The following is a 60,103-nucleotide window of genomic DNA, read 5'->3' as shown; positions in this document are numbered from 1 at the left end:
TTGACGTGGACCACACAGTCACAGAATTAAAATATTTTTAAAAATATTTTAACCTCACTTCACATTGTAACTAAGTTGACTCTAATTACTGATTGAGATAGAAAGATGTGCAAAATTAAAGGGATTTAGAGTTAAACGCCCCTTAATTTTGATAAGCAGGGCACTTTCAACCCCGAAAGATACATAATTACCCAAATATAGTGGTACTTTCAGTAAATTTTTTAAAATCAGGGGCCTTTTTTGTCATTCAATTTTTCTAAGCCTGTCTGCCTAGTCAAACCATTTTAGAGCTAAACAAAAATATTCAACAGTAAACCCAAACAGCCTTGCACTGTTAAGCCCCCCTCCCTGGCCACTATATACCCCAGATCTCACTCTCTCTCTCTCTAATCTTTGAGTTCTTTGTCATCTGCTTAGTGGGTATTGTTTGACAGGGTTTTGTGTAAAAATGGCGGCAGGAGTGAACAGGAAGATATCAGCGGCATCAGCTAGGGCTCATACCAGAAAGTCAAAGCAGAACAATTCTTTACAACTTCCTTCAGGTGGATTTTCTACATCTTTTTATAGTAATATGATCTATGTTTATATACACACACACACACACAGACACACACGCACAAGCACAAGCACAAGCACAAGCACAAGCACGTCTTTTTGTCTAGTCTCTGAATTGATGTTCATATCAGTGTACCTTTTAGATTCTCCAATTTTCTGAAACAATTGTGCATAAAAGCTCATGGATTAGAATTTCGGATATCATTCTGATGTGAAACGGATAAGTTGCCTGTTTGGGGAAGTCAATTTGATGCATAATTTGGCACTTTCAAGAAATGGGTTGATGGGTTTATGATATATGCCAGCTTTTATTAGCAAAGTGATGATTCTGTTTGCTTTATGGTTTCTGGATGGTATTGTATTCATATAACCTTTCTCATTTTAGTGAATTTGATATGAGATTGTGCTGCTCTATGTATGTCCTTCACATAGATATCATTTTTGAAAGTTGTATAATGCATCTATTTCACATAAATATTTTCTGTTATATTTTCTGATCTCATAGTTTATAATATCTTAATTGAATCTGATGTTGATGCAAGATGTAATGAGTTGTGAACAATTTATGTCCAAGTGATTATTTATTTAGATTTATAGTATTCTAAACAATTGTGTATTTAAGGCTTTGTATGTATCTATGTTACATGGACTCTTAAAAGTAGTGAAGTACCCGTGTCAGATACACACTGCTCGGACATGAGTATGGGATATGGGTCTGACACTTTTGGTTGACATGTACTTAAAAAAGCATATCCAATTATTCAATTTTATTATACTATTACTTTAAAATAAGTTAAATGCATATATTGAACACTATGTTACATAAAAGCATTACTTCACTTATCAAAAAAAATGTTACATAAAAACATTACTTCACTCTAGAAAATAAAATAAAATAATTAAATGAAATAAAAATTTAGCCGTGTCCATGTGTCCTGTTTGGGGATTTGACACGTTTGACGCATGGATACATACTCATACACGACACACGTACCTGAGTCCATGTAACATAGGTATATATATTAGAGTTAATAGCAAAATAAAAACTTTTGTTTGCTTTGTGATATTTGAGTATGGCTAACCTCTCATATTGCAACTTGTCATGTTGTTGTAAATTTGAAATAAAATCCGTACTAGCTTGAGTGATATCTCCTCAATCCAAGTCCCAAATGGGCAAAAGTGGGTGGTTGGCTGTGTATTACCTATAATTTTTTTTTTTTGTTATATATTTCATATGTATTTGAATTTTTTTTATGATTGACTAATGGAATTTCCCTTTGATCATAATTATTGTTCTTCAAAATTAGTATAAAATTGCCCCCAATCCCCACCTCCATCACTTTATGGACTGTATATTAATTAGAACTTCAAACTTTCAGGGATCTTTAAGAAAATATTATTGGTCTTCCTTATGGGGTTTCTGGCATGGGCTTATAAGGCAATACAACCATCTCCATCCAAGATATGTGGATCTACAGATGGCCCCCCTGTTACAGCTCCAAGAATAAAACTTAGGGATGGAAGGCATCTGGCCTACAAAGAGCTTGGTGTTCCAAAAGACGTAGCCAAATATAAAATTTTATTTGTCCATGGTTTTGACTCTTGTAGACATGCTGCTGTTGTAGCCCTATCACCGGTATTGATTCTTTATTTTGTTTCTCATTTTTGCTTTTGTCTTGTCCTTCAGTTTAACTTTTTGATTTTTTTGTCAAGAGTCTGTTCGGTTTTTTTATAGCTTGAGTTAGTGGTTGGTTTCTACAGGATGTTGTTGAAGGTTTAGGGGTCTATATTGTGTCATTTGACAGACCTGGTTATGGAGAGAGTGATCCTAATCCAAAACGAACTGTGAAGAGTTTGGCTTTGGATATAGAGGATCTTGCTGATCAGTTGGGACTAGGATCCAAATTCTATGTGATAGGCTTTTCAATGGGCGGACAGGTGATTTGGACCTGTCTCCAGTACATACCTCACAGGTACAGTTTTCAAGTTATATGTATAAGAGATGGAAGGAGAGAGAGTGCTCAAAACAGTATAAATGTTGTGAACTTCTTTCTTATAAAATGTTACTGCTGTCTTTGATTTTTTATAAATTTTATCCTTTATCGCTTTTATCCATCTCAAGCGGGATATTATAATGGAAACAGGCTCGCAGGAGCAGCGCTTATAGCTCCAGTTGTTAACTACTGGTGGCCTGGTTTTCCTATGAACATATCTAAAGAAGCCTATTACCAGCAGTTTCCACAGGACCAATGGGCACTTCGTATTGCTCACTACACACCATGGCTTACCTATTGGTGGAACACTCAGAAGTGGTTTCCTGCTTCTAGTGTTATAGCTCACAACCCTGCACTGCTTTCACGCCAAGATTTAGAACTCTTCCCCAAACTTTCTCCAAGAAAGGAGTATGCGGTATATATTCAGAAAACCTTACCTCTCGTATGATTTTTCATGCTGAATGGAATGGTATTTTGCAGAAGATAGCAACATTTAGAGTTTGTGCATCATAAAATTTTGTTTGGACTTGGAGAGTGTTTCTTTAAAATATTGGTAACCATTTATATTTGAAAATATGAACTTGAAGTATTTGTTTCTAAATTGTAATGGATTTGAAGTTCCGAATTTCAGCAAGGAGATAATTGAACATGGTAAACTCCATTCAATGGCTAGATTTTAAACCAAGTGCATCTTTGTTTGGATTGTTACAAGTGTTTGCTGATCCCATTACTAAGAAAATCTTAAAAGTTGATACTAATTGCATTGCTTAAATTTTTAACTTTTGTTTTTTTTTTATCTCAACATGTGTCGTCAAATTGGCTATCATAGGAGCTATTGTTCAATGTTATACATATTTAAGTTGTACTACAATGTTCTGGCCTACTTCCGGTGCAAATAGTTGTGGATGGAAACCTTAAACATGGAATTGCTTTAGCTGGAAGAGTTCATAATTTTTTTATTGTGGTAGCAAATTGATAGAATGCATGCATTTATAGAAAGATTACTTAGCTGTATTTATCTTTCATGTTATTATTTTTGCTTGCTTCCATTTAGTTTATGTTTCATATGAGTTCAGAGTAAAGGATTTTATTATAGGAGCATTCAGCACCGATTATGGGATTCCTCACGATTGGAAGCCTTCCCTATGAATGAAACTATTTTTCACTAGAGATTGCAATCTAGAATATCGTATATGAAATTGATATAACGTTTTCCAAAACTAAAACGGCGACTTGGAGGTGGATTACGGTTTTATTAGCTGTATAAAATGTTGGTTTTGGCTTTGTTAAGGCTAATTGCTTGGTGCAGTAATAAAGGTTAGGTTGCCAAGCCTGAGAATACGGATTCAAGTTGAGGGCATCTACTTTGTGCAAATAATGCCAAGTCTTAGCCTGTAGCAAGTTTTTCCCGCCCAAATCCTCAAATAATGGGGAACGCACTTAGTGGTGATCTTTTTTCTTCAATGACTCTATCAAAATGCTTTAAAACCTTCTCGATTATTTGTTAGGTCAATAGACAATCTGCTTATTTGGCACTGCAGTTCTGTGTAAGGGTGGCGATGGGGTTAATCAAAAGAAGATGACTTAGGTGAGTGACTCATGGAAATTGCTTTATCAAGCAACTGCATCGTCAATTGGTGTTGCTGTGACTGGGATGAGAAGGAAAGGAGAGAGAGGTGGCTATGGAGAGAAAAGTGCAGGTGTGCTCCACCGTGCCACTACACAAGTAAAATTGATTTAAACTCCATGAAGAGCAATACTTAGATGTTTCCACCAGTGTGACAGTACTGTCTTGAACTGGAACCTATAGATGACGTGCACTGCAAAACAGAAGGGCCACAGGCATAGGTACAAGCTCTGGTGGACATTGCTGATGGTATCTGAACCTGCATCGCTATGTGCCTTCTAGATAGAAAATACATTGCACTTCCCATCCGTCGATGCAGCACAACTCAACAATCCACATGTCGCTCCCGAACTCGTGTATCTGTTCTCTAGTTGAAATGTGGATGTATTGCCATAAAGCATTTGGTTTCCTGAGTACATGGCATGTTGTATCTCCATGATGTTTTGCATTCATGTCACTTTCTCGGTCAAATGCACATGGTGTTTAGACATTGGACACATACAAATAGGCCAGGGTGAGTTTCTACATGTGAGGCTTGATACCAGAACTATTCCACCGCTGTGCACTCTTTGGCCACAGGAATGGCTATGTAGGATTGGTTCACATTGTACATTCTCTTGCAGTGTGGTGTCATAGACATTCAACTGTGCACTCTCAGGTCAAGGAGTTGGTTTCCTCTAAAAAAAAAATAGGATCTTTGACTTTCTGCTCAGTCCCATGAAAAAGGTGCTTTGTCATGCATGCACCTGGTGCATCTTATGCTTGTTTGGAACTTTGGATTGGTAGTAGGGTTCAAGGAGCTCATCTATCTAGGTCATGGAGTGGAGGGCAGTGAGGTTCTCAGAGTTCTCTTGATACTCTCTGTTTTTCCTCTAAGACTGCCTCAGTTTCCACCTTACCTAATCTACTGGGATTGCCATCATTTTATGTGAAATATCTTTTAGTGTAATAGGACCCAAACACCTACATATCTCGCTGTAGTGGTGTCATGTCTGCTCTTAGTCGTGTGAAGTCACTATAGTTTTTAACAGGTACTATTGGTACAATGAAGCTCTTTGATCTAGAACACGGGAAAGGAGTCTTTAGAGCATTAGTATCAGTAGAAATATATGGGGAGATGTTATGAATATTTTGTTATAGGGTAATACTTGTCTGAGGTGTGACAGGCTTAACTTTTCCACCATGTAATTCAATTGTTATGTGTGTATATTTCATTCCAAGACATTAAGGTAAGTTTTTGTCCTATTCATCATTGGCAATTTCTCAAGGAAAGGTGTTCTGCTTAAATATCTTTTTAATATACCTTGATATTTTTAATTCTAACTTATTTTGAGTCCTCCTATTGTTATGTTATTGTCTTGTTTAAATATTTAGTAGCTTGATGCAATTTTCAATTTTTTTGTTTTATTTTTATTTTTTAGTAATTTCCTTTAGCAAGTTGCTATTTTGGTTAAATCTAAACTCTTTCTCATAATTGTAGCAATTTAGTGCTCATGTTAATATCAAAATTTTGCAATAACATGCTCTTGTGCTGAACTAGTAAGTGAATTAATCTTTGAGAGACTAGGATTAATTGTTGTAATGGTATCTTAGTTCGCCTACGAAGCAACTCAAGAGTCAATATAGGCAACTTGCCATAAATTCCCAGGAGTAAAGGTAAAAGCCAAAAGGTCAGAAGCCACCATACAGGTCGAAATCTAATAAGTCACACTTTAATGTGCCAATGATTGCCATCATTAATCACTAAACATCGGATCATCACTGCTGGTGTCTCTGTTCTGCGGTGGAAGCAGTTTGTGAGTTCCATTCTGGTGGCTATGTGGTTGTGTTCTTTCTACTGCTGTGTTGTTTGATGGGAAAAAGGATGAGATTCTTGTAGTTCCAAGTTTGCAATGTGTTTTTTCTTCAGGAAGTTTGTCTGAATGTGTTGTTTGATGGAAAAAGGGGTGAGATTCTCGTAGTTCCAAGTTTGCAATGTGTTCATTCTTTAGGAAGTTTGTCTGAGCTATGTATGAGTGTGCTGATGATGTTTGATTTGATTTACAGAATAGGAGAACATTGTAGTACAAAAGGAAGTCCGGCTTGTGAATGTTCACCCCCTTCCCCACCCCTTTCATAATCATGTTCTCTATCATCTCTTCTTGTGAAACAATTTTCTTCTTCTTCTTTTCCTTTAAATAGCGTCTTACAATAGTTGTATAGGTCCGTAAAAACATTAAGTGAATCCCGAGATTGTTCACCGTTTTGGTGGTGATGTGCTGAATTAGTTATGGCTACACTACGCAATGAAACTCATCTGTGACCTGCAAACATGTTCTTAGCCACTTTAAGTAGTCAGATTTTGATAATTGATTGAGCTTTTGAATCTGACTGAATTGGGAAGAGTTTGGAATGTTTAAATAATAGAATCATAGTTCTAGCTTACCCAAAAAAACTCTATTTGTATTAGCAAGAATTTCTTTCCCCCCCTGAATAATTAGCAAGAAACATTCTGTACACACTAAATTGTTAATTTCTTTTGTTGTGCTTAAATTAGTTTCGAAAAGTTAGTTTGGGTACTATAATTGTGATTTTATGGTTTAATATTTAATTACTTTTTCCGTGGGCTTCAGGCACAAGTAAGACAGCAAGGAGAATTTGAGTCCCTTCACCGTGACTTGATGATTGGCTTTGGAACTTGGGAATTTGATCCTATGGATCTGAAGAACCCATTTCCAAATAACGAAGGTTCAGTTCACCTCTGGCATGGTGATGAAGATCTCTTTGTGCCTGTTACACTGCAACGTTACATTGCTCAGCGTCTCCCTTGGATTAAGTATCATGAGCTACCAGGTGCCGGGCATATGTTCCCATATGCTGATGGAATGGCAGATGCTATTATAAAAGCACTATTAATCAGGGAGAATAGCGTTCCATAGATATGACATGCCACACAAGGTCGGCATTTCTGTTCCTCTCACATTTCTCTCTTTAGCTATTTTTATCTGTATCATAATTTTTGAACCAGGTGTTTATTTTTATTTTAATCTAGTCCTTTAAAAATTACACTCCCATTTTTTATTTTTATTGGCATTTCTTATTTTGATCTGGTTTTGGAATGATTTTTTCAGGCCGATCAGCTTAATCTGACTAGAGAGAGAGCACGAGGTGTCCCACGGCATGGTTGTAAAGCAAGCTTGCCAGATTAATTGCATTACAATCACTCCCTGTATGCTTGTACCAGTTTACATTTATTTACACATAAAAGACTCAAATCTAGTCATTTAAACATTTACTCCTAATGTTGGCTTGTGCGCTGTGTGTGTGTGAGTATAGAATCTATAGAAATATTATGATTGGTAAACGTTGCTCTATCTATATGCTGATCATGAATAAATAGATTCAGCCAACTTCGGTGGCAACCAGCCAAGTAATTACAAATAGTGGTCACATCCCAACAATTTGAAGAAGGAATTCAATTTTATTATTTTTCTATATATACAAGAAAGTTAATTGGTAGCAATTAGCAATAACATGTAGTTGGTGAAAACGATAATAATAATAATAATAATAATAATAATAATAATAATAATAATAATAATAATAGTGTGTATAAGTTGATTTGTGTGTTGAAAGAGCAAGGCAAGTTTCTCAGTTCTTGAAGCTGTGAGAAGATTGAAAAGTAGGCAAGGAATTATATAGAGAGAGTATATACCAGAGCCTTTCAGTCTTTACAATTTTTTGGTTACAAGTTTTATGTGGCATTAGAATAAAGCATTCATCAACTCAATAAGAGGAATGCTCCTTATAAATTTTTTTGTGGGAAAATCATTCCAGAAAAATAGATACTCCAATTTTAATTAAGCTTCTCAAACATTAGAAAGGAAATGAGAATATAGAATGAGCACCCCACTCTACTTCATTTCCAGAGTGTTATGATAATTAAGTGAACACATTGACTACTTGAAACAAAAAATGATATGAAATGATTTTAATTTCATTTCTAAAAATTCTTAGTTTTATAAAATATTACTAGTAAATGAGTAATTGAAAATATGAGAAGGGCAAAAGTTTCATGTTATCTCAATAATAAAATGAAAATTTAAAAAAAGAAAAGAAAATTATACAAGCCAAATAAATTTTAAAAGACTATAGTGACACTTTGAGTAAAAGACTCGAAATCGGAAGCCTTTCTGTCCTGCAATTTTTGTGAAACTCTCTCTCTACTCTCTCCTAGTTAAGAAGACGGTAGAGCTAAAAACAAAAACACAAACAGCCAAGTCCAGCTGAGCTCTCTCTCCCGGGAGATAGTGAACAGTGGCTACTGTTTGAGGGAGGAAAGTAATATTTTTGGGGATAAAAATTGAAAAAAATTGATTCGGAATACCTTAAATTCAAGAAAATAAAAATAGTAATCCCGGGCCGAGAAGCTCCACAGCTCTCCTCCCTCGCCACCCTCCAATTCGCCCTATCCTCCGTCGGCCGCGTCCTCTCCGAGATCGCCGACCCCCACCGCCAGATCTCCAACCTCCACCGCACCACCGAGCTCCTCCAGTTGCGATAGTTATAAGGTTAAAGGTATGTTACTAGTATTATATAAGGTTAAACTTTAGTGTAATGCTGATATACAACAAGAGAAATATGTCTATTCTCTTGTTCTATCCTTCAAATGAAAATAGCAAAGATTGAAAAAGTTTAGATGAACAAATGATGATATTAGATGGAATCAATAGACAATGTCTTCTTCATTTTATAAGATTAGACTGATTTAGACGAATTGCACAACCCAATTGTACAATCTATTGCTCTCCAACCTCCACCGCATTATACCAATTGCACATTTCATCGCGTCCTCCACCTCTCCAAGAACATGACGGACTCTTAAGGATATCAAGTTTTAAATGGTCAGACAATTATTTTTTAAGTTTGTGGTCAAAGCAAATTTTTTTCCCCCCAATTTTGGTCACCTTTCTAATTTTCCCTTGTTTGACAAAAGGTGGGTGTTGAAGAAAAATGGCAGCAGCAGCGAGCAGGAAGATATCAGTAGCATCAGCTAGGGCTCACACAAGAAAGTCAAAGCAGAACACTGCTTTACAACTTCCTTCGGGTGGCTTTTTCTACATCTTTTTATTGCAAACACGGTCTGTATGTCTAGTTTGATTTTCCAGTTTGGGGAAGTGATTTTGATCTATAATTTGGCACTCTCAACAAATGAGTTGATGGGTTTATGATATATGCCAGTGTTTATAAGCAAAGTGATGACTTTGTCTGCTTTATGGTTTTTGGGTGGTGGTGTAATTTGATATGAGTTTCATGCTGCTGTACTATTTATCCCTTCAAATAGATATCATTTTTGAAAGTTCTTGTTATATTTTTTGAAGCATAGTATGTTCTGATTTCAAAATAATTTATTAATTGAATCTGATGTTGATGCAACAGAGGATGAGTTGCGGAAATTTTCTGTCAGGGAGTTTATTCAGATTTTAGTACTTTAAACAATTGAGTATATAAGACTTTGTGTATATATATATATATATATATATATATATATATATTAGCTTTAGTAGTGTCGTAAAAACTTTTGTTTGCTTCGTGATATTTAAGTATGGCTGATCTCTCATATTGCAACTTGCCATGTTGTCGTAATGAATTTAAATATAACCCATATTAGCTTGACTGGTATCACCCCAATTCCAGTCCCAAATGGGAAAAAAATGGGTGTGTGGGTGTGTATTACCTATAAAAAAAATTCATACGTATTTGGAATGACTTTTTAGGATTGTGTGTAAAAAAGCACAAAGTGTGTGAGCACAAAGTGTGTGTAAAAAGAAAAAAATAAAATAAAATCCTATGTTTGATCGTATCTATTGTTCTCGAAATTTAAAAATAAAATTGCCCTTATCGGACTTTATGGACTGTATATTAATTAGAACTTCAAACTTTCAGGTATGTTTAAGAAAATATCAATGCTCTTTTTTATGGGGTTTCTGGCATGGGCTTATAAGGCAACCAACCACCTCCACCCAAGATATGTGGATCTACAGATGGCCCCGTTACAGCAACAAGAATGAAACTTAGGGATGGAAGGCATCTGGCGTACAAAGAGCACGGTGTTCCAAAAGACGTAGCCAAGTATAAAATTGTATATGTCCATGGTTTTGACTCTTGTAGACATGATCCTGTAATAGCCAGGGTCCTATCACCGGTATTGATTCTATTTTTCTTTCTTTCTTTCTTTCTTTTTTTCCCTTTTTTTCTTGTCCTTCAGTTTAACATTTTGATTTTTTCGTCAAGAGTCTGTTCGGAGTTTCTGTAGCTTGAGTTAGTGTTTGGTGTCTACAGGATGTTTTTGAAGGTTTAGGGTGTCATTTGACAGACCAGGTTATGGAGAGAGTGAGACTAATCCAAAACGAACAGTGAAAAGTATGGCTTTGGATATATAGGAGCTTGCTGATCAGTTGGGACTAGGATCCAAATTCCATGTGACAGGCTTTTCAATGGGTGGATATGTGATTTGGACCTGTCTCAAGTACATACCTCACAGGTACAGTTTGCAAGTTATATGTATGAGAGCTGGAAGGAGAGAGTGTGCTCAAAACAGTGTAAACATTGTGAACTGCTTTGTTATTGGATAAGATTGCTGTCTTTGCTTTTTCATAAATTTTATCCTTTATCGCTTTTACCATCTCAAGTGGGATATTTTAATGGAAACAGGCTCGCAGGAGCAGTGCTTCTAGCTCCAGTTGCCAACTACTGGTGGCCTGGTTTTCGTATGAACATATCTAAAGAAGCCTACTACCAGCAGTTTTTGCATTGCTCACTACACACCATGGCTTACCTACTGGTGGAACACTCAGAAGTGGTTTCCTTCTTCTAGTTTTATAGCTCAGAGCCCTGCACTTCTTTCACGCCAAGATTTAGAACTGTTCCCCAATATTTTGCCAAGAAGGGTGCATGAGGTATGTATTCAGAAAATCTTACATTTCTTATAATTTTTCATGCTGAATGGATTGGTATTTTGCGAAAGATAGCAACATTTAGAGCTTGTGCATCATAAAATTTTGTTTGGACCTAGAGATTGTTACTTTAAATTATTGGTAGCTATTAATATTTGAAAATATTTATGAACTTGAAATATTTGTGCATAAATTTATATTGATTTCAAGTTTCCAAATTTCAGCTAGGAGATTTATGACCATGGTAAACTTCAACAGCTAAAATTTTAAACCAAGTGCATCTTTTTTTGTATTGTTACAACTGTTTGCTGATCCCATTACTAAGAAAATCTTAAAAGTTGATAATTCCATTGCTTAAAGTTTTTAATATTGTCTTTTGTCTCAACTCTCAACATATGTCTTCAAATTGGCTATCATAAGAACTATTGTTTGATGTTATGCATATTTAAGTTGTTGTACAATGTTTCTGGCCTACTTGTGGTGCAAATAGCTGTGGATGGAAACCTTAAACATGGAATTGCTTTAGCTGGAAGAGTTTATCATTTCCTATTATGGTAGAAAATTGATAGAATGCATGCACTTATGAGTGTGCTGATGTAGTTTGATTTGATAGACAACATAGGTGAACATTATAGTACAAAAAGAAGTCTGGCTTGTGAACGTTCACCCTCCCTCTTGTAATATCATGTTCTCTATCATATCTCTTGTGAAATTTCTTGATGTTGTGAAACTGATGGAATGATCCTTTGCACCAAATTTATTTTATTTTTTATTTTTTTGAAATTGCGTCTTACAGTAGTTACATGGGACCTTTATAACATCAAGTGGCTCTCGAATCCCGAATCCTGAGATCGTTCACTGTTTTCGTGATGATCTGCTGAATTAATTATGGCTTCACTATGTCATGGAACTCGTTCTGTGACTTGTAATCGTGTTCTTACCCACTTTAAGTCGCCAATTTTTGATAATTGATTGATCTTTTGAATCTTATTAAAGTTGGGATGAGTTTGGAACGTTTAAATTATAGAAGATGTGCTTATGTCTTACCTAACTCTATTTGTATTAGCTTACCCAAAATATATATGTATAAAATAGCAAGTATATTTTTCCCCTGAATAATTAGCAAGAAAATTTAGCTAACATTCACACACGGTAAATTGTTAATTTCTTTTGTTGTGCTTGAATTAGTTTTTTAAAAAAATTAGTTTGCTCGACTATAATCGGTCATTTTATGGTTAAGTTTATTACTTTTTCCTTGGGCTTTAGGAACAAGTAAGACAGCAAGGAGAATTTGAGTCCCTTCATTGTGAATTGATGATTGGCTATGGAACTTGGGAATTTGATCCTATGGAACTGAAGAACCCATTTCCAAATAATGAAGGTTCGGTCCACATTTGGCATGGTGATGAAGATCTGCTTGTGCCTGTTACGCAGCAACGTTACATTGCTCAGCGCCATATGGTGATGGAATGGCTGATGCTATCATAAAAACACTATTAATCGGGGAGAATAGCGTTCCATAAATATGACAGGTGACACTAGGTCAGCATTTCTGTTCCTCCCATATTTCTCACTTTCGCTTTTGGATCTTAAAATTTATAAATTTTGAACTAGGTGTTGATATTTATTGCAATCTGGTATACGAGACTGCATTACTACTTTAGAAATATATATATCATCAAGTGAGTTTGAACATAAACTGTATAGATTGTTTATATTAGAAACTGTATAGATTACAAGGGGATTACATCGTCTATGAATCCCCAATATCACAAAGTGAAAACTGTACAGATCAAAGATACATTGATTGATTACATACCCATTAACAAATTACAGCTAAAAAAGCGTAACAAAGAGCAGGAATACATTAAATCCATACCAAAATAAAAATCATATATATATTTTTTTATTTATAAAAAGGTATGCATGGCGAACTAGGATGGAGAAAAAATGAGTTTAAGAAATAATTTTTTATCATGCGAGTAGGTTTTGATTAAGGTTTGAAAAGACTGGATTCAAACCTTTTTTTTTTTTTTTGATAAGTAAGATTTTATTGAAAACGCTCAAGAGGGGAGCGGAACCCAAAGGAACAAAAGGGCCAAAGGCGCCTCAAACCTTCAAAGAGGCAAACCAAATTTTATTTTAGGCGATAAGAAATTAATGTAAATCTGAATTTGAAAACAAGTCAGATTTGGTTCTTCATTGAAAACTCCCATCATAAATTCAGGTTGAGATATATCCAAGTAATTCTTTGATAGATCAAATTTTATCTATATTAACTCTATTTTATGTTTAGATTATGTGGATTGAATACTGATAATACGTTTGATTCAGCTTTCAGTATAAAATGAATCTAAATTTACATTGATAGGTTGACTCACAGCTCAAATTCATTCTTTTCCATGCATTTCTTCCTCTCTGACGTGGGTGTCTTATTCAAAAAAATTGTTCTCCACAAATTTTTTTTTTTCGATCTGAAGACGTCAAGTTGTTCGGTTCAACATAACAACCTTACATTGGGTCAGAAGATTTAATCCTATTCTTTAAGTTAACGATTTGCGAAGCAAATAATTTATAGATAGAATAACAGAAAATAGATGGAGGTGGGAGAAGATAGGCCCACAAGAACCCAAAACAACAAGACGAGCTACATAACCATCCAAGCAAAAGTCCAAACAAAAACAAAACAAATTGTAAAAATTACTATCAACAAATATTAGGATCAATTTGTATTTTTGCAATTTATTTGATATATATATATATATATATATATATATTTTATATAGCAAAGAGTGTTTTTTTTGGGGTCAAAATTTTCAAGCAACACTACTCAATATATATAATTAAATTTTTTCGTATTTCGTGTGCTGTGCGATCGAAGAGGTGCTAAAAACCATTTAGTAGATTGTTATCATTTGAAGCAGTAAGATTACAATCATCTTGTTCAAAGAGGTGCGGATAACTTTTAGGAGATTGTTGGATGTGACCGATCTTACCTGTGACCATCTTAACATTAATTCTATACTTTCAATTATAAGTGATATTGTAGATCACAATGGCAAATATTCAAACTCCACTTGTATTTGTAGACACAAAATTTTAACATGAACCATATAGATTTTGACAAGTATCTGATTGGTGAATGGTGAGAACTCTAAAAATTGGGTTGGGAGAACTCTAGAAATTGGTTTTGAAAGGCAAAGCAAATAATTTATAGACAGAACGGTAAATTACACGACACTCCTTGAGGTTATGTCATATTTCAGCTAGATAAAAATTTTAGTTTTAACTTTCACTCACACTCTAATTTACTTTTTGGCCTCTAACACATGCGAATTGACCTTTTTACCCTCAAATTTTTAATACTAATCTTAAATGATAAAAATGCCCTTTTCTCTCTATATATATAGAATTTGGAAGGCACTGTGACACCTCGAACCCTTGTAAAAAAAAATTTAGTTGAATGAGTTTGCCGGGCATCTTAGAGGCATTCATTCAGCATCGCAAAATGGAAGTGATCTGAGAAATCGGAAAGCTTGCCTCCAAAGTTTCCCGAACATATTATTATCAAAGAAAGGGGTTAGCAGAGGAGTTTCAGATAAATGGGTCACCGACATTAGCCAACAGAGTGAGTGGTGAGGGAAGCAGAATAGTTTATTGAGGTGAGGGAGTGAGTGGTGAGGGAAGCAGAGGCTGATATATATTATATATATGTATTGCTAAAGCGGAGGATGTCCATTGTAGACCCAGAAGTTCAGAAGACCAACCACTCATAACTCTCTTTCTCTTCCTCCGTTTACCAAATCAGTGCTCCATTGAAGACCGACCAACGGCTCTGATGGCGGTGGTAGATCGCCGAAAGGGATGGATTCGCCGGTGTGTGGCGGTGAAGACAAATTCTGAGTTGTCGAGATGGTCTCTACAATTCTGATCCGGCGAAGATGAGGCGATTCTGCAATTCTGATCTGAAATTGCTTTGCCGTGGCGGCGATGAATTCTCTGGCAAAGACAAGGAGGCGATGGTAGAGAATCCTGCTGCAACGTCATAGGAAGGTTGCCTCGAGACCAGAGAAGTTGACGGCGATGACCACAAGGGAGTCAATAATGGTGATGACAACTTTTATGGCGAAAAGCACCATGTATGCTGGTGTCGTGTTCTCCAATCCGTTTTTTTGATGTGTGGAGAGTCCATCAATTTTTATAGTAATTTTGGAATATTTAAATGCATGGCGGGATGTGTTGTTTGTAGGAATGCGGATGATTAAGTCTATTTTTCTATAAATAATCGAAGAGGTGCAGACAAATTAGGGGTGGCAAAACTCGACACGACTTGCCGACACGACATGAGATAAACGGGGTTGGATTGACCATAATCGGGTTCGAATCGTAAACGGGTTGACACGATTAACCCATTTAATTAATCGTGACGTGTTCGGATTGTGGGGCTCAACCCATGTAGCCCGTTTATACTCATTTAACTAAACGTGTCGTAATTGTATCAATATCCCGTGTAACCCGTTTCCTATTTAGACCCAATTAATAGGGATATTTAGGTCATTTTATCTTAACCCTATTAATTATAAGTCAGCTCTCAATTTCTTTGCACTTTCCAATTTTTTATTTATTTTTAGATGTTGCAGATTTCAATTTCCCATTCACACAGTTCGCCTCTTCAATTGCTCTCAGACACTCTTACCCATACCTTAACCTTACATCTCCCTCTTCAGTCTCCATTTCAAAGCCACATATATTATAAATGGTGGAAGAAAGATCTATCTCCATATGTATCCCACAGCCTAGGCCTGAAAGAAGAAGACAACCTTCAAACAACCTCCTGATCACCGAAAATATAGAAGACACGCCGGAGTAATTAATTTCTCACCCTCTCTTCTTCATATCTCTTCCCTCCTCATCATATGTTCATACCTCTTGAGTTTTTTCAGATTCATGTGATAGAAACCCTAATTTAGTTATTTTTATTTTTTTTGGTTTTCTTGTTGCGTAAAATCAGATTTGTGAAACTTGGAGAAAAAAGTAATTCCCTGTATGTTTTTCTGGATTTAGGGATGGGTTGCTCTTCAAAACCTAGGTCTGGTTCAAAGCACGAAATAGATCCCACCCCTGCCATATCAGCATTTTCTCTTTATTTATCTTATAAATCCATTTATTCAGTTGGAGAGGTCTAGCTCAGACTTTTTTTTGTTTATTCTATTACATTTTCTTTGTTGTGATTCCCTTTTTTTTTTTTTTTTTTTTTTTTTTCATGTTTCACTGAATATATATTTTAATTAGATATGGTTCTAAAGTTATGTATATATTATTTTAATATTTTTTCAGGTACATATTAGAACATTAGATAGGGTTCTAAAGTCGGTAATAATGAGATTCCAAAATTTTCATTCTATTTTCTCACAATTTTTCAGTAGCTGAACAAAGCTTTTATAATGTGTATTTAGTGTACTTTCCATTACAGACATGTTGCATACTATCATATTTTTATTTGCTATTTATTATCTATATTTGATTAGGTGTTATTGTGTCTGATTTTATTTATTTATTTTTATTATTATTATTTTTTTTGTAATAAGTAGATGGATTCTCGAAATGCTGACATCAAGCAAGTTGGGAAGCGCAAACGAAGACTCACATCATCAGTTTGGGTGTACTTTGATATACTTTTGATGGATGAAGACAACAAGAAAAAATGCAAATGTATGGTATTGGTAACTCGAGGCGACATATGGTCTCTTGTGTTAAGAGGGATACGCTGACATAGGTCAGTTACTTATATCTTAGTCAATGGAGCCATGTCGCATTTCTTCAGTTACTCTTTTTTTTATTCAGCTGAAAATAATGAAGTACTATAATTTTTTGTTGGACGTTTTAATATAGATATAATGAAGCTTCAAGTTGATGACTTGACTCAAAATGTTGTGCAACCAAATATCAACAATGATGACCCTCCTTCAGTCCAATCTTTCAACACTGTTTGTATGACCAAGAATTAAAAATCAGTAGGTAATCATACTCTTCTTTTGGTGGTGCTAGAAATTGAAAATTTAAAGGTTTTAAAGAAAATCTTTTGGCTTCTACTTTACAATTCAAGTTGTTGTTTTGCCATTGTTGTGAATGGTAGACAGAAAGCAAGGCTAATGCTTAGATATAAATTTGAAATGGGGTTTTAGAGTCGAGTACAATAAGATATTTGTTAAATCCCTAGTTACTCCATCCAAGTATGTAAAAATGAATTAATTATAGCAAGTGTGACATTTTGATTTTGTGCTGACGTTTTATTATATTCATATTTTTTCTTTCGTGTGTTTTTAGTAAGTCATGTTCTTTGGTATTCAAACTTTGAATAAGTTTTCATGTCGTTGTTGTTGTTTGGTGGAAAAATCATATTTTAATTATTTTCCTTATTCATGCTGCCTTGCAGGTATTTTCATCAAAAAGTTGGTCTTCCTATCTCAAGTTGCTGCTGCTTTAGTTTCTTTTGGCTTCTTTTTGCATGCAACAGAATGATGCCATCCAAGAGACTTTTAAGATAAGTGATGAGCTGACACATCAAGAAGACGAAGATGATGATTTTTTTTTTTTTTTTTTTTTTCTAGTTCCTTTGCATTGTACTTGGCTATTGGGGAGGATGATGTTATTCTTTTTCTTTTGAATATTTGAGCTTTGTAATAACTCTCTAAATTTTTGTCTTTTAATTTATTATCGTATGGACGGGACTAGTTAGTAATTTGGCTGGATTCTAAGGCTTTTATTTATTTTTAGTAATTATTGTTTGATTGAATAAATAGATCATTAAACGGGTTAAAAGACCATTTAAGTTAACAGGTCTTTAAATTAATCGGGTTGTGTTGTGTGTTACACGAACCATTTCTTAAGCAGGTTACATGTGTTGTGTCATCCGTTTAATAAGCAGGTCGTGTTTGTGTTGAGAGTTCTTGACACGATTATTAAACGGATCGTGTTCGGCTTGACCTATTTAGTAGAAAACCTTTAGATTAACACGACACGAGTACGATCCGTGAATACGAATTGCCACCCCTAACAAATACGGAAATTATTCCATCACTACTTTTATACTTGGAACTATTGTAGAATTAATTTTATACTTTTTAGTGATTTTATTAACACAATTCAATGATAAATAGTTGTAGAATAATGTAAACAGTTGTAGTACTGATACTGAATATAAAATGTATGTTTTAATGTTTTTCTTGATACTTTAAAATTTTGCTTACAAAATTAGGAAAATTCATTATTAAATATTTATTTATAATTAGATTTTCTAAGTGTTTATTTATTTCAAAATTCTATATATTTAAAAAAAGAAAAAGAAAAAAAGAATGCAGAGCTAACTACTTAACCCTGTCAAAATGAGGAAAATGGGTTTTAAGAAATAAATTTTTATAACGTGAGCAAATTTTGATTAGTGTTTGAAGGACTTGACGGAAAACAAATTTTATTTTAGCTTATAATCAAAATCCTGCTGAATGTATAATTTGGGTTTTGCAACTTTAAGTTAGCATCCTTGAAAAAAAAAACGAGGGCGTTTTATAGTGCTCTCAGACTGTCAAAGTGGTATCTTCACTGTGAGAATACCTGTCCGTTTATTTGGGTTCTTTTTTATTTTTTAAATCACTTGTCATTGAATGTAAGTTTGATTTTTATTTTTATTTTTTATTTGTACAAGAACTCTTAATATAATTTGTAAACTTTGAATATATGTAATTACTCGCAAAATACAGATAGCATTTAAACCTTGACATCTTATTACTTATAAAATTGTAAATAAGAGAATTACTGAGGTTAAAAAAAGAGACATTTTATTACTTTAATATAAAATTGTAAATAAGAGAATAAATGAGATTAAAAAAGAATGATCATGTTACTGGAATTACGAACCATTTTATAGCAATGCAATGTTAGAATTGCTCCATGCATATGTGACGTGTTGTGTTATTTGACTGTCGAGTTTTTTGAGGTTTCGACGTGTGAAGAATATCGATAAACGATATTGGAAATACTGTAATACGACCTTAGACGTGTGAAAAGAATTGACAAGCGAAAGGGACTATAGTATGATTATTACTATTATTTATTTATTGAGATATTTGAATAGATATAGACAATATTGCAGGGATTGTCCTGAACTATCTTACTTGGGACAATGGTAAAATTAATTTTATACTTTGAATAATTATAAGTGATGCAAGGCAATGACAAACATTCAAACTCCACTTCTATTTATGCACGCCAAGCCTTAACATTAACTATATGAATTTTTTGGGAAAACTCTAGACTTTGGTTTTAGAATAATTTATTTTTTTAGGGATATTCGAAGAGATGCCAACAATATTTTAGGGAGATTGTTAGTCTGTTAGGTGTGACCAATCTTAACTGATATTGTTATAAGATATCCTATACTAATTTTATAGACACTTTAAAGACACAAAGCAAAACCTTATGAATTTTCACAAAAGTTTGATTAGTAGAACTCTAATAATTTGTTTTATAATATTTTAAATTAAAAAAAAAAAATCTAGATAACATATTTACAAGACTACTTACACAATTGTAGAGTAATGTAATACAAAATTACAATATAAATGTATGTTCTATTATTAAATAATATTTTAATATTTTTCATTATACTTTAGAATTCTGACTACAAAATTATGAAAATTCTTATTAAGTATTTATTTATAATTAGATTTTCTAAAATTTATTTATATCAAAATTCTTTTCTTGTCTTTTTACTTAACCCAAGCAAAACGAATTTAAGAAATAATTTTTTGAAACGTGAACAAATTTTGATTAGCCTTTGAAGGACTAATTCGAAAGCAACTGATAGATAAACGAAATCCTGCTGAATGCATAGTTTGGGTTTTGCAACTTTGAGTTGGCATCCTTGAAAATAAAAAGAGTTGGTGATGCTCTCAGTCTCTCTTAGTCGATTCTTTCACTGTGAGAATACTGGGTATGCTTATTTGGAAATTTTAAAATTTTATTTAGTGAAATTTTAATTTTAAATTTAAATTTTTTTTTTTTCCTTACCGAAAAAAAGAGAGGAGATTCTAAGATTGATTTGAATACTACATTTCAATATGCTTTGTAAAAACGAAGTTAATGCAAAATCAAATATTGACTATTAACTTAATTTAAAAACATAATTTTCATCTCATTAACTTCTAAATAAGAAAATAATTGATATTAAAAAAAAATTATGATCAGTAGAGATCTTGATAATTTTTATTGTGTTATCTATTATTTTGACGCATGGAGAGTTGAGTAAACTTTTATAATAATATCGGAATACTTCGTGGGACGTGTCAAGAAAAATTATTGTGAATCTCTTGGTTTAAAAATAAAATAAAATAAAATAAAACCATTCAAATAATCAGTTTGACAATTTCACATCCAGAAAATGCAAACAATGTTAAGGGTCATTCTCCTTCAAATGAAAAATTAAAGCATGTTCAAGGACTGCATAAGTCAAGAAACTGAATTCAGCTGATATAGCCTAAATTGAACATTCCAAAGAGTAAGGCTAATGCAAAATGAATGATTAACAACCTAAAATGAAAGTTTCCCTGCAGAGCGCTCGATGTAGCGAACAGCTCTGTGGTTCATGTGGTTGGTATTTTGATAGTCGTTGCTCTAAACATATGACATGTGGTGACAGGATTACGTAAATATGTTGAAAAGATGTGAATTAGGAAGAATATTCTATCAATACTCTCATAATTTTATTTATTTATTTATTTATTTATTTTTAACTTAAATGGGAAGGCTTTATAAAAGAAAAATATGTACAAGTCAATCACAAATTTTCAAATCCCACCTCTATTTATAGACCCAAAGCCTTAATATGAACCATATGGATTTTCACAAGAGTCTGGTTGAGAGAACTCTAGAATTTGGGTTTAGAATATTTCAAAAAAAAATAAAAAATCAAACATGTTTACCACACTACTTGCACAGTTGTAGAATAATGTAAACAGTACTGAATATAAATATAAATGTATGTTCTATGAAACAATTTTGTAATGTTTTTCATGATACTTCAAAATTTTGCTTACAAATTTAAGAAAATTTATTATTAAATATTTATTTATAATTAGATTTTCTAAAAATCTATTTATATCGATATTCTATTTTTTTTGTCAAGATGAGCAAAATGAGTTGAAGAAATAATTTTTTGTAACGTGAGCAAATTTTGATTAGCTTTTGAAAGACTTGATGGAAAGCAAATTTTATTTTAGTTTATAGCCCAAAATCCTGCTGAATAATTTGGGTTTTGCAACTTTAAGTTGGCATCCTTGAAAAAGGAGGAGGATGGTGCTTTCAGAGTCAGATCTTCACAGTAAGAATACCGGATCCGCTTATTTGGGTCCTTGTTTAGGAGTATATTTTATGTCACATTTCGACGATTTCGTTGAATAAAACTTGATTTGTTTATTTATTTATTTTTTCAAATGTTGAAAGTAAATCGAACCTAACCTAAATAATTTGTCACAAATATGTTCACATACTATTAAAACTCTTAAACATTATTTAATTTAATTTTTTTAATAAATTCTTTTTTTTTTAATTGTACGAGATCACTTAATATAATTTGTAAACTCCGAATATGTGTAATTACTAACAAAATATAGATAGCATTTAAACTTACATACTTTGCTGCTTTGTGAAAATCCAACTTAAAACAAAATCAAATATTCACTATTAACTTAATTTTAAAATATAATTAACATATTAATACTTCCATATAAAATTGTAAATAAGAGAATAGATGAGGTTAAAAAAGAGACATTTTTTCACTTTCATGTAAAATTTTAAATAAGAGTATAAATAAGGTTAAAAAAGAATAATAGAACTCCCGACTATAGCAATGCCAGAAAAGCTACATGTATGTGTGATGTGATGTGTTATTTAACGTTTCGAGTATCGCATGTGTGACATGATGTGTTATTTAACGTTTTGAGTGTCGTGTTTTATGAGGTGTTAATGTGTGGAATGTATCAACAAACTACGGTGAAACCGTGGAAGTACTGTATTATGAGACGTTTGAAGAGTATACAAGCGATGTTGGAAGTGTTGTTGATAATATTTTAGGGAGATTATCCTATCTGAATTATTTTACTTGGTACCGTGATAAAATTAATTTTATACTTTTAATAATTATAAGTGGTTTTATTGAAGGGGAAAACAAATATTCAAACTAAGCCTTAACATGAACTCTATGAATTTTCACAAGAGTTTGGAAAAACTCTAGAATTTGATTTTAGAATTTTTTATTATTATTTTAAAAGAAAATCTAACATATATTTACAAGCCTACCTACACAATTGGAGTAATGTAAACAGTAATAGTACAGAATATAAATTTATGTTCAATTATTTAATAATTTTTAATGTTTTTCTTGATACTTTAAAATTTTGATAACAATTGAAGAAAATTCATTATTAAGTATTTATTTATATCAAAATTCTATATATATATATATATATTTTCTAACAAAAAAAAGTATGCATAGCTAACTATTTAACCCGGTCAAGATATGCAAAACGAGTTTAAGAAATAATTTTTTTTTATAACGTGAGCAAATTTTGATTAGCATTTGAAGGGCTCGATCCAAAGCAAAATATTTTATTTTAACTGATGAAAAATTACTTTTAAATTTGAATTTAAAACAGGTCACATTTGGTTCTTCATTGAAAGCTCCCATCCTATTGAAAAAAAAAAAAAAATGCTCCCATCCTAGAGTCAAACGGATATAAATCTAAGTAATTCATAAATATATCAAAATTTATCCATATTAACCGTATATATATCATTAAGATTTAGACTTAAATCTTTCATAATAAAATGAATATGATTTACACTGACCTACAGAGAATTTATTTTATTTTATTTTATTTTTTATGATTTTATACTATGATTTTTCTAATGTGAACTCTTTTTATCTTTTGTAGCAAGAATGTTAGAAGTACAGAGTTAGTGATTAGAAGAGAGAAGGATGTCTAATACGGTCCTTTGTCTACAAGTGGTATTTATAGACACAAGTTTATGATAATATGGTATATGTTTGTACGAGTTACAAATAGATGATTTTTTTTGTTTTTTTTTGGGTAATTGTTGAAAGTCAATCAAATGGAACCAAACCTAAATAATTTGTCACAAATATTTTCACATACAATTCTATTAAAACTCTTAAACATTATTTAATTTAAAATTTATTTAGCTATTTTTTCTAAATTGTAGGAATTTTTTAATATAATTTGTAAACTCCAAATATATACAATTACTCACAAAATACAAATGGCATTTAAACCTATATACTCTGCTATCATTATCTTAATTTAAAAATATAATGGACATCTCATTACTTCCATGTAAAAGTATAAGAGAATAAATGAGATTAAAAATTTGACATTTTATTATTTTTATGTAAAATTGTAAATAAGAGAATAAATGAGGTTAAAAAAGAATGATAATGTTATTGAAAATCTGACCATTTTATGGCTTTGGAAGAGCTCCATGCATGTGAGATTGTGTTATTTAATATTTGTGAGTGTCGTGTCTTTTGAGATCACGACGTGTGTAGCATAACGACAAAGATGGAACACTTCAGACTGTGTTATTTAATATCTTTGAGTGTCGTGCTTTTTTGAGATCTCGACTTGTGTAGCGTAACAACAAAGAAGTATTGTAGTACAAAAAAATACTAGAGTACAAACTCAGACATGTAAAGTATACGTTAAAAATGTTGTAATACAATTATTGTTGTTTGTTTGAGTTATTCAAAGAAATGTGGATAATATTTTAGGGAGATGGTGCAATTTGAAGTGTCTTGATTAATTTTATAATTTCAATAATTATAAGTAAAACGATTTTATAAACATAAAGCAATGACAAATATTCAAACTCCACCTCTATTTATAAACACAAAGCCTTAACATCACCTATATGAATTTTCACAAGCGTTTAGGAAAACTCTAGAATTTGGTTTTAGAATATTTTTTTTTTGAAAAAAAAATAAAAAAAATCTAACATATATTTTACAAGACTAGTTACTCAGTTGGAGTAATGTAAACAATAATAGTACAGAATATAAATGTATGTTATGTTATTAAATAAAATTTTAATGTTTTTCTTGATACTTTAGAATTTTGATTACAATTGAAGAAAATTCATTATTAGGTATTTATTTATTATTAGATTTTCTTAAAATTTATTTATATCAAAATTCTATTTTTTTTTTCTAACAAAAAGGTATGCATAGCTAACTATTTAATCCGGTCAAGATTAGCAAAACGAGTTTAAGAAATAATATTTTTATAACGTGAGCATATTTTGATTAGCATTTGAAGGACTCGATCGAAAGTAAAATATTTTATTTTAACCGATGAAAATTTAATTTTAAATCTTAATTTAATTTAATTTAATTTTAATCTCATTCTTTCAATCAGATTTTGAATAACTTTTTTATAATGTGAACTTTTTCTTTTATTTTGTAGCAAGAATGTCAAGAGTTACGGAATTAATGGTTAAAAGATGGGAGAATGCAAAGCTCCAATATGTCCTAGCTCCTAAACATCGTCAACATCTCAATCACTCAGACATTGAAAAACGTCAAAAAAAAAAAAAAAAAAAAAATTTCCAGTAATTATATAAGGACGGGAAGATTTAAGTAATCTTTTAGAAATTACAAAAAGGGTATGTATGACTGTATGAGTGTGTTAGACAGAAAAATTTCCCAGAGAAGAAGCAGGCGGACACGCGTAAGAATAGGGATAGAGAGAGGAATGCATGACGAGTGAGGTGAAGCCACATGGCGGATACGTGTCGAGGTATCCCCATTAAAAGACAACCCTTTCTTTCTCGTATGGGGCAGGCTTGGATTTTGTGTTAATATTAAGCATAAATTTGACATTTTCAGTCCTTTTGGGCCCCACCCACCTACCTCTACATAAATATGCCCACTTTAAGTCGGCCGTCTCTGTTGCTACTAAAAACACACACTGTAATAGGGGCCATTGTAAAATCACTGACCTCTCTCTCTCTAAGGGCTATGCTAAAACCTTCTGAAGTTCGTTAATGGCGGTTGTGGTATGGCTGTCCGAGTTCTTACACAACTATTCTAGGAAGCTTTGAAGATTTCTCAGCTTGCTAAAGCAATCAACTCAAATAGGTATATATCTGTATTTCTATGCATTCAAATGATTCAATTGGATCCGTTTTTGATACACTAGGTATAATTAATTAAGTATCCACATACATACATATATATATATATATATATATATATGTATGTATATATGTATGTGTGTGTAAAATCTTTTATTTTTGTATTTTCTGAATTTGGTTATATACTACTATATGGTTTGATAGCATACAATAAGTTTAATTAAAGAATTGAAAAATATTATGTGGGTTTTGGAAATTGCAACGAAATTCGAAACTGGGAGGTCTGATTTGACATTGTTTGGCTAACTTGACTTGGTTTTCTATCATTTAACTTGATTTGATAGTAATACAGTTTGTGGTTTGAACCAAAAGAGGAAGGTTTCTATCGCTGTCCGAACCCACTTGCCAATTATTCCATTTCCGAAAATGATGTTTGATTAGAAATTTAGATGAAAGATCGGTCTTCATGTCATTTGACCTTTATGCCCCTAATTATCGGCTTATTATTTCCACATGTGATTTTAATTAAACATGAGAAATAGTTTTTTACAATATCCAATTAGGATTGTTTGGTAGGAGGATCGATGGTGACTGCAGTATTGTTTGTGCTTTAAGCATAGTCAAACTCGAGGATTTAAATTTTCTTTTTCTTTTAACTTTATAATGGTTGTATATTTTTAATTCTCCTTTTTGGTGAAAAGTTTGTTTATTTATTTATTTTTTTTGGTGATCCTTGGTATTCTTTAATTTTTTTTTTCTTTCTTTTTTCTCCTTTTCAAGAAGATTTGGCCTTTCAAAATTCACGTTCAGCCTTAAACACGTTCAAGCGCACGCGTAACATTAAGGACTCCATTCTAGTGCTTTCTCAGGTAGTTTTGGTCTCACGTAGAAAGGAAAAAAACAAAAAATTATAATAGTCAAGTCTTATATATCTGTTATTGTTAGGTAAGTCAGTATTGTTGTCAAATAAATTCATCTATAGGTGAGTTGGTCAAAACTATGGCGTTTTGGTGTAATTGTAAAGACACCGGCCATAAGGGTGAAGATATTGCAGTCCTCTCCTCACACTTGTTTATGGGGAATGGAATATGCTAAATGCATTTTGGTTGTTCTTAATTACCTTTGATGTGCAACCATAGTACTGATCAATATTCGTTCGGAATAAATTTGAGCGCTACCATATGGTAACAGTAGGTATCATTCTCATTCATTCCTCTTCATGTGGCTAAAGGTCATCGTACCTGATACCACAATTCATCTCCCTCTCTCCTAGAAATGTTTGGGTACTAATAGTATTGTTTCATTATGCGGCGTAGTCCTATTTATATAATTCATTATTTTTCATGTTAGAAATATGGTTTTTATTTTCGTTGTCATAAGGTGATTGACAACTTGTTTTAGTAAACCTTATGTGATCGATTGAGCGTGGATATTAAGCTTAATATAATCATTTTGTTACAACTCTCCTTTTTACTTTAAGATGGACAGAAATTCTTGCCCATTCCAGAATGACCATCTTTTCTAATAATTATGATGACAATTCTTTTTAGTCTCTGAAAATTCTCTCTTCTTGCTTGTGTTATTGCATATATAGACTAATTTGAGCACCATTTCTAACATCTGAATCAATCTGAAGGGAATTTCCATCGATCAAAAGCTGAAATGGCAGAGATGGAGACGGAGTTTATATCCCAAGACGAGGTTGAATCTCCATTGCAATCAGACCAACAGCCCCAAGACGACGGAATCCCCTCATTGGGACGACAGGCATCCATCTACTCTCTCACTTTGGATGAGTTCCAAAACACCATCTGTGAGAATGGCAAGAACTTTGGCTCCATGAACATGGATGAGTTTCTCAACAGCATTTGGACAGCTGAAGAGAATCAAACTCAAGCTCAGGCTCAAACTTGCAACATTAATACGAACAACGAAAACACCAATAATCCACAGTTCTCACTCAATCAGATTTCGACTGAGAAGGGCATTGACAGGCAACCAAGCTTGCCAAGACAGGGCTCTTTTACTATTCCTCCTCCTCTATCTAATAAAACAGTTGAGGAAGTGTGGTCGGAGATCCACAAGGGTCAACAAGAACAGAAGCATGGAGAAATCACCAGTGTTCACGATCCCAATTCTGCCCAGAGGCAGACCACATTTGGAGAGATGACACTGGAGGATTTCTTGGTTAAAGCGGGGGTAGTGAGGGAACAGTGTAATACGCCGCTGCTACCTCAGCAGCCATTTGGGTTGTACCAAACTAATAATGTCACCACAGTGGGTCCTGGTTTTGTGTCCACACCACTTATCAGTCTCGGCGGTGGTGTTAATTTGCCTTCGTACCCGGCAATGTCTCAGGGAGGTATTGGGGAGCTGTCGGGGTATGCTGTGAATGGAAAGAGGAGTGTAGGCTACCAACCTCAGCCACTAGCGGTGTGTTATGGTGGCAGAGTGGGAAATGGTGGTGGTGGCTATGGGCAGGTGCAGGGGTTGGGGTCACCTGCAAGTCCGGTTTCGTCGGATGGAATGTGTGCTACGATTCAAATTGACAATGTGAATCAGTACGGGATGGATATAGGTGCAATTAGGGGGGGACGGAAGCGGATTATAGACGGTCCGGTGGAGAAGGTGGTTGAGAGGAGACAAAGGAGGATGATCAAGAATAGAGAGTCGGCTGCGAGGTCCAGAGCCAGGAAACAGGTACAACCTCTCAAATCTGTATTTAGTCTAATTTAAAGATAATTGTTAATGCATTTAAGATCAGACTAAGTGCACAAGTTAGGATGCTATAAATGATTAACATACCAACTTTTAAAAAAAGAGTAGTAGCGAGTAGGATAAAGCTTTTTTATGTGTTGAGAGTATGTAGAAAAAGGTACATAATTTACATCATCCCAAATTAAAGGTACCCGAACATGATCAGTAAAATCCTCTCTCAAGTTCAAAATATCATGGTTGTCCATTACAATCCCTAGGACTGAACTTAGAGGAAATACAACCTTGGACTCATGTTGTTGAATTCATTAATCAGTACCTCACAATAGCGATCAGATGAGTAGATTTATTTATTTATTCTATTTAATTTGACAGGCTTATACGGTTGAATTGGAGGCAGAATTGAACCAGTTAAAAGAAGAGAATGCTCAGCTAAGACATGCTCTGGTGAGAACTTATACTTAGATTGTTGCAGTGTTCAATTCATTCATTTTTATATGCTTGAATTAGTGTAATTGACAAGGTCCGCTTGTACTCTAAACAGGTTGAGCTTGAAAGGAAAGCAAAACAACAGGTAAATCATGTGTGCGCGCGAAAACAAGTTAATATATTGATCAAATGGAAATAACCACACCTTGGCTTAGAATAACTATATCATGATCTGCGACATCAAAATAGTGCATGTGATCAATTCACTGGAATATTGATGGCCATGTAAACTTTATTTGCAATTTTGCAGACGTCGTGCTATCTTCTAGCGCTGTTCCACGCTAAGTCGTGTCTATAATGCACATTTCATAAAAAAATATTTACCTATATCTTCTTTAAAAATAGTTGTGTAGTGCTCCAACGCGACGCGAGTTTCTTTGTTTCTTAACTTAATGCTTTACCGACTTTTCTTGCAGCATTTTGAGGAAGTGAAAATGAGAACTCAGACCAGTGCTCAAAATACCAGGGAGAGATTGAAGGCGATGCGAAGGGCTCTGAGTTGCCAGTTTTGAAGTGAAGATAGATGGTAATCATATAAATGGACCGTTCGTGATCGAGATAGACGTCTCTTTTATGACTAATTACAGTGACCACCCCTTCCCTCGAAAGGAAAAAGAAAGAGAGAAAATTATAGGATAATAATGTTAGTTTTTGTGTTATACATAAATTATGGGCTTGGCCTGCCTTTTGTTTTTATCATATCATAAATGCGAGTTTGATGCTTTTGTAGTTTATTTACTGCTGAGCTCTTTATTGAAGTCTCTCTGGTTTTTAGCCACTGAAATTTCAGATTCATGGAGTTGTTAAATTTTGTGACGGCAACTACCATGTGCAGGACAATAATGGTTTCCAGAGAAAATGAAATGCATGGAACCAAGTTACCAGAGATTTGTAATGTTCATAGCTGTTTGACAAAGGTTTTATGTTAGTTCAGCTATTTATCTGTTTTTTTTTTTTTTCCTTCTTTTCTTCATTTCAAGAGATTGATTTTATTTGATCTAGTTTGATTAGTCTTAATTCTGTTATTTGGATTTTCACACACATTTCACAAATTGTTGTCCTACAAGGATAGGTATTAATATTGGGCTAATGGTGGATTGGTATGGGATTCGATTTCACAACCACCCTTACCATTGATTTATTTTTCTGTTCTTGCTCCCTTCAATTTTTATTCTGTTCTGCTTGAGACTTGAGAGTATTGAGGTTTTTTTTTTTTTTGGTAATTGCTATTCAGCCAAAAGTCTTCTTCCCAAGAGTACCTGGCATGTAAAATATCATATTTTTTAAATTTGCAACTAAGGATATTTTATAAATACTTAAACTTTGACAAAATAAAAACATTTGATTTCAGTTTTTAAGACTATTTTGAGAGCTATATATCTAGAAAAAAAATTGACAAAATTAACCATTAACAAATATTAAGGTCAATTTGTATATATTTTTTGCAATTTTTGTGAAAGATTTTTTTTTTTTTCCAAAATTTTTCACAATACTATTTAATATATATAATTATTATTTTTCAGTACGTATAAGACTCCTTTTCTAATGTGTTAACCATTGGCGTTGAACATAACCGTTAATGTATCGGCATGGGTCCCAACAACCTTTTACGACTACGTTAGAATTGCTTCATTGATAGTATTGACGTGTCCGCAAGAGTCCGACAAACAATATTAAATTAGATAGTTGTGACTTATCGTGTGAAGGAGTATCATCATCTTTTCTAAGATATTTCAGGCGGTGCAAGTGCAGAAATAGTTAGATGTAACCGATCTTATTCGACGCTATTGGAGTTTTTAAGGTATTGCGAGCAGTGTGAAGATTCTGAGAGCAGTGTGAAGATTGTGAGATGTGGCTGACATTAGGCGATGATGTTGGAGTTTTTTTAGATGTTCCCAGCAATGCGAAAATTGTGAGATGTGATGGGCATTTAAAATTAATCATATCGTTTGAATTATAAGTGATACGGATGACCATTTAAGATTAATCTACCCTTTTCATTTATAAGTGATTTTTTAAATTGGCATGGCACCTCTATTTATAGACACAACAAGTGGATTTTAATAAGAGTCTGGTTCTAGAAATTGGGTTTTGAAAGGCAAAACATATAATTTATATATAAAATAACAGAAAATACATGGAAGTGGGCCTGTGGAGAAGGTAGGCCCACAAGAACAGTCAAGCCAAAACAACAAGCTAAGCTTCATCACGACCCAAGCGAAAGTCCAAACGAAAACCCAATCTTCTCCAATACTAAAGAGTAACACTGCTTTGAACAATTAGCGTAGCGCAGTGACCATGTGCTGGGAGAAGAAAAGTTACGAATGACATGTAAAGAGTAACACACCCTTTTCTAACGTGTTAAATTACACCAATAAATACGGAAGAGCTTTCGAGTAAAATTCTTTCCTGATTTCATTCATCTATCGAAGACAACTTTTTCAGGCATCCAGGGTGACCGAACATGTAGACATGTCTAAGAGCATCCCGGGCGTAGCAAATAATAGAGAAAAATTGTGAAAATTGTGCACCCCATGAATAAATAATAATTCTCATCTTTATTTTAAAATGTAGATTGATAAATTTTAGCCTCACACCACATGCTTTAAAAGATTGAAAGAGCTACATGGGGGTGAGACTGTCTTTTCTAGGAATATTCAAAGAGGTGCTGACAACATTTTAAGGAATTGTTCCCTATCCTACCTGGTATTGTTATAAGATTAATCCTATATTGGTTTTTAGACGTTCTATAGACAAAAAGCAAAACCATATGGATTTACACAAAACAAAACCATATGGATTTTCACAAAAGTCTGATTGGGAGAACTCTAGAATTTGTTTTAAAATATTTCAAAAAACAAATAAATAAAAAATCTAGCATATTTACAAGACTACTTACACAATTGTAGAGTAATGCAAACAGTAGTAGTACTTGTACACAATAGAAATGTATGTTCTATTATTAAATATTTTTTTTATGTTTTTAATAATACTTTAAAATTTTGATTACAAAATTAAGAAAATTCATTATTAAGTATTTTTTACGAATAGATTTATTAAAAATTTATTTATAACAAAATTCTATATATATATATATATATATATATATATATATTTTGTAACAAAAAGGTATGCATATGTAAGGAACTACTTGGCAAAATGGGTTTAAGAAATATTTTTTATAACATGAGCAAATTTTGATTAGCGTTTGAAGTACACGATGTAAATTTATTTTAGCTGATAAGGAAAAAATTTTAAATTTGGTTCTTCGTTGAAAACTCCCATTATAGATTCAAATTGAGTTGAATTGGAAACAGAATTGAACCCGTTAAAAGAAGAGAATGCTCAGCTAAGACATTCACCAGTTAAAAGCAGAATTGAACCAGTTAATTTGACAGGCTTATACAGTTGAATTGGAAGCAGAATTGAACCACTTAATTTACATGTACCTAATTATATTTATAATTTTTCATATCATATATGCAAGTTCGATGCTTTTGTAGTTTATTTACCGCTGAGTTCTTAACAGAGATTTGTAATGTTCATAGCTGTTAGTTCAGCTATTTATCCTGTTTTTCTTCTTTTTCATTTCAAGAGATTGATTTTATTTGATATCTTTCTTTCAAGGACAAATAGGATTTAATCTAGTTTGGTTAGTCTTAACTACTATGTTATTTGGATTCAATTTTTCAGTTAGGTAAGTTCTCACACACATATTTTACAAATTATCCATTAGTGAATTCGAACCCCTTACCGCTCCTTTAAGAAAAGAAAGTTTATATCAATAGATTGAGTGTCCACTGGTATTGGATAAGATTTCACCACCACCCTTACTATTGATTTATTTTTCTCTTCCGGCTTCCTTCAATTTATTTTATTTTATTTTTCTATTGTTGTTGAAACTTGAGAGTATTGAGGTTTTATTAGGTATTTACTATTCAGTCAAAGTCTTCTTCCCGGGATGTAAATTATTTAGAAAATCATGCTAGCATAGACTGCATATTGAGAAATTTCATGTGTGTTTTAGTTATAAGAAAATCAAAGAAAAAAAATAAAAGAGTGAATATTTATACATATATAAGGTAATAATATATATAAATATATATTACAAAAGCACACACACACACACACATAAATTGTAGTACCATGAAATTTGTTTGGTGGATCAATTGATTTGCAGTTCCGAACTTGCGAACATGATGGAGAATTTGGGCCTTCGGCCAGTTTGGGCTTTAATGTTTAAATGGGTTATATTGTTTAGATTTACCTTCTTTCTTTTTTTTTTTTTTTTTTTTTTTTTTGCTGGGCCCTGTCTATTTGAAATGATGATACCTGACACACATTGCAATGAATATTACGTGATATATAAAAAAAAAAATAATGTTAAGCTACTCACTGTGTATTTTAATAATAATTTATCACATTAACTTTAATAAAAAAAATAACTCACATTTATTTAATGATTGATCTAAAAAAATATAGAAGGATGTAAATTATTTTATTATTAAAATTAATGTGATAAATTATTATTAAAACACACAAAGATTGAGTAGGATGAAATTACTCACCAATAAATAGTTAAGCATTATCTTAAAAAAAAAAAAAAAAAAAAAAAATCTGAATTGGTTATTGGCGTGGGCAGCAGCTCCTCCAAATGAAGCTGTCAATACCGGAGGAATGAATCACGATTATCGAGGAGACTTCAAGGAGCCCCACCCGCGGACCTATATATATTTTAGTGGGGCAAGGGCAATTGAATTGCCCTCGTTGAGTTTTTTAGTATTAAATCCTGTTAATTTTATCTTTTTTTAAAATATATACCTTGAAAATTCTACTATTGTCCCTGGTTATAAAATTTCATTATTGTTCCACCTTAAATAATTTGACTACATGATTTGAGTCAAAATTACAATTCGACATATATCTAAGGTGAGATTGGTTTGCTATATAAGAAGATGTATTATACTCCCTCTGTCTCGTTTTAAGTGTCGATTTTGGAATTTGTGACTTATAATTTTTGTGAGTCACAAATCCCGATGACGACATCTAAAATGAAACAAATATAATAGTATTAAAGTGTATGAGACACTTATTAGTTGTTAGCCGATCTTTAGTTTAAGTTACGAGGCAGAAACAAAGTTTCGATTAAGGACATGTATTAGTTATTTGTAGTAATAATATCTTTTGTTAAATAACATCTCGAAAAACGAGAAAATATCAAGTGCGTCGACTATACCATGTATTTGTATACACATAATTAATTGAAAATATATTATTTCATACTTCAAACTTTTGACTATTTATGAAAATGCTCTTACTAAAATTACAATTTGCTTTCATTGAATATTTTTTTTTTTTTTTTTTTTTTTTTGTATTTTATATTTTAAATTTTTAAAAATTTATGAAGAAAACTTTATTAAAATTACAAAACTAGACCCACTATATAAGTTTGCCGCCACAAATTAAAAAGCCGTCCCCCTCAGAAAATTTTCTAAGTCCGTCACTATGTAACTGTATTAGTATACATAACCAATGAAAATATATTATTTTATAAAAGTAATATAATCTATTTTAAAAAATTACTCTCAACTAATTGTTATATTGATTTTCATTGACCAAAAATATTAATGATGTGGTATGGGACAAACCCAATAACTTGTGTGAGGGGGGGCAAAAGTGGGGTTTTTTTTTTATAATTTCAAGAGAAGCAACATTAAAATTTCATTGGTATAAAATACAAAAAAGGAAGAATTAATAGTAAATAATACTAGAAAAAAAAAATAATAGTACACAACAAGTTCATGCATGATAATCGGCGTATCCAATATCTACCCCTCAAAAACAAGAAATGTTTGCACGATTTTGATCAATCACATGTTGAACCAAAAATTTTAATAAAGTTTGTGTTTTTATTTTTATTTTTTTCTAGTTGGTACTAAAGCACTCTCCTCCAAGAAATTTTTTACATCTTGAAACCTAATTCTTTAGGAGCCACCGGGACCTAAATCTTTTTTCAACTAGGCCAATCCCATGAGATTAAATTTAAATAAAGTTAACATATTTATTTTCGTATGGAGTTGTGAATGACTAAGATCATATAATTAGTTTTTATCAAATGCATTGAATAAGATTAAATTTTGATATTCCTTTAAAAAAAGATATTCAATTCATCATTTTTAGTTGAAATTTCAAAAAGCCTAGACACTCTATTATCGTCTGGTGTCTTGCTACACCATTTCCCAATAATAATAGGGGGATTTATTAGCTCGTTATTTAGTACGAATCGGTGAAATGAATGAATCCATAAAAATTATTCACCAGGCTCTAGAAGGAATTCCGGGAGGGCCCTATGAGAATTTAGAAATCTGACGCTTTGATAAAGTAAGGAATCCCGAATGGAAAAGACTGTTGGGGTCCATTACAACTATTTTGGTGGGTATTAAAAATTTCCATTGATGGTCAAGTACGAAATGGCCACTGATACACTTGTCATCATCTCATGCTCCTAAGTCAACAAATGGTCCAAGGAAAAGGTGACATCCAACCAAAAGTCAACAAATGGTCCAAGGAAAAGGTGACACTTGTTTGGAAAGATTGGAGATACGTTTTTATAATAGATTTTGGCATATTTTGTGTTCCTATGAGACACTCGATTAGTGGAGCGTTGAAGTTTGTACCAGTGCTTAGGGATGTAAAAAATCTGTCAACCCGAAAAATCAAACCGAACTGAACCAAATAGGGCGGTCTAATGTGTGTGTGTATGTATATATATGGTATGTATTATATATATATAGTTATACTTATATATTACTCTTAACTTCGTAAGGGATTTTGGCACAATGATCAAATGTGGCATATTCATCACTATCTAATTTTTTTTATTTATTTGTTTTTGCTTCTCCCAGTGTTTTGATTTTTGGGTGCATGCCACCATTCCTCCACTATCTCATTTTTTTCTTTGCTTACTTTGCGGGATCCAGTTATTGATCAATCTCTCTCATGCAACCTTCTAAGTTCGGTCATCCCTGTCGATCTTTTATCACTGCCATCAGTGACATCATTTCTCACAATTTCTCCCTTTCTCGCACTTTCCGTTCACAAATTTCTAAGTCTTACGAGGTGTTTGCGCCTCAAGCACAATCAACAATGACAACAAATCAAGTTTCTTAGTTTTCAACTATGAATTTGTCATTCTTTTCAATTTTAGCAAAATTCAACCTTATTTTAATTTCTAGGGTTTTAGCTTTTGGGTCTATTTCACCCACTTTTTTTCTATCTTTTTCTCTTTCTATTTTAGTCTTGGATTCAGGAATATGAATGTTTTTATTGTTATTGTTGTTGTATATACAATTCAAGGGGGAAAAAAAAAAAAAATTCAACTAGAACAATGAAACCAAACTGAACCGTTTTTAAACGGTTTGGACTTGTTTGGTTCTATGGCTCAAATGGTCTGATTCGGTTTTAGATTTTTTGGAACCTAGGGAGCGGTTTGGTTCCAAAAATCCTCAAAATCGAACCAAACTAGACCGTGTGTACCCCTACCAGTGCTCTTTAATTTAAAGTAAGAAAATGATTCTTAAATCGATTACTTAAAGTGATTTGTTTGATTTACAAGTTTTGATTCGTTATAAAATATAAGAAAGTAAAACATTTCACTTTCTTATATTTGATAAAGATAACAGATCAAAAGTTATAGATGAAGTAATTTAGTTTATATACATTTTATACACTTACTAGTAACCTCCTTTCTAAATAAAAATAAAAATAAAGTTACTAGTAGCATATAGTAAAAGTTGCTTAGTTATGATCTTGAAACATCAAGTTGAAGCAATATTATTGCTACCGACTGTGTCCCCGGGCAAATGACATTTTTAAGAAAATTATACTATTTTATTTTATTAGATAAAATGTTTATAAATAAATTAAAAGTTCAAAAAGAATAAGCCTAATCACTTAATAGGAGCCAAAAAAAAAAAGTTAGAGGTGAGAGGTGCTTAATTTTTCATAAAGAATTTACAAAAGTTTTTGTATATTTTTTTTTTCTAACATGTTCAACGTTTCTAAGAACCACTACTTAGGACATACCAAATTTTTAAAAAATAAGATATGAGTACGGCTTAAACACGATTATATATAAATATGAATATTTATTTATATATATGTATTGAATAATGATATTATATTATAATAATTTTTATATTACATATATTGTTATTCCACTCATTTGTTATAATAATATTTTTATTTTAAATAAACAAATATCATTTAATGTTTAACTTATGATTATATGTGTATAATGTCAATTTTTTTTTAAAAAAAAAAAAATTGAACACTCTAGAAGGTGTTAATACAATTTGTAAGATTATCGGATATTTTTGTGTTAAAAATATTTAGAAGTGTGAATCCTGTTAAAAAAGAGTCAGCAAAGTATTCAAAAGTGTGAAACGACCCCTTCATAAAAATCTCCATGGGCCATTCCTAATATTCTCCTGTCAGGAAATGCAACATTGTTGTTTAGTATTCTTCTTCCTATATATATATATATTTTTAATGTTGTCCTTTTATTCCATTAATGCTGTCCTTTTATTCAATTCACTTTTAACATCCTAGAATCTAACATCTACGTTAGAAACTTAGAATTTAACCTCTCATCCCAAGGCATCATTACGTATAGACATTTATTATTATTTAATTACAAAGAGACTACTAAGGTGGGTAATCACATGCACATATGCTTAATTGCTTGTGGTTGAACTGAATGACGATTAATTATTCATTATATATATATGGCATAAACAAAATAAATAAATAAATTCAACCAATTCAGCATTTCAGAAGGGCATGATTAAATTGAATAGATCTACAATTTTTTTTGAATATTATTTAAAGACATAATTGATAGGTCGTCTTACTTTTCAGATATATGTGTCTATGTTTAAATCTCTCCTCTCTTGATTTACAAAAAAAAAAAAAAAAATACTCTTAAGAGGTGTAATGTTATTGTCCATATTTTAATTAAATGGGTGATTAATAGAAAATCTAGCGTGTTGATTAGTCTGTCTGGTCTTAATGCCCACTTACAGTATCAGAGGGCAACTTTCTTATCAGAAATAATCTACTGAACCACCGTGATATACATATTTTTTTGTGGGACGGAGGAAATATATATATATATAGCAATTAATAGGATCGGACGGTGCAACTAGGATGTCTAATCAATATCAAGGGACTATGGAATCTGATTATTTGAATGATAAGACATTTGACCAAATTTAGGGTTGTTGAACAACCCTAAATTTGGTCAAATGTCTTATCATTCAAATAATCAGATTCCATAGTCCCTTGATATTGATTAGACATCCTAGTTGCACCGTCCGATCCTATTAATTGCTATATATATATATATACTCTCTCCGTCCCACAAAAAAATATCATGTTTGGAGAATTGTGACTCACAAAAAAATATCATGTTATATATATATGTTCCCTCTGCCCCACAAAAAATATCATGTTTGGGGAACTGACTCACAAAAAATATCATGTTATATATATATTCCCTTCGTCCCATAAAAAAATGTCATGTTTGGGGAACCGTGACTTTCCCCAAACATAACATTTTTTGTGGGACGAAAAAAGTATATATATTAATATATATATATATATATATATATATATATATATATATATATTAATACAAATACAAACACTATTAATTGCTTGTCGCTCCATAAAATTAATTAACATCTCTCTTAGTCAACTCAAACTAAGTCTTTATTCACACTCAACAAATATTATACTCCATCATTTACTTCTACTAATATATTATTAATATCATACTTTACCTAGATTATCTTATTACTAATTACCAAGCACTAATAAATTAAAGAAAAAAAATTATCTTACCAGTATTTTAATGGCTTTGACCACAAGTGCAGAATTTCGCTCAACCAATAATGATTAAAAAAAATAAAACAACTCACTCAATCAATAGTAAAAATAAACAAGAACAATATATGTCGAAGCGTAGAATTGCTTGATCCCTTTATTGGAGGTCTAAGCCTCTATTTATATACAAAAGATTGTAAAATTATGGTAGGACTCGCGTTGCTTGTCCTCCAATTCTTTCTATATAAACATTCTTTACTAATAGAGTTTTTTCCATTGTCTAATTTTCCATACATACAACTTGCCTTGTACAGAACTTCCTATCTCAGAATTTTCCTTCTACGGTAAATCCTTCAACTGGTAGGACTTGTGCATTCTTGAATAACTGGGTTGAACATACTTTGATTCGGCTGGGTTTGAGTAACGGATCGGATGTTAAATATTAACAAGTTGGGCTGATGACCTCTTGATTCGGCCTTGATGGAGGTTGGAAGACAAATAACAATGGTCTTGGGCTAAAAATACACTCAATTTGGGCTTGAACATGATGGGCCTTATATGTCCTTGGAATGTAGATATGTATAGTGATAACGTGTACGCTTCTTATTGGAGGGAGTTTTTTTCCCTCCACACATACATATTATAATCATCCAAAATAATAGTATTTTTTATTTATTATTTTTGGGGGGTTGGTAAATATTCAAAAAAAATAACATTTGGCTAAAATACATTTGGCAAGTCGACCTAATTTCACTATTTTGTAGCACCTTCCCATGTGACGCATGAGTGTTCACCCCTCTTTGAGATGACATGCTGCTACTACTAGGCCCAGTTGGCTTGAAAATAAATGTTAGAAATAATTGAACTTTTAGTACCCCACCCTAAAAAGAAAACAAAAATAAATTAATAAAAGAACAAAAGAAAAACCAAGTTTGGAAACGCATTAACACATGCACCAACTTTGACACGCAGTCACTTAATATTAAGGTCATAACTAACCTAACAGAAATTAATCTTTGCATCACAACTTGGTCTGACAACTGTAAAATCTAGTGTTAAATCATTTTGATTAATTCTGACATGTAATCGTGAAAATTGAACATAAATAATTTATGTACAATTTAAATAATATAATTTTTTTTAGCGGGTACTAATCATACGTTTCAAGCCCACTTCCGCACTAATGTGACAATTCAAAATTTGTTTCATATATTATTATATAGAAACATAAAAATGCTTCTATTGATCAATTACCACTTTGATGTTAAGCAACCAAGGGTCCTTAGTCTAAATGTCTTATCACATATCTTCTGCATCTAATAAAGTTTTTAGATAAACAAGAGCATGCGTATGAACAACCTTATCTTTGGGACCGACACACAACGCATATCCATTTGTTGTCCATTTATATGTGACACATCTTATATACGTACTATTATACTTAGTATATATAATTGAGTTTATTTTTCTTAAATTTTCCTGATAAAAATATGTCGTTTTCCTCCCTACAACGTTATTATACTGGTTAGGTAATCCCACACCCATGTGCTCATAAAAGATGTCTGTACTATTTGTTCCCCATCCATGTCTGGACCCTTTAATGTGCTTTTGGTTTGTCTCTTTTTTTTGGTTTTTTCTCAAATTTACTATCATAGTCATCCACTTATTTTTACTCAATTAATGGGGATATATAATAATACCCAAAGAAATACATATAATACTGTCGAAAAGTATACGTCTCATTACATAATTAATATACTGCATATGCTATATATTTTTCATAGAAGATAAAATTGCTCTCATTTTCAAAGTAAGGATGTAAAAGATAATGTATATATGTATGTATATATATTGAGGAAATATACACACTTGAATGGCCAAGAAAGGGATATGTTGATATAGTTGACTGAAGTTTACATGGACTAGTTAGACCAGTACCACCAAGAAGCCAAACAGCAAGGCTTATACACAGTTTCAGTGAGGCAAAAAGTGTAGTGTGTGAGTTGCGTTTTTTATCAAAGTGTGTATATATATATTCCACAATTTCGGTGCACTTCAAAAAGCTCGTCCTGACTAGTGAAGGCTCATGTCTGATGAAAACCAACAAACTCGGGTATAGCTAATTTTTTTATGGCTACACTAATTTAGTGACGGATTCTTATCCTTATTTTTTTGGTTTCATATTTTTTAGAAATGGTGTCAAATTTTAAGTTTTTAGAATTCTATTGTCTGTACAAGTGGTACTTATACAACAAAAAGCAACTAACCAAGCCCCATTTTTATAAGCCTTGCTTAATTAGTTGAAAGAATCTTGTATAATGTGTTTGGACGATCAAAAGGAATTCAATTATAACCAGATGGTGATATTTACAAAGGAATTAATCTTTTTAATTAGTCCCTGTACCTCTTTACCCAAAACGCAATAGATGAGAGTAACACTTCGTGATGGTGATATCAAATACAATAATATTGACAACCTTCTTTGTATCCAATAAATATAATAAACATTAAAACATTAATAATGAAATTGCTTTTATGTTTCTGGTGTTTCATTGTATTAAAGTCGTAATTTACAAAGGAGAGACGAACACTTCGGTTTTGTCAAACAATCTATATAATTGGTCTGGTTAATAGTAATTCAAAAGCCAGCAATATATTGTTGGACTTCAGTTTTGATCATTTTGTAGATACACACACACAGAAGATTGATTGCCAAGAATGAATTCAGCAACCATGGACCCCTGAATGACTATAATTTTGAGTAGTTCACCAACAGAAAAGTTTTCGTACTCAACAACAGCCTTAACTCTTTAATTAAGACATGGGAATATTCACTCGAGCACCACCAAAGGAGGGAGGATCACAACCACCAAACAATGGGCATGCCAATTCATCCTCCGGAGGATCACAACAGCCAAACTTTGGGCATGCCAATTCATCCTCCGGTGCCATTATGAGCCGTACAGGTTCACTATCTTCTGTTTTTTATTTAACTGAAAGATTGATGAGTTTTCCAAAATATGAGAATCAAGTTGGTAATAATTTCCCTTTGAGCTCCCAGTTGTCCAGGAATTATGATCTGCATATCCCACCATATCAATCTTCCGGGGATATTTTTTACATTAATGTGCCAGAGCTTGCTGCTCCCAATTCCCTATCTCAAAATTCCCAACAGTCATCTGTGAAATCTCCCAACACATTCTATTTGTAGAACCAAGTGGTACAAGTGGTACTTATTCTATTTGTTTTTGCTTCTCCCAGTGTTTTGATTTTTGGGTGCATGCCACCATTCCTCCACTATCTCATTTTTTTCTTTGCTTACTTTGCGGGATCCAGTTATTGATCAATCTCTCTCATGCAACCTTCTAAGTTCGGTCATCCCTGTCGATCTTTTATCACTGCCATCAGTGACATCATTTCTCACAATTTCTCCCTTTCTCGCACTTTCCATTCACAAATTTCTAAGTCTTACGAGGTGTTTGCGCCTCAAACACAATCAACAATGACAACAAATCAAGTTTCTTAGTTTTCAACTATGAATTTGTCATTCTTTTCAATTTTAGCAAAATTCAACCTTATTTTAATTTCTAGGGTTTTAGCTTTTGGGTCTATTTCACCCACTTTTTTTCTATCTTTTTCTCTTTCTATTTTAGTCTTGGATTCAGGAATATGAATGTTTTTATTGTTATTGTTGTTGTATATACAATTCAAGGGGAAAAAAAAAAAAAAAATTCAACTAGAACAATGAAACCAAACTGAACCGTTTTTAAACGGTTTGGACTTGTTTGGTTCTATGGCTCAAATGGTCTGATTCGGTTTTAGATTTTTTGGAACCTAGGGAGCGGTTTGGTTCCAAAAATCCTCAAAATCGAACCAAACTAGACCGTGTGTACCCCTACCAGTGCTCTTTAATTTAAAGTAAGAAAATGATTCTTAAATCGATTACTTAAAGTGATTTGTTTGATTTACAAGTTTTGATTCGTTATAAAATATAAGAAAGTAAAACATTTCACTTTCTTATATTTGATAAAGATAACAGATCAAAAGTTATAGATGAAGTAATTTAGTTTATATACATTTTATACACTTACTAGTAACCTCCTTTCTAAATAAAAATAAAAATAAAGTTACTAGTAGCATATAGTAAAAGTTGCTTAGTTATGATCTTGAAACATCAAGTTGAAGCAATATTATTGCTACCGACTGTGTCCCCGGGCAAATGACATTTTTAAGAAAATTATACTATTTTATTTTATTAGATAAAATGTTTATAAATAAATTAAAAGTTCAAAAAGAATAAGCCTAATCACTTAATAGGAGCCAAAAAAAAAAAGTTAGAGGTGAGAGGTGCTTAATTTTTCATAAAGAATTTACAAAAGTTTTTGTATATTTTTTTTTCTAACATGTTCAACGTTTCTAAGAACCACTACTTAGGACATACCAAATTTTTAAAAAATAAGATATGAGTACGGCTTAAACACGATTATATATAAATATGAATATTTATTTATATATATGTATTGAATAATGATATTATATTATAATAATTTTTATATTACATATATTGTTATTTCACTCATTTTTTATAATAATATTTTTATTTTAAATAAACAAATATCATTTAATGTTTAATTTGTGATTATATGTGTATAATGTCAATTTTTTTTAAAAAAAAAGAAAATTAAACACTCTAGAAGGTGTTAATACAATTTGTAAGATTATCGAGTATTTTTGTGTTAAAAATATTTAGAAGCGTGAATCCTGTTAAAAAAGAGTCAGCAAAGTATTCAAAAGTGTGAAACGACCCCTTCATAAAAATCTCCATGGGCCATTCCTAATATTCTCCTGTCAGGAAATGCAACATTGTTGTTTAGTATTCTTCTTCCTATATATATATATTTTTAATGTTGTCCTTTTATTCCATTAATGCTGTCCTTTTATTCAATTCACTTTTAACATCCTAGAATCTAACATCTACGTTAGAAACTTAGAATTTAACCTCTCATCCCAAGGCATCATTACGTATAGACATTTATTATTATTTAATTACAAAGAGACTACTAAGGTGGGTAATCACATGCACATATGCTTAATTGCTTGTGGTTGAACTGAATGACGATTAATTATTCATTATATATATTTGGCATAAACAAAATAAATAAATAAATTCAACCAATTCAGCATTTCAGAAGGGCATGATTAAATTGAATAGATCTACAATTTTTTTTGAATATTATTTAAAGACATAATTGATAGGTCGTCTTACTTTTCAGATACATGTGCCTATGTTTAAATCTCTCCTCTCTTGATTTACAAAAAAAAAAAAAAAAAAAAAAAAAAAAAAAAAAAAAAAACTCTTAAGAGGTGTAATGTTATTGTCCATATTTTAATTAAATGGGTGATTAATAGAAAATCTAGCGTGTTACCCACTTACAGTATCAGAGGGCAACTTTCTTATCAGAAATAATCTATTGAACCACCGTGATATACATATTTTTTTGTGGGACGGATCGAACGGTGCAACTAGGATGTCTAATCAATATCAAGGGACTATGGAATCTGATTATCATGATATTTTTTGTGGGGCAGAGGGAACATATATATATAACATGATATTTTTTTGTGAGTCACAGTTCTCCAAACATGATATTTTTTTGTGGGACGGAGAGAGTATATATATATATATATATTATATATATATTAATACAAATACAAACACTATTAATTGCTTGTCGCTCCATAAAATTAATTAACATCTCTCTTAGTCAACTCAAACTAAGTCTTTATTCACACTCAACAAATATTATACTCCATCATTTACTTCTACTAATATATTATTAATATCATACTTTACCTAGATTATCGTATTACTAATTACCAAGCACTAATAAATTAATGAAAAAAAATTATCTTACCAGTATTTTAATGGCTTACCAGTATTTTAATGGCTTTGACCACAAGTGCAGAATTTCGCTCAACCAATAATGATTAAGAAAAATAAAACAACTCACTCAATTAATAGTAAAAATAAACAAGAACAATATATGTCGAAGCGTAGAATTGCTTGATCCCTTTATTGGAGGTCTAAGCCTCTATTTATATACAAAAGATTGTAAAATTATGGTAGGACTCGCGTTGCTTGTCCTCCAATTCTTTCTATATAAACATTCTTTACTAATAGAGTTCTTTCCATTGTCTAATTTTCCATACATACAACTTGCCTTGTACAGAACTTCCTATCTCAGAATTTTCCTTCTACGGTAAATCCTTCAACTGGTAGGACTTGTGCATTCTTGAATAACTGGGTTGAACATACTTTGATCCGGCTGGGCTTGAGTAACGGACCGGATGTTAAATATTAACAAGTTGGGCTGATGACCTCTTGATTCGGCCTTGATGGAGGTTGGAAGACAAATAACAATGGTCTTGGGCTAAAAATACACTCAATTTGGGCTTGAACATGATGGGCCTTATATGTCCTTGGAATGTAAATATGTATAGTGATGACGTGTACGCTTCTTATTGGAGGGAGTTTTTTTCCCTCCACACATACATATTATAATCATCCAAAATAATAGTATTTTTTATTTATTATTTTTGGGGGGTTGGTAAATATTCAAAAAAAATAACATTTGGCTAAAATACATTTGGCAAGTCGACCTAATTTCACTATTTTGTAGCACTTTCCCATGTGACGCATGAGTGTTCACCCCTCTTTGAGATGACATGCTGCTACTACTAGGCCCAGTTGGCTTGAAAATAAATGTTAGAAATAATTGAACTTTTAGTACCCCACCCTAAAAAGAAAACAAAAATAAATTAATAAAAGAACAAAAGAAAAACCAAGTTTGGAAACGCATTAACACATGCACCAACTTTGACACGCAGTCACTTAATATTAAGGTCATAACTAACCTAACAGAAATTAATCTTTGCATCACAACTTGGTCTGACAACTGTAAAATCTAGTGTTAAATCATTTTGATTAATTCTGACATGTAATCGTGAAAATTGAACATAAATAATTTATGTACAATTTAAATAATATAATTTTTTTTAGCCGGTACTAATCATACGTTTCAAGCGCACTTCCGCACTAATGTGACAATTCAAAATTTGTTTCATATATTATTATATAGAAACATAAAAATGCTTCTATTGATCAATTACCACTTTGATGTTAAGCAACCAAGGGTCCTTAGTCTAAATGTCTAATCACATATCTTCTGCATCTAATAAAGTTTTTAGATAAACAAGAGCATGCGTGAGAGCAACCTTATCTTTGGGACCGACACACAACGCATATCCATTTGTTGTCCATTTATATGTGACACATCTTATATACGTACTATTATACTTAGTATATATAATTGAGTTTATTTTTCTTAAATTTTCCTGATAAAAATATGTCGTTTTCCTCCCTACAACGTTATTATACTGGTTAGGTAATCCCACACCCATGTGCTCATAAAAGATGTCTGTACTATTTGTTCCCCATCCATGTCTGGACCCTTTAATGTGCTTTTGGTTTGTCTCTTTTTTTTGGTTTTTTCTCAAATTTACTATCATAGTCATCCACTTATTTTTACTCAATTAATGGGGATATATAATAATACCCAAAGAAATACATATAATACTGTCGAAAAGTATACGTCTCATTACATAATTAATATACTGCATATGCTATATATTTTTCATAGAAGATAAAATTGCTCTCATTTTCAAAGTAAGGATGTAAAAGATAATGTATATATGTATGTATATATATTGAGGAAATATACACACTTGAATGGCCAAGAAAGGGATATGTTGATATAGTTGACTGAAGTTTACATGGACTATTTAGACCAGTACCACCAAGAAGCCAAACAGCAAGGCTTATACACAGTTTTAGTGAGGCAAAAAGTGTAGTGTGTGAGTTGCGTTTCTTATCAAAGTGTGTATATATATATTACACAATTTCGGTGCACTTCAAAAAGCTCGTCCTGACTAGTGAAGGCTCATGTCTAATGAAAACCAACAAACTCGGGTATAGCTAATTTTTTTATGGCTACACTAATTTAGTGACGGATTCTTATCCTTATTTTTTTGGTTTCATATTTTTTAGAAATGGTGTCAAATTTTAAGTTTTTAGAATTCTATTGTCTGTACAAGTGGTACTTATACAACAAAAAGCAACTAACCAAGCCCCATTTTTATAAGTACTTATACTACTTATAGTAGTCAACAATTATGTCATCCAAGAGTATTATATATATACACACAAATCATGACAGGATAAAAGAAGATAAGAATTTTATATGAATAGTTGTGCGATGTGTTAGTGTCAAGTACAACCACTATGAAGAAAAAAAAAACGTACAACCACTAATTATGTCCAGAAGTCCAAGAAGAAGACCCACATATGTGAAGAAAGAACCACTCCGTATGTAACAAACCAAAAGAAGAGCACGAGGAAATGATAAACACCAAAATATTAAAAGGCAATGATATTGGTAAAAGCTTCAGAGATAATATATATATATATATAAAAGGTTGTGTCATGCACCAAATTTTACACATACAAGTTACTTATTTCTCTCTTTAAAGCTAGCTTTAAATCCAAAATATATATTATTATCCAAGATAGATTTAAGGAATAGAAGGAGTAAATAAAGATTACAACCCACAATCAGGGTCCTACCCTATAGCGTTTGTGTCAGATCACAGATGTCAATACCATGGCCTACCATAATGATGCTTCGGGTAGTTTATGCAACGATGTGACGACACGTCGTCCCAGCACTAATTTATTATGCACACAGTGGGTAGATAAATAAATATACATCCCTGAGTGCTTGTATAATCAAACTCAACAAACAACTATTAGGAACAAAGCTTTTTCTGTGAGCCATCAAGTTTGACATTCCAAATGGTTTTGGTCCACATCTTAAAAGATGGTCCATCGTCCATGATGGAAATCGCCGGCGTCGGCTCTCTACCCCGGGACCTGATAATAGAAATACTCTCAAGGCTCCCAGTCAAAGTTCTCTGCAAGTTCAGGTGCGTTTCAAAACACTGGCTCGGTCTCATATCATTCGACGAATGTTTTTTAAGTCGTCACCGTCAACTCTCAAAGAGCAACCCTTTGTTGCTCTATCGTTCTTACTCTTCAGGCCAAACCACTGAAGAAAAGAAGCACAAAGTCATGGTTGATCTTACCTCCATAGACATGGATGGTACTTGTGATAATAAGATCAGGGCACCAACTGGTGGTCCTATTTACACCTTCACTTCTTGTGGCCATCTCATTTTCTTGCGTTGTATGTATCGTTTGTATGTTTGTAATCCCGGCACCAGAGAATTCGTTAGCGTGCCACGTGCTTCGCTCACTGATCCTTACTACACAGTTGGTTTTGGGTACCTTTGTGGCTCAAATGAATATAAAATTGTTCATTTGTTCTTCCAAGAATCGTTTGTGAGCGATGAGGGAATGGCTTGTGAGGTGTTCACACTGAGAGATGGTGAGGGGGTTGATTCTGGTTCCTGGAAAAGGGTAAATGATTGTCCTTACAAGGTCTGGACGGATCGTTTACCTGTATGTGTCGACGGAGTGATTTATTGGATGGTTTCAGAACAGAGCAATTCGATTGTGTTGTTTGATATGAAGACAGAAGAATTTGGAGTCATTTCTTATCCGGGTTGGTATTCAGAGCTCGACTCCAACTCACTGTTTTTAGTTGGACTGAATGGGTTTGTGTGTTTGGTATACTGTTTGGCTGCAAAGTCAACTATGGATATATGGATGCTGAAGGACTGCAAGAATAGCATTTGGGTCAAAGGATACAGCATCAGCCTCTCCGCCACGGAGGGTAGTTGTGAGATTCTTGGAATTGTTCCTTGTGAGGAAGACGACGGAGAAATATTGATTAACACGGAGCAGAAAGGTCTGGTTTGCTATAACATCAACAGCAAAACCTTCAGAAGCATAGAGAACAAGGAGAGGTACAAAAAGCCATGTCTATATCATGAAAGCTTCTTTTCCCTTCATAATCATTGAAGAAAAAGGCTACTGTATATGTTGTATTCCTAGAGTCTGTAAATTAAGGTGGTTCGTGTAATTAACTTGGCGGTGTTTGAGAGCAGAGCTCTTTATGTAATGTAATTTTACTTCGTATTGTAATGGAGGTGCTAAGGTTTTTTCAACCCTCCTTCAAGTGTCTTGAAATGTATATCTGGTGACACGAAACTAATAAATAAATGGAATTGGTTAGTATTTGCTTTGATTAAGTTGTCTAATGTCATGTGGTACCGAACATTAGCAAGAAGCTACCATCTTATAATGTAAATTGATGTCACACTGTACTGTTGTTTTCCCATTCTAATAACTTAAAAAATGAAATGCCCCTGGCAATTTCTAATTGGGTAAAAGCTTTATGCTATCTATAATGGAATTGCATAATCTACAAGTTATCAAAAGTCATTGTCCTCCATAATGAGACTATTAGTTATCTAACAACTCTGCTTGACCATTTTTTAAATATATCAGGAAATAATTGACCAGAAAGATCAATTTGCGGTTAAGTAGGGAAGTAAGCATCAAAACCTGCGCGGACAAGCTGACAAGGACATGTTATCCACCAAGTTTTATGAAACCAATTCAATTTGGTGCTGGTGCTGGTGCTGGTGCTGGTGCTGGTGATGGGTTACATTTGTATTTTTGCTTTAGGGACACACTGCACACCTGTTCATATCAACAAAGAGTCAGCAGAGCAAATGTCGAGCCTACAGTCTTCCCCTTCATAATACCACTAAAAATTTCAGAATCAAATCTATGTTTTAAAAGATCCTAGCAAGAAAAAAGCAGCATATATAACAGAGCCTGAAACTGTAGAACCAAACCATTTGATCCATTTTGTTTTTCAAACTGCTAAAATTCTGACTTAGGACCATTATCTAGGACCAGGAAGGGACTTTGGTTGTTGATTTGCTAGCAGATACGGTGGCAACTGCAGAACAAGAGAGAAAACCATGAGCTCTCGCAGATACAAGATCTTTCATTGGATGAACAAACTAGTAGGGTTCTCATTACCATGTGGAAACTCAAACTTCAAAATTCCTAGACTTGATTATCTGAATTTCCTTTAGGGAGTAGTCCAACAGCCACGACTGTAATGAAAATTAGTAAATGGTACAGCCTATTACTCCTCTTACTAACCTGACCAAATAATAATAGTAATAATAATAATAATAGCAATAATGATAATAAATAACAATAATAATACTCCGTAATAAACACTGAAAACTAGTGTGGAGGTGGCTCCCATACTAGATGCACACTCTTTAACGGATCCACATTAGTTGCATGGTAAAGACCAGCACATCACAAGAACTATGTGCATTCCGTCACTGTAATTAAAGAATTTACTTTAGTCACAGAGTTGTTGAAAAATTACCCAAGAACCCATTTTAAAACTTTCAAATTAACCATGATCATACTTAGAGGTAAATTGGAAATCCGATAACAGTAAGAATTTGATCTCGATCCATAATTGTCGATAACACAAGTTACCAGGCAAGCAACTACTCGAGAACACAAATTAACTCCGTGCAAAATTCTCCCACCAGCATTTCGCTGATGCCAAAGTGATTGAAATGTCACAATGTCCAAAAACTCCTTTTAAGATTATGTCAAAGCACAAAGTGCAGAATCTTGGCACCAATCAAATGCTAATCAAACTCATAATGATGTTCTAGATCTTGTCATTGAACATCTAATTATGTGCATCGGTGTTAATTTTCATAAACAACATAGACAGGAATAAGTAATTCAAATGACACAATGTCCAAAAACTCCTTTTATACTAATAATAGCAATAATGATAAAAAATAACAATAATAAGAATAACAACAATAATAATAAACACTAAAAACTAGAGAGTTTCATTGGATGAACAAACTAGTAGGGTTCTCATTACCATGTGGAAACTCAAACTTCAAAATTCCTAGACTTGATTATCTGAATTTCCTTTAGGGAGTAGTCCAACAGCCACGACTTTAATGAAAATTAGTAAATGGTACAGCCTATTACTCCTCTTACTAACCTGACCAAATAATAATAATAATAATAATAATAATAGCAATAATGATAATAAATAACAATAATAATACTCCGTAATAAACACTGAAAACTAGTGTGGAGGTGGCTCCCATACTAGATGCACACTCTTTAACGGATCCACATTAGTTGCATGGTAAAGACCAGCACATCACAAGAACTATGTGCATTCCGTCACTGTAATTAAAGAATTTACTTTAGTCACAGAGTTGTTGAAAAATTACCCAAGAACCCATTTTAAAACTTTCAAATTAACCATGATCATACTTAGAGGTAAATTGGAAATCCGATAACAGTAAGAATTTGATCTCGATCCATAATTGTCGATAACACAAGTTACCAGGCAAGCAACTACTCGAGAACACAAATTAACTCCGTGCAAAATTCTCCCACCAGCATTTCGCTGATGCCAAAGTGATTGAAATGTCACAATGTCCAAAAACTCCTTTTAAGATTATGTCAAAGCACAAAGTGCAGAATCTTGGCACCAATCAAATGCTAATCAAACTCATAATGATGTTCTAGATCTTGTCATTGAACATCTAATTATGTGCATCGGTGTTAATTTTCATAAACAACATAGACAGGAATAAGTAATTCAAATGACACAATGTCCAAAAACTCCTTTTATACTAATAATAGCAATAATGATAAAAAATAACAATAATAAGAATAACAACAATAATAATAAACACTAAAAACTAGAGAGTTTCATTGGATGAACAAACTAGTAGGGTTCTCATTACCATGTGGAAACTCAAACTTCAAAATTCCTAGACTTGATTATCTGAATTTCCTTTAGGGAGTAGTCCAACAGCCACGACTTTAATGAAAATTAGTAAATGGTACAGCCTATTACTCCTCTTACTAACCTGACCAAATAATAATAATAATAATAATAATAATAGCAATAATGATAATAAATAACAATAATAATACTCCGTAATAAACACTGAAAACTAGTGTGGAGGTGGCTCCCATACTAGATGCACACTCTTTAACGGATCCACATTAGTTGCATGGTAAAGACCAGCACATCACAAGAACTATGTGCATTCCGTCACTGTAATTAAAGAATTTACTTTAGTCACAGAGTTGTTGAAAAATTACCCAAGAACCCATTTTAAAACTTTCAAATTAACCATGATCATACTTAGAGGTAAATTGGAAATCCGATAACAGTAAGAATTTGATCTCGATCCATAATTGTCGATAACACAAGTTACCAGGCAAGCAACTACTCGAGAACACAAATTAACTCCGTGCAAAATTCTCCCACCAGCATTTCGCTGATGCCAAAGTGATTGAAATGTCACAATGTCCAAAAACTCCTTTTAAGATTATGTCAAAGCACAAAGTGCAGAATCTTGGCACCAATCAAATGCTAATCAAACTCATAATGATGTTCTAGATCTTGTCATTGAACATCTAATTATGTGCATCGGTGTTAATTTTCATAAACAACATAGACAGGAATAAGTAATTCAAATGACACAATGTCCAAAAACTCCTTTTATACTAATAATAGCAATAATGATAAAAAATAACAATAATAAGAATAACAACAATAATAATAAACACTAAAAACTAGAGAGTTTCATTGGATGAACAAACTAGTAGGGTTCTCATTACCATGTGGAAACTCAAACTTCAAAATTCCTAGACTTGATTATCTGAATTTCCTTTAGGGAGTAGTCCAACAGCCACGACTTTAATGAAAATTAGTAAATGGTACAGCCTATTACTCCTCTTACTAACCTGACCAAATAATAATAATAATAATAATAATAATAGCAATAATGATAATAAATAACAATAATAATACTCCGTAATAAACACTGAAAACTAGTGTGGAGGTGGCTCCCATACTAGATGCACACTCTTTAACGGATCCACATTAGTTGCATGGTAAAGACCAGCACATCACAAGAACTATGTGCATTCCGTCACTGTAATTAAAGAATTTACTTTAGTCACAGAGTTGTTGAAAAATTACCCAAGAACCCATTTTAAAACTTTCAAATTAACCATGATCATACTTAGAGGTAAATTGGAAATCCGATAACAGTAAGAATTTGATCTCGATCCATAATTGTCGATAACACAAGTTACCAGGCAAGCAACTACTCGAGAACACAAATTAACTCCGTGCAAAATTCTCCCACCAGCATTTCGCTGATGCCAAAGTGATTGAAATGTCACAATGTCCAAAAACTCCTTTTAAGATTATGTCAAAGCACAAAGTGCAGAATCTTGGCACCAATCAAATGCTAATCAAACTCATAATGATGTTCTAGATCTTGTCATTGAACATCTAATTATGTGCATCGGTGTTAATTTTCATAAACAACATAGACAGGAATAAGTAATTCAAATGACACAATGTCCAAAAACTCCTTTTATACTAATAATAGCAATAATGATAAAAAATAACAATAATAAGAATAACAACAATAATAATAAACACTAAAAACTAGCGTGGAGGTGGCTCCCATACTAGATGCATAGTAAAGACCAGAACATCACAAGAACTATGTGCATTCCATCCCTGTTATTAAAGAGTTTATTTAATAATGTCACAAAGTTGTAAATACCCAAGAACCAATTTAAAGACTTTCAAAATCATACTTACAGGTAAACCAGATAGCTGTAAGAATTTGATCTCGATACCGCAAGTTTACCAGCTGCTGGAGAACAAAAATTAACTCCATGCAAAAATTCTCTCATCAGCATTAATAGGTAAGGTTATGTCAAAGCACAATGTGCAGAATCTCTGCACCAATCAAACGCTAATCAAATTTAGAATGGTGTTACAGATCTTGTCAATGAACATCTAATTTTGTGCCTCTGGGTTAATTTTTATAAACAACGTATACCGGAATAAGGGATTCAAATGGCACAATGTCCGAAAGCTCCTTTCAACTGTCTCAAATTGACTACACAGACAACAGTAACCCACTGTTTTGAGTCAAAGGACATGTAATTAAAGGATACTGTCATGAACAACCAAAGTAACAATAGCTTCCAAGAAACTTATCTTTGGCAACCAGTCCCAGGCATAGTTATTAAAGGACATGTAATTGACCAAGTGAACCCCTAGGTACACAGTCATGAAGACTGTTGTCAGCCATTTGAATTTAATGCCGGTAGTGAATCCAATGAATCCAATGCCATGAATTTAATGTTTATACATTTGCTTTGATGCACTGTATAGCTTCTCATATCAACAAAGAGAAGACAGAAGCAAACTTCGTTTGGGTTGCCTAAAAGAATGCACGGTTTCTAGATTGATTCTGAGCAGTCGGAATCTCTCCCCCTCTTCTTGCAGACAGCCGCCAAGGCCACCGGACTTAGAATGGAGAGAGGATCTCTCTCATTGTAAGATTTGCTCACCGGATCTGTGTTGATCATCTAGTAACGGCTACAGCTGTTATCTGAAGATCTTTTGTTATTGGGTTGGGCTTTAGCTTTGGGTTAGCTATTAATTAATAGCTTCGGGTTGGTAGCCTATGGGCTTTGTTTGCCCTCTCTCAGGGCTGTTTTGGCCGAAGGCCTTTTTTGTAATCCTTTTTCATTTATACAATTTGCTTAAAATTTCAAAAAAAAAAAAAGACAGAAGCAAATGTGGAGCCTACAGGCTTCCATTACGCAATAAGAGTGAAAATTTCAGATTCAAATCTATGTTTAGAAGATCCTTGTAAGTAAAAGGCAACATCTATAACAGAATGCCTGGCAGAATCCAAGGATGATCTTTAATCAATGAAGTTCATACATGTTAGAGAACCACTTTCTATTACATATGCGGTGCAACTATTATTTTGGTGTTTCTGCTTGAGCAGAACCAAGGTTCCTTACTCCTAATCCAGAGTTTGTAGTATCAAAACAGTTCATCTATTTAGTTTCTCATACTGCTTGAACTATGACTCAGGACCTAGTAAGAAACGGTATAAAGTAATTGTAAGGGTAGCATCAACAAAAATAAACTTAAACGTACAGTGGGTGTCTATTACTAAGGAGGGGCCTTGGTATTGTTTGTAAGAATTGGAAGTGCAAAGCAGCTTATGTTTTCACCACTCTAGTCCCTTGGAAAGACATCTTGTAGTTGGTTTGCTAGTAGCTATAGTGGCCACTGCAGAATAAGAGAGAAACTCTAAGCTTTTGTGGATGTAGGATCTTCGTTGGATTAGCAAATCAATTGGTTTCACGTCAAGCAAAGGGAGGCTGTAAGTTCCTATTTCCATGTGGAAACCCAAACTCCAGAATTCCTAAACTTGATTATCTGCATTTCCTTTAGGGGAGTAGTCCAACTGCCTCAACCCCCAATATTGTGACCACCTTAATATCAGTACCATGGTACCATGACCGTAACCAAAAGTAGCAAATAGTACAGCCTATTACTCCTACTAGTCTGACCAAAAATAATAATACTAACAATAATAATAAACACTAAAAACTAGTGTGGAGACTGTGGCTCCCAAACCTGATTCATAATCTTTAATAGATCCAAATCCATTACATGCACTTGAATGGCACAGACCAGTACACCATAAGAACTATGTGGATTCCATCACTGTTATGAAAGAATGCCAAATAATCCATTTAAAAACCTTCAAATTAAGCATGAACATACTTACACATAAACTGGAAATCAGTAACTGTAAGAATTTGATCTCGATACACAGTTGTTGATAACACAAGTTACCAGCCAAGCAACTGGAGAACACGAATTAATCCATGAAAATTTTCTCTCATCGACATTAATAGTTAAGATTATGTCAAAGCACAAAGTGCAGAATCACTGCACCAATCAAACACTAATCAAGCATTGAATGGTGTTATAGATTTCGTCATCGTTATGTGCCGCTCTGCCAATTATCATTAACAACATAGACCGGAATCAGTTTTACAATTGGCACAATGTTATCGAAATGATAAACTCAGGATAGCAAAATGCTCTTGCAATCTCAAATAAAATATATATTTTTGGAAACACGTTCTTCAGAGATTGCCTCAAGCTCACAGAACGAGTTGATCGAAGATTGCGTATGGGAGTCCATTCTTAAAAAGCTTCTTCCATCATTAGTAACTATACGAAATCTGTCTTGGACCTTAAAGGGTAGTAACATAGACGGTTGGTCAATAACTGAGTTCATATATATATATATATATATATATAGAGAGAGAGAGAGAGAGAGAGAGCTATCCAATAGCTCCATCATCTATCTCAAATGAATTCCCAAAATCGTCAAGTGTAACCCCTGTTTTGAATCAAATGAACATGCGCTTGCATTTATTTAAAGGACCACAAATAAAAATGTAACACACTGCCATTACTTTTAACAGAGTCAGTAAAGACCAGATAAAGTGAAAACAAATGAAAGCAAAACTCAATGCGCCTCGTCTTTCTCACCCTTAATGGCCTGTCATTGTTTTTCATTGGGCAAGGGCAACCAGTATTATAGATAAACAGTTCTGAAGAAATGAAGAAATTAAAACTAGGTAATCAATCTAGACAATTTCTGTAGTTAAACCTGCCTTACTGGCAATCTACCAGAGAAAACTGTTTAAAGTTGCCTCTCTATAGCATCTGAGAAACTTTTCTTTCCCAACCCGTCCCAGGTAGACGGCACAACTAATAAAGGGGTTGCAGAAAATTGCAATGAAAAATAATAAATAAAGAGTAATACAAGTCAGTTACATACTTCTATGTTTATCTCTGCCAACTCCATATTAATATAGATATCAGCCTTGATTTCAACAACCTCCAGCAGTATCCTGGTAGCATCCCTACAGAGAGCAAGGGTAGAGGAGTGACAGAAAGATAATATATGTGCCACATACAAAACCTTGCAAATTGTAGAAAATTTTTTATGCTCCATTATTTGGCTAATAAACCACAAGGAGAAAGAATTCATGGTGGGAAAAGAGGACATAGGAAGCATGAAAGACACTCTAACCCCAGCAGTTAGTAAGATTCTAACTTTAATTTCTTACCTGTCTGGAGAATCAAATAGCGCAATAGTTTCATCTGTCGGTACTGATGTTTACATGAAGATGGAAGTAAAGAAGAAAAAACAATCAATTAATTAAAGGTCACTTTTAAGTATCAGTGGATTGTAAACTTTCTCAATCCATTGTCCTCGAGGTGAATATGTGTTGCTCCATTCTTTTCCTCAAAAGAAGGGCTGGGTCTGTCTAGGGTCACTCGACCTGGAAACAACAGTTTTTCCAGAAAGTAAGAAGAGATGTCCATCTTACTCTCTTGTATGGATGGTCAACATTTAGCTTCCATGGACAAAATCAACAAGTCAAACATCCAGCTGAGGAGCGCAAGGGCACATAACAAATATTTATGCAACATTTAGCAACAGTAGAAGGAATTAAAGGTACTTCTGCTTTATTGCCAAGATAATTTTCCAAATGTTTTAGACATAAAGTGACTCAAAAAACCCTCAAATCCTTTTCAAAGCCCTTCCCTCAAATATTTGTATATGGTTTATAATATCATAATATTTTTATTTTTTACTTTGAAATGTAGTTTTCCTTCACCGTCTTCAACTATAAAAGAGCAGTCCACATAGAATTTAGTTCTAAATGTTTATATTCGGTAAAAAATCATTCTAAGCCACATCAAATTTACGGGTTTATGGCATGTCAAGCAATTTACTAACAGCCACTTAACTGTTGCAAACAATCGTCATTTTTTCAGTCAAAATGAGAAAAAGAAAATGGAGGATAAAAAGATGAGGTCATGGGCATGATTTAATAGTTTGAAGAATATGGTCAAACTTAAGATCAAGTTAGCTTTGGATGGAAGGAAGAAGAACATATTTCTTCATTAGGGCCAGGAAAAAATTTGAAATATGTACTTGGAACATACAAAAGAACCTTACCTAAACAAGAAAATCATACAGGCCTGAAAACATTTGGAGTACGTATTTGGAACATACAAGAAGACCTTACATAAACAAAAAAAAAAATCATACAGGCCTGAAAACATTTGAAGTATGTATTTGGAACATGCAAGAAGACCTTACATAAACTTAAAAAAAAAAAATCACACAACAGCAACCATGAAACCTCAAAAGACCAAAGAAAATACACCCCCTCTTGCTTCAAATATGATATCTAATACATCATAGATTGATTTATCCTTGCTCTTATGACTTATCCAAAGAATAGTAGTATATGCATCTGTGCCAAAACAAGGATGAAACAACTGTGATGAGTAGATCAATCGGAAGTGAGCTGATAAAGCATGAGAACAGATGAGTCGACTCAGTGCAGTTCCTATATGCCCAAAAGCTATTGTCATAATGCTCACATCCCATGCCATAGATGTACAGATGGAACTGGTGTTTACTATAACAACGAATAGGGGAATGGGATATATATGTGAAAATCTAGAAACTTCACCACTGAATATGGGAATGGAATATATATGTGAAAGTCTAGAAACTTCACTACAAGAATAGCAACATGCATCAACAAACTAATAGCAAAACAAAGAGAAGATTTAATGTCATGAACAATATTACCTTCTTATCTGGAGCATTATTCTAAAGCTTCCTCATCACAAAGTTGCTTACATGATTCCTACCAAGACATAGATAGAAGCTAACTTAAAAGAAATAATATCATAAATATGATAATGAAAAAAATGAGTATAATTACCATTTTAAAGAAAAAGCATACTACACTTTACGAGGTTGCTGTGTATGGTCAACCTAATCGAGGAAGATGAATAAATTACTTTTTCTCTTACCTGAGGTCCTGCGCTAGAAATTACTATTGTTCTTCCAATAATTCCTAATGACGTGACGACATTGACATGCACTGAAATTAACACAAGTATCCCCTGGTACAAGTAAAGAGCTTGGCATCACATCCAAAACCTATATTCAGGAATGAATTTCAGGAAATTTCTATTGGCCCAAGGTTTCCCGCAACCAAATATAGCGTTCTGATACCATTTCTACCCAAAGTACCATCCTAGGATTCCCAAACATTCATGAGGCCTACACTACACAACAAAGGGAATCTGCCATCTTAAAACTTCTCATGTGTGTGTGTGGTTGGGGGTGGGAGACTTCATCAAAGAAACTCTGTTTAAGGAAGAGCAAGCTCATTGATAGGCAACAATGTCATTTAATAGGAAAAGAGGTTTAGTATGCTCCAAAAGAAATGGCAGTAGAAGACAATTCATTCCATAATTAAATGCTTAAAGTTGAATCCTTAAAAAAACCAACATTTACTTATCAAAAAAAAAAAAAAAAAAAAAAAACCAACATTTGCAGCTTGGGTGGAAAAAAGATGGAACAAATATAATTCCTAAATATGGTAAAAGGGACTTAGGATTGAGATACCAAAAAAGATGCTATGGCTCAAACTGGGGAGCCTAATCCTCTTCTTTTGGTTCAACCCAAATGGCAGAATCAACTGCCAGCAAAGGAAAACAAATGAATTATTAAGAGAATATCGATTATGCAAGAACAACATATAATCATTAGATAAAACAAAATAAAGCTATTCCGGGATTAGAAATTTTATTCTTCAAATAAGGCCTCATTAGGAAAAAAAAAAATTTGAAGGTTTCCTCAGGAAATTTTTGTGGAGGCTTCACTCTTCAGGAAAATAGTTGGGATACTAATGTAGCATGCAGAGAGCATATTGGGAAGGCCACTTCTTAGGAATACGAAAATTTCTCCCCTTATGTTAAGTAAAGCATTGGAGATGGGTCCAAGATCAATTTTGGGAGAATCTCCAGTAAGGTGATCACCTTTATAAATTATAATATTTTGTTCCCTAGTTTGTTCAGACTCTCTAAACTTCATGGATCCCAATAGAAAAAATTCACTGTTCATTTTAGTTCCTCTTTCTCATGGAATTCAATTTCTTTATAAAGAGCTTAAGATTGAGGAACTTGCATGCTCTCTCGCTCTTTTCACTAATGTGTATCTTTCATGATCAGCCTCTGAGAGAGTAAAATCCTATCAGCTACTAATTGAGGTCGTCATGCTTCAGTGTTACAAAACTCGAAATCAAGTTTTCTCCAACATGAGGGGAACTTGTATGATCAAATCATAATGCAATTTTGAGTGGTTCATGGGAGTATTTTTAAAAATTTACTTGATTCTAGAGCAGGTAGAGTTTACGGGTTTTATAATACTGGTTTATTCAAATGTATTGAGAATGGTTCTGCTTGGCATCCAAGTTAATCTCCAAATTAGGACCACTTATAGGTGTCAAGTTAGTGCTTTCCTTTAATTTTCAACTTCATCCTTCTTAGTGCTTCTCTTCAAGCCCCATGGCTCGCAGTATTCAAGCCTTCATAGCTGGAAGCATCACTATGTATAGTTTGTGTCATATTATATAGAATATTCAGTCATTTTTTATCAAAGAAACAGTAAGATGTTTTTCAAAAATAAAAGACGTATACAATGTTTACCAACAGAAATGAGAGGAACCAAGCCAATGCATTGTTAAGTCTTACATTCCTACGTCTAATATTGATTCAAACCCAAAAGAACTACAATAAGCTACCATTAAGTTTAACAGTTTATTCAAGTAGCAAAAGGCCTTGATGAACTTATTCATCAAAATA

The 60,103-nt window shown here is 32.9% G+C and overlaps 3 protein-coding genes and 1 pseudogene across 4 annotated transcripts; all 4 read left to right on the top strand.

Annotated features, from left to right (window-relative positions):
- The first annotated feature begins 307 nt into the window (after positions 1-307).
- LOC132293293 (uncharacterized) lies at positions 308-7,519 on the top strand. The gene is made up of 6 exons (XM_059790721.1): positions 308-542; positions 1,935-2,191; positions 2,317-2,528; positions 2,700-2,964; positions 6,789-7,113; positions 7,287-7,519. Exons 1-5 carry the CDS (start codon positions 449-451, stop codon positions 7,092-7,094), a joined length of 1,134 nt encoding a protein of 377 aa, XP_059646704.1. The 5' UTR covers positions 308-448; the 3' UTR covers positions 7,095-7,113; positions 7,287-7,519.
- Positions 7,520-8,151: 632 nt separating this feature from the next.
- LOC132293294 (uncharacterized) lies at positions 8,152-17,938 on the top strand (annotated as a pseudogene).
- An 8,595-nt stretch (positions 17,939-26,533) lies between these two features.
- On the top strand, positions 26,534-29,886 carry LOC132285114 (protein ABSCISIC ACID-INSENSITIVE 5). Of its 2 annotated transcripts, XM_059787284.1 has the most exons (5): positions 26,534-26,596; positions 26,950-28,013; positions 28,404-28,475; positions 28,573-28,602; positions 28,934-29,886. In XM_059787284.1, exons 2-5 carry the CDS (start codon positions 26,976-26,978, stop codon positions 29,027-29,029), a joined length of 1,236 nt encoding a protein of 411 aa, XP_059643267.1. In that variant the 5' UTR covers positions 26,534-26,596; positions 26,950-26,975; the 3' UTR covers positions 29,030-29,886. The 2 variants fall into 2 exon arrangements, with proteins under 2 accessions (XP_059643267.1, XP_059643261.1); XM_059787278.1 differs by lacking the exon at positions 26,534-26,596 and having other exon boundaries at positions 26,635-28,013.
- A 17,322-nt stretch (positions 29,887-47,208) lies between these two features.
- On the top strand, positions 47,209-48,667 carry LOC132293292 (F-box protein At1g11270-like). Its single transcript, XM_059790719.1, has one exon. The coding sequence runs from the start codon at positions 47,314-47,316 to the stop codon at positions 48,439-48,441; it is 1,128 nt and encodes a 375-aa protein (XP_059646702.1). The 5' UTR covers positions 47,209-47,313; the 3' UTR covers positions 48,442-48,667.
- The last annotated feature ends 11,436 nt before the right edge of the window (positions 48,668-60,103 follow it).

This window comes from Cornus florida, unplaced genomic scaffold, assembly GCF_030987335.1.
Source record: "Cornus florida cultivar Cherokee Brave unplaced genomic scaffold, ASM3098733v1 CherokeeBrave_3.0.0_Hap2_Chr02, whole genome shotgun sequence".
Classification (NCBI taxonomy): Eukaryota; Viridiplantae; Streptophyta; class Magnoliopsida; order Cornales; family Cornaceae; genus Cornus; species Cornus florida.
Note: the sequence above shows the minus strand (reverse complement) of the source record. Positions and strands in the feature narration are given on the sequence as shown.

Bases quoted from the DNA above. Each gene is read 5' to 3' on its own strand.
- LOC132293293 (XM_059790721.1), top strand. From the start codon at position 449: ATGGCGGCAGGAGTGAACAGGAAGATATCAGCGGCATCAGCTAGGGCT. The intron at 543-1,934 runs GTGGATTTTCTA...TCAAACTTTCAG, and splicing joins TTCTTTACAACTTCCTTCAG to GGATCTTTAAGAAAATATTA. The intron at 2,529-2,699 runs GTACAGTTTTCA...TAATGGAAACAG, and splicing joins CTCCAGTACATACCTCACAG to GCTCGCAGGAGCAGCGCTTA.
- LOC132285114 (XM_059787284.1), top strand. From the start codon at position 26,976: ATGGCAGAGATGGAGACGGAGTTTATATCCCAAGACGAGGTTGAATCT. The intron at 28,014-28,403 runs GTACAACCTCTC...TTAATTTGACAG, and splicing joins GGTCCAGAGCCAGGAAACAG to GCTTATACGGTTGAATTGGA. The intron at 28,476-28,572 runs GTGAGAACTTAT...TACTCTAAACAG, and splicing joins CTCAGCTAAGACATGCTCTG to GTTGAGCTTGAAAGGAAAGC.
- LOC132293292 (XM_059790719.1), top strand. From the start codon at position 47,314: ATGGTTTTGGTCCACATCTTAAAAGATGGTCCATCGTCCATGATGGAA.